Genomic DNA, 72,089 nt, shown 5'->3' on the forward strand with positions numbered 1-72,089 from the left:
CAAAGAGCGATGAACAGGGATTTTACAAATAAAATGAAAATATCAAGGTGAAAAAAACTCAAAGTTTAGAAAATATGAAATGAGATGAAACACCTAGGTATTTCATATTCCCATTGATGCATTTGTCAGTGTAGAAGTCACCTCAAAATATAATTAAGATTTCAAGCAGAGGTTCCACTCTGACTTGTATAGACAGCAGTAGGCCAAAATGAAAAACAGCGTGAAGAAAAAAACTTCCCAGGTTTCTGTAAACAAGTCATGTCTATCTCAAAGATGACGAAGTGAAGAATTTTCCAGGCACAGAAAAGGAAAGGAAGTTCATAACTGTCCCCCTGCTGTAGCTCACAGACCTGAGGCAGGATTAGAACTGCAGATGGAAACTTTGACCTGAGCATGGAAAGAAAACACCATTTTCCAGCCTTGGGCAGCTGAAGAGCGAACCGACAATAGACAGTGTGAAGTATTTGGCAGCATTAGCCTAAAGCAAGACACACATGACAGAGCTGCCCTATGTCCAGTGAGAGCTGTTTCTTCAGAGCCAAAGGTAGGGATAGAGTGAGATTAACTGAACTTTTGTGAAGAAACCTAAGACAGGCTTTTATAATTCAAAAAACCCTATACAATTAGCCAATATCAGAGATAAATGGCTTATTATGCTTTTATTATTATTATGTTACTTTCTTTTGGTAGATACCAGGTTTGATAAAGTGGAGGTTTCCACATGGAAATAAGCATGTGGAGACAAGCGACAGAAGACGGTTTCTCTGTGTGGTGGCCACAGAGGCGGAAATACACAACCTCCCAGTCTGAGCCCTCTTATAGACATGGTGAGCATTTTCTGCGTGAGCAGTCTATGGTTGAGCCCTCTTACAGATACGGAGAGAGTTTTCTGTGTGAGTGTTCTTTTCTCAGCCTTCGGAATAGTGTATAGGTCAAAGGACAAAACTAATGAATTATTGAGCTCTGACCTTCCACAGAACCATGTCGCCAGGCTGCTCTCCTCACGCCCCCTCCCTGGAGACAGGGTCCTGCAGAGTCCCAGCATTTTTCCCACACTTCCAATGCCTTCCTGGTGCTGCAGAAGCCTCACTTTAGAACCTGACTCACAGAGTCGCTCTGTGTCATTATTCATTATTAAACACCTCCAAGAGCAGTTACTAATGCAGATAGAATTTGATTTATGTGCTCGGGAATCTAGGAGGATAAGCCATAGTGGGGTAATCAACAAAATATCCTTTAGAAATCTCATAACAGTGAGGGGGAGAAATCACAATAAAACAGTAAAGTATTTAAAGTTTGCATTAGAAAATATAATGCCAGCATTGAAAGTATCCGTCAGTGCAGGTGATTTATTGAATAAAGGTTTGCATGCAAATTTCATGTCATTCTTTACTCTAAAGCAGCCATTATTTGTATGAAAATCATTTGGGAATCTCATTATAGGGAAATATATACTGGCAGAGCTACATCTTGGGAACATAACTCTTGGAGGGAATGGGCATTAATCAGAGTTCCCGTAAGTCTCAAACATTAGGAAATTATTTCCCAGACTGTTTGGCTGTCTCAGAAGATTGTTTAGAAGAATAGGGAGCTGGGGAGGAACTCTTGATCAAGATGGACTTGGTGACCCAGAGTCAGGGTGCAGGTTGGGCTATGGCCCACAGAGGTCACAGTCTGAGTTGATTTTGTAAGAGACAGGGACCTTTGTGAAAGGGGCTCACCTGTTAGTTAGAACATTCTGTTGAGACTAAGGAAACTGAATTCCTCTTAAGCTTGTGTAGGAGATCAATGCTCAGGCTCCATTGTGGCTCTGGGAAACAGAGTAAGAATGCAGAGTTCAGGACAGCCCTGCAACGTTTCTCGTTGTATCTGCTCGTTTTTTCTTGCCACTTCCTGCCTGCATGGTCGTTCATGACCCTGAGTTCTCCCCTTTACCATTTAGCGAGACATGAAAAGACTCCACAAGTGCAATGAAATTCATCTCTGTTCTTATCTGGTACCCCTTCTTGTGGAAGGCGCTGCAGAGAGAGGCATGATGGATAGGTGGGGTCTCACTTTACTGAGTCATGTGTGAGGGAAGGGGCACACCTGGGCTCTGGGTTAACACTCACCCCAGTGCCTGGGTGAATACCTGCTCTGCACAGTGGGAGCCCGACTGGCTGACACCTGAGGGATAGAGGAATGGCAGAAGTTAAGGAGGTGGAGAGGGACATAAGGAGCACGAGGTGGATGGGAATCGGGCTCAGCAGCCTCCCCTTCTCCTTTTCTCAAAATAAGCAAATAAGTATTCCAGGAAGAGAACCTTTAAATTCTGTTCTGAATAGTTGTGTTATTTATATCCATTTTTTCTTCCTCCATCCTCCCTTCTTACCTTTCCCCCATCCCATGGTTCCTTTTCCAGTTCCATGAACTATATTAACCCCCTAAATATACACATATTTTAAAAATTGAAATCTAGGATTTACATATGATAAAAAATACACATTATGCTTGTCTTTCAAGTCAGGCATACTTTGTTTAACGTAATAATTCCTAGCTCCATCTGCTTCACTGCAAATATCATGATTTCATGTTTCTCTGTGGCTGCCTTTGTATTGAGAATGAGGGTGTGGCGTGTCCACCCTGGTATCTGTATGTAAGTCTTGGATCGGCCACTGACTGCTTGTGTGCACAGGGGCTCTGCTTCTTTTGGCCTCAATGTCTAGGTTACACACAGAGGTGGACAGGAACCGAATGACAATCTGCTTATGTACCAATAGAATGTTTCACAGGGTGAATGTTTCAATAATCCATTCTGATCAGAGTGAGTCGGAGAGTATAGGAAATCATGTTTTTTTTGTTCTCTCTCTCTCTCTTTCTCTCTCTCTCTCTCTCTCTCTCTCTCTCTCTCTCTCTCTCTCTCTCTCCATGTTGCTAGGAGCTGTTAATTGTAGTCTGGGAAATTATTCACATTTACATTGGTTCCAAATACATTAGCAGTTGAACCTGGGAAACTGTGCCAGTGACTGAGTGACCTATTTTGGATGAACTGTTATATGAATTAGTAAACTACGTGGTCAGGAATAAAAGAATCAAGGTTTTTACAAATACTTTATCTTCTCTAGGATGTGGGGTGCCATAGGGCTAGCGTGAGTAGGCACAGCCTCAAGCCTAGCACTTTCCTCTCTGATCTGTTCTTCCCATGGAGAACTGGTTTTAGAGGCTAAGGGATTGTGGACTTGCAGATGTGGCTCACTTTAAGAGCATCTGTTGCTCTAAGACCCTGGTTTGATTTCTAGAACCCTTGACAGGCGACTTACAGCTGCCTCTAACTCAGGTACTAAGGGATCCAATTCCCTCTTCTGACCTCTCTGGGCATGAGGCATGCATGCATACATACATACATGGAGACAAATACTCATACACACAAAATAGATCCTTTTAAAAATGCTGAAGGATTGCATATGTAAATTATTGTATTTAATATTCATACAAACTTATAATATGCTTTGATCAAATCTTCCCAATTGCTCCTTTTCAATTATCTCCTTTCCTCCACTGCTTTTCCATCCCACCTGCATTGTCTCTCTTGTCTTTGAACACCTGCTGAGTACACTTAGCACCTGAATGACCCAGCTGTGGAGGCTCTGTCCTGGAGCAGGGCAGCCATTCAGGGGCTATATCCCTGAAGAAAATCAATTCTCCATTCCAGCACTCATCAGCTGCCTCTTCTAAGAGGCCAGGACTTCATGAGCCCCTCAGTGCATGCTGGAATTTTGGATGACTCGATCTTATGGGGGTCCTGTGCATGCTGTCACAATGACTGCAGGGACGTGGGTATGATGATCCGATCATGTCCTGTTTGGCTTGTAGGGAGAGACTTGAGTGTCTCGATAGCACTGTGTTCACAGGGGTCAAGAATGGGAGGTGGAGAGTCTTATCCTTTTTCTAAGGCACAAGCAACATTTTCTTATCTTCTGTCTTTAGGATTTGATTAAAATGGAGTTCTTCGAAGAAAAAGAGAAATATTACTGTAATGGCCAATACAGTCAGCAACATTTTCTGTCCTAAGAAAATACAAAACTATGCATGCATTAGTGACAGTCACCCTTTCAATTTGGAAAGATTCTGTTCACTTAGAAACTTTGTGTACAGTTTCTGATGTTGGAGTACCTGATGATATTATCTCAGGGGCTTCCCACATTAATCCCTTAGTAGAGCCATGGACAGCTCAATCTTGGATTTACCAGTGTTTAAAGGAGGGAAAGTGAGATTCTTCATTGAGCCCCACTCCACTGGTTTTACAGTTTATGTAAAGATATTCACTATTGGTCAACTGAAGGATAGAACTATGGCTTAGCCTTGCCTGCTCTCTAAGCAGGGTAGATGTCAAGGAAAGACAGATCTAGATCTGCCCCACCATTGCCTGCTCTCTGGATGGCTGAGTGTTAAGGGAGCAGTCTTAGTCATACATGTCTGTTAACATGAGAAACAAACCCACAGGGAGACATTATGTGCCATCGCAAATGAGCAGCTGATGTAAGGACAAGTCACCGACCCAAGACACAGGACCTGCTTTCTCTGTCTTGTCTTTTCTGTTCACAGGTTATGTCTCTTCGATGAAATGTCCATATTTAACCACACTTCAGATTTAACCTCATCCATGTTAAGAAACTTCTGCTGGCTTATCTCATGTTAGTGTTTCCTTCTGTTAAAATTCAGAGAGCCTCAAGGAGAAAACTCAGCATGCAGAGAATACATTTCTGCTCTTGTTTACATTTAATTGTTTGTTTAGGTACATGTATGTGGTATGCATGTTCCCTCGTGAAGGGGTGCACCTGTATGATGGTATGTGTGTATGTGTGTACTTGTGTGCAGGCCAGGAGCTGATTTTAGACACCTTCCTCCATCATATATATATATATATATATATATATATATATATATATATATATCTGTAGTGAGTAATGAGACAGGGTCTCTCATCACATCTGTATCCCTCTCCTCAGTCAGCCTAGCTTCTTTAAATAGCTGGCCCCAGAATTCCCCCGTCTCCATCTTCCTAGTGCTATGACTATAGACAAACCAATCTGCCTGCCGGACCAAGCATATGAGTGCTGGGATCTGAATTTACGTACTCAAGACATTTTTATGAATCACCTCTCTGGCCTAGCATCTGCCTTTCGCCTCCACATTCCCTTCTAGGAGTGAAGTTTTTTTTTTTTTTTTTTTTTTCTTTTAAAAAAGAGTGTCTTTAGTTTGCATTTCTTTGCTAACTTATGTAGGTTTTTCTTTTTATTTTTTTCTTGCTGATTTTTTTTATTAATTAATTAATTTAATTATTAAAGATTTCTGCCTCTTCCCCGCCACCACCTCCCATTCCCTCCCCCTCCCCCAATCAAGTCTTCCTTCTAGGAGTGAAGTTTTAACAGTCACTAGGCTAACGGTTAAGTCATGAGAAGTAGAACAGAGCACACTTTGTGTGAGAGCTGTCTGTCCTACAGGCAATGTCAGGGAAACTTTTTTGCACTTTTCTTAAGAGTCATTCCTGGCTGCCTCACAGAGAAGCAATCTTTGTGGCCTTTAGAGAAAGCATTGCTGCCTCTCACTGCATGGCCGAGATAAGTTTTAAATCCATACCTCTTTAATATTAATGGAATATTCATTAACACTTGAACACTCATTGTGTCCACAGCTGTGCCTTGGACCCCTAAGTCTGATGAGAATCTGTAGAGATAAGTGACATAAAACATCCCATTAACAGTCTGTCAGTGACAGTCCCCCGCCTTTCTATCATGCTACTTGCTGAGTGACCACAGTAACAACATGGTTTCCTTTTTAATTACACTCAATTAATTGCAGTGGTCCCTAATCTAGTCGAAAAGAAAAGGCTCAAGATACTATCAGGTGAGTGAAAAATACACTTTTTCTTGGTTCTTTTTCACTTGGTACCTTCTGTGAATAAGTGTGTTAAAGGTTCAATTGGTTTAATTATGCCAAACCAAATCTAGAAGGAATATGGTAAATGCAATTAAAATTTAATCAGTCTATGTAGAGTAGATTCAATCCAGCTTTCTCCAAATCAAATGAGCTTAAAAGTATGTTGCTGACCTACTTTGGGCATAAATGGGTTTGTCTCTAATATAGGCAGTTGCAGTCTTGGTGTCAAATATGTGTGCTGGTGTGGCATGTGACTACATGGCTCAGAAAAACCACTAAAATCAGAACTCGCTGTTGAGTGTTGATCTATACCTGGTACTTTAGGAAACATCTTTAAAATATCTATCTTGCTTCCTGCTTTGTTGAAATAACTTATTTATATAGCAAGCAATTTAAGAATCCTTCTGAACTACCAAATTGAGATCTGCAACTATATATTTGCTCACATACTGATATTCAGAAAGACTCAATTTTGATTTTTATTTTCCCAGGTTAAATTTTATACTGCATGATTTTATTCCTCATCATATAAATCAATGAGGCATTTACCTAAAGTGAAAGGTGCGTAACTTGAAAATATTAGCCGTAAATTCCTTAGTATTTGTCTAATCATAGGTTCAATGATTACTCAATGATTATGTTGGCAATTTGATCACATGAAGACAGACATCACAACAGCTGGGATATAATTGGTTTTCAAGATAATAAATTGTTGATGGTGACTATGAGGGCACTTAAGCACTTATTTTCCTTCCTATTTTTTATCGAGTTTAAGAATAATTTTTAAAAGTAATATAAGAGTTGAAGCAATTAAAACCCAAAGATCTAGATCAATAGGTTGGTGCCTTTTGTCTCTGTCATTAATTGACTCCATAGGCAGCCATCTATAGAGCTTGATACTTAACCTATGGGAGCCAGTGATTCCCCAAAGGCCCATGGACTCCTCGGACTCTGCAAATATCTCTGTGGTACATGAAGTCAGAATTACTTACATGAGCAATCAGTTGTCCTTTGGAGGTATTGACATTTGAATGAAGCAATGGCACATGAATTGCTGCTGGCTGAGCCAAATCAAGGAGCAGCCATCTAAGGCACAGGCATGGCACACTGCACAGCCATGGCAGTGGGAAGACATGCCAGGTTCACTTAGCAAGTTCCTTGTTGTAGCAGAAAGCATTATTAGTCTTATTAGATTTCAACCCCTGGGTAGTTATCTTTTATAGCATCCCATGTGAGGAAATGGGAAGTGCATTTGAAGCACTGTTGGTGCCAAAGCAGGTCGTCTCCAGGAGAAACTCACTCTTTACACTACTTCACATGCAAATTGATTAAGATGCTTTCTATCATTAAATATTACTTTTTGTTGAAAGGGCTGACTGGAAAATCATAACAAGTTTGATTTAAGTATTCATAAACAGTTTGCCACAAAGCAACAATGAAACAAAAAAGAGGAAAGTAAGCATACCAGAACAGGAAAACATTGGTGATTACTTGTAGCAGATGGTGAGAGCAAAGGTTTCATGTGAAAAATCTAAATTTGTGGAAAATCCTACCTGCCACTGTGAATGAAGCAGCTTTCTAATGTTTTAAGATTCACATTTAGAAGTTCTGTAACACTGGATTTGACCAGCTCAGAAGGCCAAACATTTCACATGTCCATCACAAGATAGAAGAAACATAAGCATCCTTTGGAAAGACCAGTGTGTTCTATTATAACAGAATGTGAAGGATAATGTTGTAATTCAGATTTAATTGGCTCCCATAAACCCATAGGGAGTGGCACTATTAGGAGGTGTGGCTTTGTTGGAATAGGTATGGCCTTGTTGGAGGAAGTGTGTTACTGTGCGGGCGGGCTTTAAAGTCTTCTGTGCTCAACCAATGCCTAGTAATCCAGTTCACTTCCTGTTACCTATAGATCAAAATGTAGAACTCTCGGCTCTTTCTCCAGCACCATGTTTGCCTGCAGGCCACCATGTCCCACCATGATGAGAATAGATTAAACCTCTGAAATTGTAAGCCACACCAATTAAATGTTTTTCTTTGTAAGAGTTGCTAGGTCATAGTGTCTTTTCACAGCCATAGATACCTCAATAAAGACAGAAATTGGCACCAGAGACTAGGCTATTGCTGTGATAGGTCTGACCATGTTTTTGTTTGGAAGAATTTGGACATTGATAGTTTGAATTAGGGAAAGCAGTAGAATTCTTTAAACATTGCTTACATGGTCATACTAGTAGGAACATGGAAGATTGAAAGGGTTGGGGTCTATATAAAGGGGTTTCAGAGGAGAAGAATTTTAGTATGTTGCCTAGAGATATTTTGGTGAAGAATGTGTTTGCTTTTTGCTCTTGTCTGAAGAGTCTGCCTGAAACTAAAGTGAAGAGATATGAATTAATTCTGTTGGCAGATAAAAATTTCAAAACAACCTAGTATAGACTCTGCTCAATGGTTATTATTATTAACACTGATGAAGATATATAATGAAAAGGAACAAGATAAGAAAGAAAAAACACAAAATGAACAATTTGAGGAGAAAAAGAGTACCAGGAAGTGGAATAGAGCTAAATCCTGTGTTCAAGGATATAAACACCCAGCTAAGTTTCCAAATTGTAAAAATGAATTTTAAAAAAAGCTTAGTGCTATGAGAGAATGTTCTTGCACCCTGTAAAGATTTGTCACTTGTATTTTTTAATAAAACACTGATTGGCAAGTAGCCAGGCAGGAAGGATATAGGTGGGGCAACCAAACTTGGAGAATTCTGGGAAGAGAAAAGTCTCAGTCTGCAGGCATGAGCCAGATGCAGAGGAAGAAAGGTGAAAATGCTGCACTGAGAAAAGGTACCAAGTCACATGTCTAAACATATACAAGAATTATGGGTTAAAGTTGTAAGTGTTAGTTAATAATAAACCTGAGCTAATAGGCCAACCAGTTTATAATTAGTATAATCCTTGGTGTGTTTTGTTGGAACCAAGCAGGACAAAAACCTCTGTCTACAGCTTAGGAAAAAAGATGGTAGATCTCATGAGGCCAGCCGGGTCTACAGAGAAAGTTCCAAAACAGCCAAGCTTTGGCAGTGAAGAAACCATCAAAAACAGAAATCTGGTGAAGATATAACTGAAAAAGCAAGCCATGTTGGAACAAGCAGCAGAACTTGGCAGCTTTGGCCACATTATTCTGGCTTTAGAATTAAGGATAGAAGAAATGGGTTATAGAATTTGCGTACATGATTAAAGAAAGCTGCTGAGGCCAGGCATGTGTCAGGTGTGTCCCTGAATCGAGGCCTAGAGAGGACATTGTGTGTAGCTGTGAAGGTGAAGCCTGGATTGCCTAAGAAACCCCAAGATGTTGGAGATGCCAGAGCCTAGCTTGCCTGCCAGGGAGAGCTGGTAACAGAGTGGAACCTGTCCAACAGAGAGAAGGGTGCTGCAGTCAACAAAGCAGATAGGAGTTGGAGTTCTGAAGAGCATTTTGACATCAGACATGGATGTTTGCATGAGTTTGGAGTTTTCCCGGCTAGGTTTTGGTTTTGTTTTGGTCCAGTATTTCATCACTATGTTCCTTTCCCTTTGTTTTGGAACAGTATTGTACATCCTCTTGGAACAATATTGTATACCCTATGACATTATATGTTAGAAGTATGTGATCTGGTTTTTTTTTTATTTTATAGGGAATTATAGTTAAGTGGTTGCATGAATCTCAGAAGAGACTTTGAAATTTGAACTTTAAAACATTGTTTAGACTGTGATAGACTATGGTAACTTTTGAAATTGGACTAAATATACTTTGTATTACGATATTGTTACAAACTCATGGAGGCCAGGGAACAGAATGTGCTAGATTGAATGTAATTAGCTTCCATAAGCCCATAGAGATTAGCACAATTAGAAAATGTGGCTTTGTTGGAGTAGGTGCGGCACTGTTGGAGGAAGTGTTTCACTGTGGAGGTAGGATTTGAGGTCTCCTATGCTCAACCTATGCCCAGTGACACAGTTCACTTAATTTTGCCTGTAGATCAAGATATAGAACTCTCATCTCCTTCTCCAGCACATGTCTGTCTGCATGCTACCATGTCCCGCCATCACGATAAGGAACTAAATCTCCAAAGCTATAGGCCACTCCAATTAAAGTTTTCCCTTATTAAGAGTTGCCAGAGTCATAGTATTTCTTCACAGCAATAGAAATCCTAATTAAGACAGATTACTAATATAAGAACACAACTTAGAAAAAGAGTAACAGAGTACATGGAACTTGAACGAATGACCCAAGGAAACATTAATAATCAAACAGATCTCTTCAGTCACTAATAAATTATAAAAGGCAAGGTTCAGCATAAGAAAAGGGAGGTTAGATGGATCAGTAGTAAAGAACACTGGCTGCTTTTCCTGAAGATCTGTGTTCAAGTCCTACTACCCACCCAGGGATCACAACTATCTCCACAGGCTCTGATAACTTTTTCTCATCTCTTTAGGCATTGTGTGCACATGACACACTGATATACATGCAGGCAACATAACTGTATACAAAAACTAAAATAATAAGATAAAGTAATCCCTCCAAAGTATAATATAAGAAAAAACAAGTAGCAATGAATAAATAATACAAATGAACTGTAAAGTTCTAGTAGAGGGAAAACTAATGAAGTGTTTTTAAAAAGAGGAGCATATGTGTCAGGAGTAAGGAGGGATTGATATAAAAATAAAATGACAATAATATAAAACCTTTATTGATGAGGTGGTCGGTCATTAAAAGACGTTCACATAAGCTATAAAGAAATCAAAATATATAAAAATATTCTCAATAGAAAGGTATTAATCTGTAATGTAAATTCACAGTTTCCAGAACCATGTACAAAAAGCCCCAAGAAAGTTTGGGGAGACTATGAACTCCATTAATAAGCAATTATATGAATAAATATTCAAAAAGATGGATAAACAACAATTTGAGAGATTTTGCTAACCAAGTCATCGGTATAATAAAAGGCAGCATTCTGATATTCAGAACATAAACTTTTTTTTTTTTTTTTGGATTTTTCGAGACGGGGTTTCTCTGTAGCTTTTGGTTCCTGTCCTGGAATTAGCTCTTGTAGACCAGGCTGGCCTTGAACTCAAAGATCCGCCTGCCTCTGTCTCCCGAGTGCTGGGATTAAAGGTGTGCACCACCACCGCCCAGCAGAACATAAACTTTTGACTGTTTTTTTCTGAGAAGTAATTATGATAATGCAACCAAAGATAAAACAGAAATTAAGAATTTGCTAAAAGCGTAGTAAAACAAATGACTGGTTCTGGAAACTGAATGGATTTTTTAAGATGACAAAATGTTGGGCCACATTTTCCATACCCTGGGGGTTCAGGTCATTGTGATAAGACTAGATTCTTGCGGTTACAGAAACATAATAAATCCGTGCATTAAATTTGCCACCTTAGCTTCCAAGGACTTTTTAAAACTAGCAAGCTCAACCTAAGCAGCACTGAAGCACTGAATGTCATTGTTACCCATGTGGTTGACGTCTCTAATAGACACATTGCATTTTGTACATCAGCGAAAGACTGCTACACAGAACCCATGAATTGAAGACTTCTATAATCTCCATAATGTATCTGAATAAATTAAGGCAGAAAATTAGGAACACAGGTGGGACCTTGTAGGTGACATCACACAGCTTTCCAAAAGAAAAAAGCAAAAGGAAAAATTAAGGGTTTATCACTCTATATTCTTATGAGTTAGTGCTATTCAACTTTTATAAGAATGCCCTGGTTTGATGTGGGAGTCCCCTGTGTGTACTGTGATTAGATTAATGAATAAAGAAATGCTTTAGACGTATAGCAAGGCAGAACTTAGGTATGCAGGAAAAGCTAGGCTGAAGGCTGGGAAAAAGAAGGGCAGAGTAAGAGAGACGCCATGGAGCCACCAGAGACAGATGCTGATTGGAACTTTAGCTGGCAAACCACTGCCACATGGAAATACACAGATAAATAGAAATGGGTTAAATTAATATATAAGAGTTAGCCAATAAGAAGCTAGAGCTAATGGGCCAAGCAGTGATTTAAATAATACAGTTTCTGTGTGATTATTTCAGGGGTCTGAGCTGCCAGGTGGCTAGGAAGCAAACAAGCGTCTGGGAACAAACGAGCAGCTCCCTTCAACACTGGTTTAACACAAAGCATCTCGATTCAGGTCTCACCATCTTTAGACAGGGGTGACTTCATATGTAGAAACTTTCCTACAGAGAAAATCAGCCCCATAAGCGATCTGCTAATGGGCTGATCACAAAGCAAGTGTGTGTTTGCAAAAGTTGCTCTATTCTTGTGAATAAGATGAAGCTGGAAGCTGCAGTTGTAAGTACCTAAGAGAGTCCCTCAGAAGAAGGAGCAGAGCAGAGGCACCTTCTTAGACTCAGACACTTGGGCAACTGCCAAAACATCTATCGATTGGCCGTTTTACCTGGACTGCTTTCAGATCAATGCATTCATTGTCTTTATTTTTAAAATCCTGTGTGTGTGTGTATGTGTGTATGTGTGTGTGTACATGTGCCATCGCGTGTATGTGGGGTCAGAGGACAACTTCAGGTGTCTGTCTTTGGCTTCCACTTTGATGGAAACAAGGTCTCTTTACTATTGTGGATGGCAGGCTGACTGGCCCTCAAGCTTTGGGGAATTTCCTTTCTCTATTATAAATTTGCCAGAGATGCTCTGGGACTGTAGATAAGCATGGGTTCTGGGGACCACAGTCAGATGCTCACAGTAGTGCCACACTCACTTCACCCATTACGCCATCTCTCCAGCCTACAAACATAACCTGAAATAAGGTGAGAAAGGTCAACTTTCTCTTTCCTTTAAATATATTTGTGTCTTACACTGAACTGTTGAATGAAATCAGTTTTCCCAGAGCCAGCCTCCACATCTGAGAACCTAGCTACAAGTAGAGAATTGCCTATAATAGGGAATAAAGTAGCCTGTGTGGAAGCAATAGCCACCTAAAAAACTACGACTGTGTAGAGAAATTGAGAATTGAGTCTTAACCCTTCCTGGAAGCTGAACTTCCAGTCAATCAGAGGCTGAAAACTCCCAAAGTATGACAGTATAGGCAAATACCAACTCCAGCCAATCAGCTGTGTACGGAATCTACAAAGTAGAGGTAGGAAATTCTGAACCACAACTCACTGAGTTCTTAAAATGCCTCCAGGGCCTTTTCCTTTGCTCAAATAAACATTATTGCATTGAACTCATCTCAGATTTTTTGAAGGGCTATTTGCTCTTCTTAACTAAGTGACAGCTAGATTATCAGGTTGGCGAGTAAGGGCTGTGTCTACAAAATGGTAGTCATGGCGCAAAAGCAAAGGTGTGGGGAAAGTAATTTCTGAATCAATATTTTCTTAATTTCTTTGATTCAAAAGCTGTGACCTCAGGCAGATAAATTGTTGCCCCTCAAAGGAAAATTTTGGCTTTCCATCATGCTCAGAATCCGGTGTCCCTCAGAGAGACTGAAAAAAAGGAAAGTAAGCTATTTTCACTGGGAAATGATGGGGGCTTGGATTAGCCCAGTGACTACACACATGGGGCTATAACTCACACACTCCAGTGTCTGGGAACTAACAGGGCCTTGGATTAGCCCAGTGACTACACATGTGGGTCTGTAACCCCCATACCCCAGTGTCTGGGAACTAATGGGGCCTTGGATTAGCTCATTGACTACAGACCATGGGGTCATAATTTACATATCCCACTGTCGCAAGTAAAAACTTTGAGAATGATCTCTTGCTGGGGAGTTTAATATTGTTTTTGACTACTGACGATGCTGTTTTGGAACCCTGTCTAAATCCCCACACACATGGGGCCAGATTTCACTAAGGGGTCACTGTTAGCACAAGATATTCTTCTTCATCTTTCTGGAATATTTTATTCAAAATTGATATCACTTCTTTACACAGTACATACAATTTACCAATGAAATCACTGGGGACTATGAATTTTAATGAGAAAGATTTTCAACTATAAATTCAATTTTATTAATAGACATGGCGCTATCTCTTGTATTTCTTTTGAAATCAGAATTAGTTAAGGATGAACTCTAAGGGATTTGGCTATTTCATCTGAGCTTGCTCATTTACTAGCATGAGGTACCTTTAATACTTTATTGACTCCCTTAGGTGTCTGCAGAATGTGTGTTAATGATGATATTGGCTCCCTTAGGAGTCTGTAGAACGTGTGTTAATGAAATTGCTATCATTCCTAAAATGTGTCTTTCTTTTCTCTCTGACCACTTTGGTGGGCGGTGTGTAAACTTGACTGATATTCTTGGCACATGAGCTGTGGGCTCCAGTGCTTTTCTCTGTTGCTTCCCATTCTATATTTTATCCATCATTGAATCTTTATTGTTTTTTCCTTCCTCTTCATATCATGTTTACTCTTTTCTATGAATTATGAAACAGAAACTGAGGTTATTGGTTTGAGGCTTCTCTTCTTTCTTAAATAAATAATTCTGCTGTAAATTTAACATTTGCCCCAAGTTTTGGTTGTTAACAATATAGTTTATACTTTTATTTTCACTCAAATTTTACTTTTATTTCTAAGTTAATCGTAGGTCATTTAAAAGTATGATTTACATGTCCAGTTATCTGAGATGTTTTCAGAACTCCAGCAGCATTGATTTCTCTATTAATATAATCACAATCAGAGAACATATTCTAAGTATATTGTAGGTTTAATTAAGCTGCTCCATGTGATGATTCATATTAGTGATTATACACATTTTAAAGGCAGAATTATATAAAAATCATAAATAGAGGCCAAAAGTAGTTTTTGGTTCTTCTACATTATTGCTGAGTTTCTATCTATTTGTGCCACCTCTCTGAGCAGATTCGCCCACATGAGTATTTTCTTTGCAGATGCTAAAAAGTTAGACGCATTAGACACCTGAGAGAGAGATCTGCACCCTTGCCTCCTTGCAATGAATTGGGCCTTTCTCCATTCAGAAAATCCTGCTTTGCCTTTGATCATGAAAACCTACATTACCTGACACCAGTTTCCCATCTCAAGGTCTCCTTTCACTAGTGATAGTTTTCCCGTCGTGTATTTTCTGTCTTTCGCTTTCACCTGTGCTCATACTGAGGATTTTCTTTCAGCCATGTGTAGCTCTAATTTCTGTCATGAGTGGGGTGTTTAAGCTAGTATATCCAGCAGGACAAGCACGTGGTTTGGTTTTCTGCTACCATCAGCTGCCGCCTTCCCATATCTCATGTTTGTTCTTGGCTTTCTCTTGATCCTCCCATATGCTTCTAAGGGGCTATTGTTATGATCTCACCTTCCTTCCCTCACTATTTTATTATCTACAATTTTTGTTTCTTAATTCAATATTTTCATTAGGGGTGAACACACAATATTAACCTACTAAATTGAAAATAAAATGCCACAGAACTCATCTCTGGGAGGACCTTGGTACAGAATATTTCATATCTTCTCTCTCAGACACTAAAACATTCTGTGCAATTGTCTTAAATCTGCTCACATTATTATTGCTTTTATTTAAATATCCAGTTATATTTTGAATTATTTAAATGATAAGAGCAAATTTACATATCTATCTAAGTAGTTGCTATTTCTAGTCTCATTGTTTGTGCAGATGGATATTAATATTTGACATTTAAATGACTGCTATTCCCAGCGCTTACTTTGCGATGCTGTTGAGGATGGATTGATTTGGCTGTGTATATCTGGATAAGCATTTATTCTTTGCTTTGTAGGACTGTTTCATATGCTACCAAGTCCTAAGTTGATGGAACTTTCCCTGCCATTCTACCAAAATGCTGCAAGGAGTCAGTTGTCTTTCTTCTCTTAGTTCTGAGGTTTCCTGTGTTTATTAATTTTTTTTACTCTTGATACTCTTATGCTTGTCTGTATTTTATTTCTGTGGGGTGTATGTATACACGTATGTATGTATGTATGTATGTGTGTATATGTGTATGTATGTGTGTATGTGTATATGTATGTGTGTGTATGAGTGTGTATATATGTATGTGTGTATGTATGTGTGTGTATATGTGTAATATGTGTATGTATGTATGTGTGTGTGTGTTGTGTGTGTGTGTACTTGGTTCAAACCTGAATGGAAAGATCCTGAAAACTCTTGAGTCAAGCACAGCATCTCTTGTCAGCTCCTTTCCACACCTGTTACCCCCCCCCCACACACACACACATACAATGAAGCTGAGGAGTGGGGTTAGACTAGTGGGTTTCAGTGCTCGAATTTAGACTACAACAAATTTGAACTTGAGTTCTTTGTCAAGGCTTTTTATCACACCCCTTTAAATCCCAGAGGCACAGAGAGAATTCAGGCTATCCACAGAAAACTTGTAACATTGGGGGAAACAGTTTTTTTTTCTTTCTCCACATTGCTTACAGAGGAGCCATCTATGGGGGAAGAAAGGTTTTCATAGAGAGGAAACCAAGATTTGGAGTCAATTCCCAGGACCTGAATACAAAGGAGAGCATGAAGAAGGCATGTGGCTGTGCAGGGCAACCTTGCCTTCCATCATAGGGAGGGACGGGGAGCAGCAGATCATCTGTGTGGCTTTCCTCACAGTATCATCAAGCCCAGTGTTCCTTGGGTAAAGGCAGTGGAAGTGCATAGAAGCAGCAACACGATTCCACATTTGATATTTAACTGAGGAAAAAAATCTATCTGGAACTATTCCAGCAGCACAGTATATACAGAAAAGAAAAATAAATGTTGCCTTTAACTAAGTAAACAGAAAGGCTTGGCTTTCTTTGGCGTGAGGACAGTACACTCACAAGAGCTCATCCAGGAGGGCAGGTACCACTAGTTTTCCAAGAGAGAACTTTTAAAATGGAACACTTCAAGCTGGGGAGCTTTCTCAGTGGGTCAAGTGCCTAACAGCAAACGCCTAGCACTTATGTAAAAAGCAAGACATGATTTCATGTGCCTGTAACTTCAGCAGTGTGGGAGGGAGATGGGGCATCACTGTGGTTTGTTGGACAGCAGTCTAACTCCAGGTGAAGTGAGAGACCCTGTCTCAAGGGAATACAGTGATGAGGTGATGGAGGAAGGTCATTGGCTAATAAAGAAACTGCCTTGGCCCATTTGATTGGCCAGCCTTTAGGTGGGTGGAGTAAACAGAACAGAATGCTGGGAAGAAGGGAAGTGAGCTCAGACTCCATAGCTCTGTTCTCTGAGGCAGATGCAATAAAGCTCCAACCCAGGATGGACGTAGGCTAGAATTTTCCCGGTAAGCGCACTTTGGGGTGCTACACACATTATTAGAAATGGGCTAGTCCAGGTGCGAGAGTTAGCCGAGAAGAGACTATATATGATGGGCCAAGCAGTGTTTAAAAGAATACAGTTTGTGTGCTGTTATTTCGGGGCATAAGCTAACCAGGCAACCAGGAGCTGGGGCAGCAGAAACACAGCCCGCAGCTCCTGCAACAGAATGGCGCCCAACGTGGGAAAGCAATTTCTCGGGTCTGCTCTGCTTGCTAGAGGCAAGCAAGAGCTCTCATCTAAGAGAGGCTTCCTGACTCAGCTTTAGCTGCAAAACCCTGCAGCTCTTTAAGAGGTCTTGCCACGAAACACTTAAATGGTATTGATAAAAGCTGACTGCATGCTTGTTTGTTTTCAGCCATAGCAGGAAAAAAGTTGTGTTGTTTTAAAATGCTGGCATTCTGGTCTGTCCTGCCAGGGCAAACTCTGACTGTTTGAGGCAGGAGGGCTGACTACAGAAAGAGGACTTGAGTGTTGTCTGTGGATATAGTGTTGCAGCTTGCTTGCTGGCAGGGACCTTGAAATGGCATAGATATGGCAATAAAAATGGCTCCAGCAGTACCTCCGCCATGAGGCTGGAAAGCTAAGGAATGGGCTGGATCCAGCCATCAAAGCCACAGCTTTAAACCTACCCATATTGCTCAGTAATTTCAAGGATCGTGTGGTCAGAAAAAGAGAGATATACAGTAAAAGAAAGATTCAAAGTCAAAGAAAATGTTTAAATGATTTACAGCGTGTTAAAAATATATGCAAGCTAAAAGTTAAAGTACTTAAAAGTTTAAAAAAAAAGGAAGAAAGAGAGTAGTTGGGTGTGGTAGTACACACCTTTAATCCCAACACTTGGGAGGCAGAGGAAGATTGACCTCTGTGACTTCAAGGTGTGGTAGCACATGCCTTTAATCCCAGTTCCTAAAAGGCAGAGACAAACAGATCTCTGTGAGTTCAAGGTGTAGTAGCATACACCTTTAATCCCAATGCCTGGGAGGCAGAGACAGGTAGATCTCTGAGAGTTCAAGGACAGCCTGGTCTACAGAGTTATTCCAGGTCAAGGATACAGAGAACCTGTCTCCAAAAGCAAAAAATAAAAGTAAAAATAAACAAAATAGAGGTTAAAATAAAGTGCACAAAGATGGAAAATACACAGAGAATTTTGATACTGTATGCTATTATGCTCTGTTTGAATTGTTTGAATGCTGAGGAAGGAGCAACAGCTGCTAAAAGATATTTGTTTATAAATGCTACTGAACTAATCCAACATAGATATTTTGAAAATACCTTGACTTCAGAATTTGGATCTAAGGATATGATACTTTGGAAAAGAGATTTTTCTTTTGTTTTCACAGACGATGACACCCTGCAGATTGCTTCCATCCCAATATGGTATGCTAGACCACACCCTCCTGAAAGGTTGCTGTGAACACTTTCAAAAAATTACTTCACTCAATTGATGACTGAGATGAACCTAGCACACAGGTTATACCCTGAAATATCTGATTAACAGAGCCCCCATTCAGCAGGAAGCAGTTTGGAGAGAAATAACTACGTCCATATTCCCAAATATTATTTATAAATGTTCTTTTACATTTAAAGGGTGATATGATATAGGTATGAATAATTTGCATTGATATGGATTTTGCTTTAGTGATTTAAATTTAAGGTCAATTTTGTTATATATATATGTATTTCTGATATTGATTAAGGTATTGTGATTGTGTAGCTCATGTAAAAATGTTATGTATATAAGTTGTTAATGAATAGTTATCTATAATAGTCAAGTTTGTAGTCATGTTAGATTTTCTAGATGTACATAGATATATTTTAGATAGTCATTCTTCATATCTTTCAAAGACTATGGAATATGCTATTTAATGTTTTAATAACTTAGGACTTTTCATGACAATGAGACACTCTGTTCCTGGCAGCACCAATCTACTTCAAGAAAAAGATGGGCATCGAAGAGGATCTTTATGGAGTTTGATAGCCATTTGGGCAAGAGATTGCTCTTGCCTGGACTATTGCATAAACTGGACACAAAGAACCCACAGAGAGCGGACTGCTGAACTTGCCTAAAGGTGAGATGATCTTTCGGGGTTCCTGATTCATGAAAGAATCTGCGAGACATTCTTCAGGACACAGTAGATAGTGACTGAACTGCCTTTGAAATTTCCTGCTTCATGGAAATGTCTTCTGGAAACTATGGGCCTGTAGGCCGAAGATGGATGCCCCAACGGTACAGAGAAACTTTGGGTGACTGTCAAGGCAGCGCGATGTCTCTGTCATTTCTAGAGTTTGAAAGTTGCTTATTTCTTGTTTACTTAGATAGTATTATATCCTTCTGGAGTTTTTGGTGGAGTTGAAGAATAGATAGATAGTTATAGTTATAGTTTTCCTTTGTTATGATAAAGATAAAATAGATGTAAATATTGTAACTGTAATTCTTGCTTGATAACTGTTTTGTTATATGTAATTTTGCTATGTTAAAGTTAAAGCCTTCCTTTTTGTTTAAACAGAAAAAGGGGAAATGATGGAGGAAGGTCATTGGCTAATAAAGAAACTGCCTTGGCCCATTTGATTGGCCAGCCTTTAGGTGGGTGGAGTAAACAGAACAGAATGCTGGGAAGAAGGGAAGTGAGCTCAGACTCCATAGCTCTGCTCTCTGAGGCAGATGCGATGAAGCTCCAACCCAGGATGGACGTAGGCTAGAATTTTCCCTGTAAGCGCACTTTGGGGTGCTACACGCATTATTAGAAATGGGCTAGTCCAGGTGCGAGAGTTAGCCGAGAAGAGACTAGATATGATGGGCCAAGCAGTGTTTAAAAGAATACAGTTTGTGTGTTGTTATTTTGGGGCATAAGCTAACCAGGCAACCAGGGCTGGGCAGCAGGAACACAGCCTGCAGCTCCCACAACAATGAGGGATAGAACAGGACATTGGACATCCTTCTCCAATTCCCTATATGTATGTAGGGACACATACACAGACCTACACACAGACACACAGACACAAACAGACACATACACAGACACACACAGATATACACATACATACACAGACACACACACACAAACAGACACATATTCAGACACACACACAGACAAGCAGACACATACACAGACACACATACAGATATACACATACATACACAGACACACACACAAACAGACACATATTCAGACACACACACAGACAAGCAGACACATACACAGACACACACATAGATATACACATACATACAAAGACACACACACACAAACAGACACATATTCAGACACACACACAGACAAGCAGACACATACACAGACACACACACATTCACGGACACACACACACAGACACATACATAGGCACATGCACACACAAAGACACATACAAAGACAATTTTAAAAATGAGAGCACATTCACATATGCATTTTGAATATGCCTTGCAGGCATCATCCTCCTGCATCAGACAGGGAATACGTGAGTTAGAGAGGTTGTTCTCATAAGGCAGAATCTAGACTTTGACATTGGATTGAAACCCCCTACAACTGGTGAGTTTTATAACAGGAGAAAATGGTTTGAATAATTCAAGAGGAACTTATAATCCTAGAGCTAATCAACAAAGGAGCAGTTGAATGACTAAGCCAACATTTGATTACAAACAACAAAGGCACAGTCAGTGTTTGGAAAATGCAGTAGAAAGGCCTCTTGCGGAAGCAGGAAGACTGATACCTAAGCACTCAGGTTTATTTCCAAACTCCCTTAAAGAACGCCAAGGAACTTACAGATGATAATTTATGACCCAATGACTCAATGATGGCCTTTTCGAATGCAGCAGCTGTTTGCCGCATTGTAAAAGCAAGCCACAGGGACCTGGAACAAAGCACAACTGAAGTCCAACTCATTGTGTGCCTCTTCATTTGAGAAAAATGAAAATATTGGAAATGCAAAAGACATTGTCCAGGTGACTTACAGGAGTTACAAATCGTGATGGGGGTCATTGACCAAAAATAATATGGCAGGTTTGATTCATGTTTTAACTAATTTCTAACCTACTAGACTTAGGGAACAGATCCTCTGTGGACAAAATCAATGGCATCACTAGTTCTCTACAGAAGAAGCCTCTGGGAGAGAGAAGCAAAAGACCAGCTGATGAACTCAAGGTGATCTGATGTGAGCGATGCTGGGCTTCGTGATAAAAGACTTTCTTCAGACTAGGGGTTTAAGTTAAGAGCCTCAGCTGATTTGAAATAGACGAGGTATTATAGAGCAATGTGAAATGTTTACTTGAATTAAAGCTATATTCCCTTTTAACTTGAATTCAGCAATTGGCTTGGACCTCTTTTTAATCTTGTTTTTATTACTATTAATTATATGAGGTATATTTTTGTTTGTGTATGTAGACAGAGACTGCTTGTTCATTTCCCAGCTGCTCAGACATGAATAATCAAACAGAAACTATATTAATTTCTTTTTTTTTTTTTTTTGGTTTTTCAAGACAGGGTTTCTCTGTGGTTTTGGAGCCTGTCCTGGAACTAGCTCTTGTAGACCAGGCTGGTCTCGAACTCACAGAGATCTGCCTGCCTCTGCCTCCCGAGTGCTGGGATTAAAGGTGTGCGCCACCACCGCCCGGCAACTATATTAATTTCAACACTGCTTGGCCAATAGCTTAAACTTCTTGTTATCTATACTAGAGGATGGTCTTATATCAACTCTACTAGAGGATGGTCTTATATCAACTCTACTAGAGGATGGTCTTATATCAACTCTACTAGAGGATGGTCCTATATCAACTCTACTAGAGGATGGTCTTATATCAACTCTACTAGAGGATGGTCCTATATCAACTATACTAGAAGATGGTCCTATATCAACTATACTAGAGGATGGTCCTATATCAACTCTACTAGAAGATGGTCCTATATCAACTCTATAATTTAATTTGACCCATATCTATTAATCTATGTATTGCCACAAGACTTGTGGTTTACTGGTAAGGTTCTCCAGCATCTGTCTCCTTCGGCAGCCCTCTCTGACTCCACCTACTCTCTCTATATGTATCTCTGTTCAGATTTCCTGCCTGGCTTTACTCTACTAAACCATTGGTCAAACAGCTTCTTTAATAATCAATGCTAATAAAACATAGTCATAGCATACAGAGGGGAATCTCACATCATGTGTATGTGTGCACATATGCACACCTCTGTGGGTATGTGCATGTGAGTGCTGACACCCTGAGAGACCAATCAGATCCTCTGGAGCTGCAGTACAAATAGTGTGAGCTGCGTGACGTGGGTGCTGAGAACTGAACATGTGTTCCTCACCACTAAGCCAGGCCTCCAGGTCCAACAGCTGGTTTTCATGGTTAATAATAGAACCAGAACAAGAAACAGACACCATTTATTCAAAGACTTGAATTTGTGGATGGATTAAAGCAAACACTGACATTTATCAGCCAGTCACAATAAGAACATATGTTAGGTACTAAAAGAACATTGCAGCCACTGAACCACAAACCACTCTGTGAAAGCCTGCAGAGAAAGAAGTAGGGGTGGAGAGGCACTCACAAAGGCTTCGGAATTCTAACTCTAGGTGGGACTTCATTATTTCCCCACTGTAATCTTTCTTGGACTGATTACTCTTCCACAACCAACCTTTCGAATCTCTGTTACTTGCTTGGGGTCTGGAACTCATTCCAAATTGCTGGTAATGTCGAGGTCCACAGGAGCTTGTCAGGGAAGGACCTGCTGAGATAATACTGTGCGCCTTGCTGTCTGTCTTAGCTAGTCTATTCTATTCTACTATGGCAGCAAGGACAGAGTGACCAACAAGACCTGAAGAGATCAGCTCCCTGAACACCCATAGGAGGAGGCTCACAGACATAGAGGTTTAGATTCCCTACATTTGTGTGTATAATGGCTTGTTCTTCCTTTGATTTGGTTTTTATCAACTCTTTCACCATGCAAAAAGCTCACTTAGCTCGCAGGCTCTGTAAATAGTTGCAAATCAGAACATGGGCAGAGGCTGTAGCATGCTGACCTCTCCTCCAGGAAGTTTGGATGTTGTTTTATTTAAAAATTGAAACAATCATGATTCAGAAATACAAGAGAAAGGGGCTCATAATAGATGTATTCAAGCACAGATGTGCCTGAGTCCTAAACAGAAAGCTTGGTTTTACAAGGACAGTTTCTATGCATAGAAGAGTAGGCCCACAGTTTCCCTTAGAGGTTGTCTGTCTTTAAAAATGCAAGGCAAGCACCCACCCTGCCTCATCCTTCCTCCACACAGTCAAATGCCAAATAAACCATAAGGAAGTCTCCAGACAGCCAATTCCAAAGAGCATGCAGTCCCAGATGGAGTGAAATACACTCATATATAAAACCTTATTGAGTCCCAGACATGGAGCTTGTTCAGATGTTAGAGAGAGATTCACAGCAAATTGGTACAAACCAGTTATTCTCAATAGATAAAATACATTTACATGCAATTACGTGGAAGAGATTCATTAGCGGGAGCTCTTAATATTTAAGAGCTCGACTTCTCCTCAGGAAGAAATTCCATGATTCACTCTATGAGAGTTGAGAAGGGGAGGGAGAGGCAGGTGGTTCAAAATGCTGAATTCAGTTTCCTCCTCGACACGGAAATGTCTAAAATGCTGCGTGCTCTAGGGGGACTTTTAACCATCTTCGGTTTGTCAGAAAATGTTCTTCTTTCCTCTGTTTTAACTAGATGGCAGGGACCAATTAAATTAATGAGCCTCACCGAAGTATTTCCCTTGGAAATGGCAGGCCATATGAACGTTTTCACGGAGCAGTTTGGAGCTGTGAGCCTCAACATTGAATGCCTGGATTGCAAACAATACCTTCATGTATGTCAGGTTCTACCGAGGACCGGTAGGAAGGTATGTAGTTAATGTTTAATGACTACATACAGTTTAGACATGTATGAAAGCTGTAACCCAGTTAGAGTATCAGAAATGTGAGTCATGTCGTCATGTGACATTGCTTGGTCAAGTTAGTTACTGAAGTGTGAAAAGCAAATTCTCTTAGCTCTTCTAGAAAGTCTTAAACAGATGGAAAGGATGACTGTTCACAGGGTTTCAACACTGCACACTTCGGCAGTGATCCAATTAAAGGCTTAGTAAAATACCCTGAATATTATATTTTGACTTAGTAAAGACTTAATAATGAATGTACATTTATTGCATGATCCTTGCAACATTAAAGCATAATTGACTCATGGTGGAGGTGCACTGATATATGGAGGAGCTGCAGTTATAATTAAGATCTTTAAGAGTATTTTTTTTCTCAATGCTACATTAAATATCTATTTGTGTAGAAAAAAGAAAGAACAAATATGTTTGTTTGTTTCAGTATAACACATAAGACAGATATCTACTTCTTCAAACAATATTGTGCACAACGATAGCCACACAGAATGATCTAGAGATTGCATGACTAAAGAAATATTCCTGATAGAATGATCTTATTGGAAAGTACTATAGTGACTCACACTGTCTTCCAGAGACCCCACAAACTCCACACTTTGGGGGTGGGGTTCCAGGTAGGATACCTATGCTAGCCTTTGGTCCTTCCATTCTGGTCACCCTAGAGAATCTCTAGATCTGCCACTGCCAGCATCAGCACATTATTCCAGATTACCTCCATCCCATTGTGAGGCGCTGCCACATGTGACAACCTTAGATCTGGATCCATCACCCTCCATAAAATTGGATGACTATCAATACTGCAAAGACCTTCAGAGACAATTCCCCTTTCCCACATGCTAGCTTATCACCCATCTGACCCACTGCAAAGAGTACCAACCACAGCATCTGATTAGGAACAGTCAGAGTTTGAGCCTTGACCCAGAGTACCTGAAGATTGAAAACCAAACATCTTCCAGTTGGCCCACAATCTTAAAGGTTGGTACAAGAGCAATCAAAGAAATTAACACCTACCCAACAAAGGTGAGACCAGATATCCATATGAAGAAATGTCATAAGCATCATAACTCCAGATGCCTAGATCCTTATAACAAAACACACACATGAATAACAAGGACAGCATACCTCCTCAAGAAACCAGTATTCCAAGAAACACACACATGAATAACAAGGACGCACACATGAATAACAAAGACAGCATACCTCCTCAAGAAACCAGTATTCCAAGAAACACACACATGAATAACAAGGACACACACATGAAACACACACACACATGAATAACAAAGACAGCATACCTCCTCAAGAAACCAGTATTCCAAGAAACACACACATGAGTAACAAGGACACACACATGAAACACACACACATGAATAACAAGGACAGCATCCTCCTCAAGAAACCACTATTCCAAGAAACACACACATGAGTAACAAGGACACACACATGAAACACACACACATGAATAACAAGGACAGCATACCTCCTCAAGAAACCACTATTCCAAGAAAAACACCATTTACCTGAAGCACAAAACAAAAATGTAAAAATAACTTTTATGAATCTGCTCAAGGACCTTAAAAAGCAAATGAATGAATACCTCAATGAAGACTGTAAAAACACAGAAAGTTATTCATGATATAAAAATAGATTTTTAACCAAGAAGCAGAATAGCAAAAAGAAAAGCCAAACTAAAAAAAGACTCAGGATGAAAAACTCAGGAAGTAAAACATAAGATTCAGAGGGATGTCTTACCTGCAGATTAAATAAAGTAGAAGGAGAAGTTCAGGCCCTGGAGACCTGGTAAGAGAAATGAACAACTCTGCCAAAAAAATAAAAAATGTTGAATCTGAAAAATCTAGGTAAATCCAGAAAATCTTGTACACTGTCAAATACCAAATCTGTGAATAATAGGTGTAGAGGAAGGAGGAGAAAAAAAAAAAAACAGGTCAAAGGCACAGAAAAGAATTTAAAGAAAATTGCAGAAGAAAATTTCCCCAATCTAAATGATGTCTACAGAATTTCAAGAGCATGCAGAATACTACAAAGGCAGGGTCAGAAAAGAAATCTCCCACAACACATAATAATTGAAACATGAAATATACAGAGCAATGAAAGGATTTTAAATAATGCAAGGGAAAAGGACCAAGTCACATACAAAGGACATATTACAGTAAGACTGGACTTTTGGTGGAGACAAAAAACAAACAACAACAACAAACAAAACAAAACCAAAAGAACCTGGACTGATGTTCTACAACTTCAGAAAGGCTACAGATGCCAGTTCATACTTCTATACCTAGAAAAACTATCAATCATAATTGAAGGATAAAGAAAAACATTTCCTGATAAAGGCAAAGAGGCAATTTATGTTGAATAATATAGCTCTCCAGAAGACGCCAGGAGGAAAAAAATTTCAATCTGAAGAAGCTCAAGAGGATACAATGAATAAAAAGTCTAAGAGCAGTCAACCAAAAGAGGAAAAAAAACACTAATAACACAACAAAAAAGATAAAAAAAAATAACAGAAACTCATACATCCTGTTCAGTAATAACTTTAACTACTAATGGTCTGAACTCCCCCCCCCTTCAGAAAACACACAGACAAACAGATTAAATAAGAAAATATACCCTATCTTCTGTCTGGAAGAAACACACCTCACCATCAAGGATGGGTACTACTCGAGGGAAAAAAATGATACACAGAGATATTCAAAGCAAATGGAACCAAGAAGTAAGCAGGCCAATCTATTTTATTATCTGACAAAATGATTTCAAATAAAAACTAATCAGAAGGCATGGGGAGGACACTATATCCTCATTAAAGAAAAAATTCACCAAGATTATAATTCTAAATATTTATGTGCCAAACACAAGGGCATACAGTTTCATAGAAGAAAGACGATTGCAGATAAATCACATATTGACCCTAATATAGTCTTAGTTACCAACTGTCATCAATAGTTAGGCAATCCAGACAAAAACTAGATGGAGACATTGAAGTTAAATAATATAATAGATCAAATGGACCTAATGGACTTTTATAAAACTTTCCACACAAACACTAATATACTTAATAAAATATATAATTTTTTCTCAGCAGCTTATGGACTTTCTGCAAAATTGACCACATATTAGGATACAAAGCAAATCTCAAAAAACATAGGAAAATTGAAACAAGACCCTGCATCCTATCTGACCAACAGGTACTAAAACTGGACAGCAATAACAATAAAAGCAGCAGAAAGTTCTACAAACCTACAGAAGCTAAACAACTCATTACTGGATGAGAATTGAACAGAGGTAAAAATCCAGAAGGAAATTACAAACTTTTTGAAATGGATGAAAATGATAACGTAGCATCCCCAAATCTTGAGGACACAAAGAAGACAGTTTGAAGAGGAACATCCATAGCACTAAGTACCTACATCAAAACACTATGGAGATATTATATCAGTAAGTTGAAACACTTGGAAACATTAGTAAAACAAGAAAAAAAAACAACATTCAAAGAAGTTTAGATGGGAAGAATTAATCAAATTCAGGGCTGAAATTAATGAAATAGAAGTAAGAGAAACTATACAAATGATATATGAAATGAAAAGTTGGTGCTTAGGGGAAAGAACAACAAAACTGACAAACCACATTAGCCAATAAGAAGAGAGAGAAGGAATACAAATCAGTATGATCTGAGAGGGAAAGGGAGGCATTACAACAGACACTGAGGAACATTAGAGAATTTTAAGGACATTTTCACCAAGCTGGAACACCTAAAAGAAATGGATAAATTTCTTGATATACGTGACCTACTAGAGTTAAATCAAGACAAAGTAAACAATTTAAAGAGACCCACAACCCCTAGTGAATTAGAAGCAATAGTCAAAAATTTCCCAAGTAAAAATAACCCATAGAGACAGATAATGTGCAAAATGAACTAACATCAACAATTCTAAAATTATTCTGCTAAAAAGGAACTAAAAGAACATTTCTAAATTCTTTTTTAAAGTTACTATTACCTTTATAACATAACTACACATAAAAACTCATAACCAAACACATAAAATTCAATTTTGAAAAAAAATTGACTTTTTGATTTTGAATTTTTATTTTTCCCCAATGTCCATTAGGAACATAAATGCAAAATTCTCAATAAAATACTTGCAAACCAAAAGTGGCAAAGAGGATCTGGAAGGAATTGATGGAAAACAATATGATAAAAAATATACTGTATGGAACTCCCAAAGAATAAAATGAAAACTAAAAGAAAAAAAAATTTTAGTGATCTTTGCAAAAAAAAAAACTGATATGGAGCAATGCTGCTGCTGCAGTCTTGGCAAAAAGTCCTTCTAGCCCACTGCAAGAGAGGGTTGCAAATACACACGCATTTTGAGAAGGTTGAAGCGCCTAGATCCGCCTCATTTCAGACAGGAAGAAGTTATACAGATGGGGCTGTCTACAACTGCATTGTGTTCAGTGAATAGTTGATTGGATGTCAGTCTTCACACTAGAGGGGAAAGTACTTCAAAGACGATCAAAAATAAAGAAGAAAAAGGAGGAGGATGAAGAGAAAGTAGAAGGAGAAAAAGAAAGAAGAAGAAGGAAGGAAAGAAGGGAAGAGGAGGAAGGAATAGGAAGGAGGAAAAGGAAGAAGAAGACAGAAGGAGGAGGGAGAGGAAGTGGAAGAAGGAGGAAGAGGATGAAGAAGAAGTAAAAGAAGAAAATGGAAGAAGAAAGGAAAAGAAGAAAACAGAAGAAGGAAGGAGAAGGAGGAGAAGAAAGAGGAAGGAGAAGGAGAAAGAAGAAGGAATGAGAACAAGAATGAAGAAGACAGAAGGAGGAGGGAGAAGAAGGGGAGGAAGAAGGAAGAAAGAAGAAAGAGGAAGATGACAGCGATGACTTGGAAAACTGGGAAGCTTGAAAGAAAACAATTGCCAGAGCTCACATATGGTAGCTTTCAGAACCCACCTCTACTGACTCAGAAGTTACACACAAGATGAGAGATGAACTTGAAGGGAAATGATGCAAGTACACTGTCACATCACAGGCTCTTCATTGTTAAGAAACAGAGTACAGCTCTTTTAAGGGCATCATGACAGAGTAAGTTGAAACCCAGAGGTAGCTCAGACATGATTTTGAGAAATGGGAGGCTAACATGAAGGGGAAGTATTGTTTAAAAGATAAGCTATTGTGTAACACCTGTATCACTACATGGAGGGTGAGTCTTAATCCCTTCTTCACACTGCACGCTGAGACCTATCACAGAATGATGGCACATGGCAAATGAAGAGCCAATCACTGCAGCTTCTGCAGAAATACTCTAGGTAGCAATATGCCTATGAGGGAGGAAGAGGAAACAAGGAGAAATGGGCACATGTAGGCAAAGAGGAAAAACTGACAACAACGAAAACATGAATGAGGGGCTTACATTAAAATAAAAGTTATTGCTCATCAAAAAAGATCCCCGAGGCAAGGGTTCAGTCGGAAACTGAAGGATCATCTGCCTGCCATGCAGAAGACATGAAGATCCCTAACACTCGGCAAGACAAGTGACTGCCTGGCCAAAGAGTAGCAAAGCCTAGGCATTCACAGAAGAGAACCTCAGATGGTCAGTGAGCATTGTTCTCATTGTTCAGTTGACTAATGAGAATTAAAAGAACACGGGATAGAAATTAGAAAAATTGCAACACTGTTAAATGAAACATGCTCCAATCCCCCAGTGATTTTGAAAATGTGAATGAGCAGGAATTCAATGATGGGGATAGAAATACTCTACCTGCTTGGGATAGTGGCTAGGCAATATCAAATTAGTGAAAATTCACTGATTTTTGTAATATGTCCAGCAATATCACTCTGTATTCTACACTCCCAAATGAGTACCTGTCTTCACTATATTCCACACAGGTCATAACAACCACAATTTGGGAATAGCAAATAAGACTGATATAATAGTAAAGTAAAACATTAAGTTTGAGTCTTGTTCCAAGCAGCATTTATTTCATTTTATTTCTTGAGTCAGGGTCCTGTGATAGAATCTAGACTGGCCTAGGACTCACAATGTATCCTAAACTGGACTGGAACTCACTGACTGGCCTTGATCACATGGGATTATAGGTACCCATACCACATTTAGCTTCAGGTTTGTTTGAATTTTGAACTTGTTTACTTGATTTAAACTATCAAAGTATAAATTATATGTCTGTGGATTTGCCTTCTTTCTGATTGCTGAATTTGGGGAAACCACAGAGAAGAAATTACCAATAATATACTTAGAATTGAGCCAGCACTGATGTGGGATTTCCCTCTGTATGTTGTGATCACTATTAATGAATAAAGAACTGCTTTGAGCCTATAGCAGAGCAGGGCAGGGCAGAGCAGAGCGAGGTGGGGAGGACTGGACTGAATGCTGGGAAAAGGAAGGGTGGAGTCAGAGAGACGCAGTGTAGCCCCACTGGAGACAGATACCTGAACTTTACCTGGTAAGCCACAGCCATGTGGCAATATACAGATTAATAGAAATGGTTTAAATTAATATAAGAGTTATCCACTAAGAAGCTAGAGCTAATGAGCCAAGAAGTGATTTAATTATTACAGTTTCTGTGTGATTATTTCGGGGCTAAGCTAGCCGGGTGACTGGGAACCAACAAGCAGACTTCTCCTACAACACAGCAAGGTCACCAATTCTTTCTGACACACACAGCAACTTTCTCCTTTCAGTCATAGCAAAAGATTCCATTGTCAACATGTTGCATGATCTCCTGCTAATCTAATAGAAGAAATTCTGACTTTAGTTTTAAATTGAATGCTTAAAGACTCTTCTATGATTTTGTACATAATTTTTGCTTGTTTGTGCCCTTTCTACCCACTTTCCCAAGCCCATGCCTGTGCCCCTATAAAGCCCTGGTGACATAGGGTTCTCTTTCTTCTGTTCAGATTGCACCACTCACTCTAGCACAGCACCTGCCTTCCTGTTCTCAAGCACTGTATTAGCATCTTTGATGCTGGTGAGTAGAAGGGAGGATGTCCGACAAACATTTCATGGGACTGGAAATCATTCGTCTTCAAGTTTTGCATCATGGAAACACATCTAAGAGAAGACTGCCCAGGCTTCCTGCCCCCTCAACCTAAGTGACGCACAAGCCATTTGGTTCGTAATAGCATGGTCTGGAGAAGGCTTCGCATCCTCACCAAGTGAGGAGAAAATGGACCATGAAGATGCAATTCATCATGATACAAAATCCTAAAACTTGAGGATTTGATTATAAAGAGATTTTCTTTGAAATAAGTATGTATTGTGTTGATGTTTGAAACAGCAGCCACATGCATGCAGAAGCAATAACCTTACTTGCTGTTTACTTACTTGCATTTCTGACTACAGGGTCCAGGCATTGTGCTTGTTCCCTTCAGGGTCCTAGTGAGAAGAATCAAATGATTCCTAGTGACAGAGTAAAACAGAAGGTGTTTTATCTAACCTCCATAGGGCTTCTCTCTTCCTACGGATTTTAAAAGACACATAGTGTAAAACTATCAAATAAAACTAAAAAAATAAACATTCCCCTCACTCTCCCAAGTTCTCCTCCCTGCTTGGTAATCTTTCAAGCTAGCCATCTGTGTCTCATACTCAAGGAACCCCTGATTCGTTTTGTTTCACAACAGACTCATTTGCATTTTCTAAAGGTCTGCATCGATTATGCAATATAAAAGCTTTTCAGATCTGGATTCTTTCACTCAGGGTAATTGCTTTCATTAGCCCATTCCTTACTAATATGTATTGCTGAATATATATTTTGCTATACAGGACAAAAATTATTTATCCATGTAACTGTTAGTGGCCATTTGAGTTCTTTCTAGTTCTTTGGTTATTCTGAACAAATGGTTACATGCATTCTTGGACAAATCTTCCTTGGGAAGTAAGCTTCCAGTTCTCTTGTGGGAAAGTTAGAACCTGTGCTGCTGTACTGTATGGTGAGCACATGGTTAATTTTTAAAGAACTATAAGCTCTGTGAAGTGGCTGCATTATGTCTATTCTCACCAGCAATACACAAGTACACAGTATTCTATGCTTCTTCCAACACGTGACATGGGCAGTCTTTTAATGTCAGTCATTCTTGTAAGCATGAGGTGACACCTCATTTTAAGTTTCATTGCTCTTTGAAAGACTTTCAATTGCTGTCTGCCAAGCAGATGTGTTCTTTTGTGAAGCATCTTTTGAAATAGTTGTGTTTTCTTTTATTGTTGCCTAACTTTGTGGAGTTTTGTTAAAAAGGTATTTCTACTGAAAACAGACTGGCTAATTAATATAAAAAAAGTCTCCAACATTGAATAAATGGGACCTCCTGAAACCGAGAAGCTTCTGTAAAGCAAAGGACACTATCACTAAGACAAAAAGGCAGCCTACTGACTGGGAGAAGATCTTCTCCAACCCCACAACAGACAAAGGTCTGATCTCCAAAATATATAAAGAACTCAAGAAACTAGACGTTAAAATGCTAAATAACCCAATTAAAAAATGGGGCACTGATTTGAACAGAGAATTCTCAACAGAAGAAGTTCAAATGGCCAAAAGACACTTAAGGTCATGCTCAACCTCCTTATCGATCAGAGAAATGCAAATCAAAACAACTTTGAGATATCATCTTACACCTGTCAGAATGGCTAAAATCAAAAACACCATGGATAGCCTTTGCTGGAGAGGTTGTGGAGAAAGGGGTACCCTCATCCATTGCTGGTGGGAATGCAAACTTGTGCAACCACTTTGGAAATCACGGTTTCTCAGGAAATTTGGGATCAACCTACCCCTGGACCCAGCAATACCACTCTTGGGAATATACCCAAGAGATGCCCTATCATATGACAAAAGCATTTGTTCAACTATGTTCATAGCAGCATTATTTGTAATAGCCAGAACCTGGAAGCAACCTAGATGTCCTTCAATGGAAGAATGGATGAAGAAAGTGTGGAATATATATACATTAGAGTACTACTCTGCAGTAAAAAACAATGACTTCTCGAATTTTGCATGCAAATGGATGGAAATAGAAAATACTATCCTGAGTGAGGTAACCCAGACCCAAAAAGAAGATCATGGGATGTACTCACTCATAATTGGTTTCTAGCCGTGGATAGGGGCCACTGAGTCTATAATTTGTGATCCTAAAGAAGCTAAATAAGAGGGTGAGCCCAAGGAAAAACATATAGTTATCCTCCTGGCTATGGGAAGTAGACAAGATTGCTGGGCAAAAAATTGGAATCTTGGGGGTGGGGTGGGATGGGGGTAAGGGGAGATGGGGAGAGAAAAGTGTGAAGGAGAGGATGGGGGGAACTTGGGGAAACGGGATGATTGGAGATAAAGGAAAGTTGGATAGGTGAGCAGGGAAGCACATATCTTAGTTAAGGGAGCCACCTAAGGGTTGGCAAGAGACTTGAACCTGGAGTGGCTATCAGGTGCCAGGGCAATGTCCCCAGTTATTTCCTTGCGCAGTTGAGGACAGGGAATCTGAAATGACCCTATCCTATAGCCATACTGATGAATATCTTGCATATCACCATAGAACCTTCATCTAGCGATGGGTGGAGATAGAGACAGAGGCCCACACTGGAGCATCAGACTGAGCTCCCAAGGTCCTAACGAGGAGCAGAAGGAGGGAGAACATGAGCAAGGAAGGCAGGACCATGAGGGATGCACCCACCCACTGAGACAGTGGGTCTGATCTATTGGGAGCTCACCAAGGCCAGCTGGACTGTGACTGAAAAATCATGGGATAAAACCAGACTCTCTGAACATGGTGGACAATGAGAGCTGATGAGAGGCCAAGGACAATGGCACGGGGTTTTGATCCTACTTCATGTTCTGGCTTTGTGGGAGCCTAGACAGTTTGGATGTTCACCTTCCTAGATCTGGATGGAGTGGGGAGGACCTTGGACTTTCCACAGGGCAGGGAACCTTGACTGCTCTTGGGGCTGGAGAGGGAGGAGAAAAGGAGGGGGGAGGGGGAGACGGGCAGGAGGAGGGGGAGGGAAATGGGAGGCGGGGAGGAGGCGGAAAATTTTTTTTCAAAAAAAAAAAAATCTCCACTTGGCAAATTGAGGGCTGTAGGAACTGAGAGTCAAGCCTGGAAGTCTAAGTTTGTTGAAAGGCTGATGAACAACAGTGCCAGACCAGTTAGCCACTGAGATAATTAATTAAAAGTAGGAGGAGAATGTTTGTTTTTTTCCTGACTGCTCAGACCCAAATAATCACACAGAAATTATATTAATTACAATATTCTTTGGCCAATAGCTTAGGTGTCTTTCTAACTAAGTCTTACATCTGAAATTAACCAATTTGTATTAATCTGCGTATAACCACTAAGCTGTGGCTTACCAGTACCAGCACATTCCACTTTTGTGTCAGCTACTAGGCATCTCTCTGACTCTGCCTACTTTCTCTCTATATCTCTATTCAGATCTCCCATTTTGGCTTTGCTATGCTAAGCCATTGGCCAAAACAGCTTTATTTGTCAACCAATAAAAATAACACATATACAGAAGATCTTCCCACATCTACTCTACTAAGCCATTGGCTGAAATAGCTTCTTTAATAACCAAGGGATAAGAAAACATATTCATAGCATGTAGAGGGGAAACTCACATCAGTTAAATATTACAATACAGATAAACAAAGTTGGATTAATCCTCAAGGCAATATACTTAGATGTGAAGGTTTAGAGTTTTAACTTTATGTCTATTAACTTTTCTGGTCCCTCAAACTCCTCTCTCTGCTATCACTGCATGTTTTATTTTGGGTTATGCATTTGAGTGCATCTTCTGACTTTGAAATAACTTTAGATGTATAGAGGGTTGCAAAGACAACAAGGAACATGAACAGATACTCCTGCCTGTGCTCCTTAATGGTAAAATGTAATGCTTTTCAAATCTGCAAAACCAACTGTGGCATGGTACAAATCTAGGTACTGTGTTCTAATTGTATCAAGCTTGACCATGGTGAGGGTCTTTTGTTGTATTTTAAGACATCATGACCCCATAGTTTTGTTTTGTTGTGCTTATTTTTTCTGGTACACACAATTCTAAGGCTTTTGTTTCCTTACAATTTGTGACGTGGGCAGACTCCAGGAAGCCGGATCATGAATGTGTACATTGTCCACAGATTCAGGTTTGTCAGATGACCTGTTAAACATCCTGTGTCTGGAGAACTAAGACCACAGAGAATCCTCTATTACAGTTGATATAGAACCATCTTCTACTACTGTTGATATAACCATCCTCTAGTATAGTTGATATAGGACCATCCTCTAGTAGAGTTGATATAGGACCATCATCTAGTATAGTTGATATAAGACCATCCTCTAGTAGAGTTGATATAGGACCATCCTCTAGTATAGTTGATATAAGACCATCCTCTAGTAGAGTTGATATAAGACCATCCTCTATTAGAGTTGATATAGGACCTGTTGTAATAAGAGCAGCGGGGTTGTGTCCCTGGCAACTGGCCGCCCACATGGCTAGCTTATGCCCCGAAATAATTACACGGAAACTGTATTCTTTTAAACACTGCCTGGCCCATTAGTTCCAGCCTCTTATTGGCTAGCTCTTACATATTGATCTAACCCATTTCTAATATTCTGTGTAGTACCACGAGCTGGCTTACCAGGAAAGATCTTAACCTGCGTCTGTCTGGAGTGGGAGAATCATGGCGACTCCTGACTCAGCCTCCTTCTCCCGGCATTCTGTTCTGTCTACTCCGCCTACCTAATTTTCTGTCCTATTAAAGGGGCCAAGGCAGTTTCTTTATTACTTAACCAATGAAACAACAGATAGAAAGATGACCCACCTCCATCATTTCCCCTTTTTCTGTTTAAACAAAAAAGAAAGGCGTTCACTTTGACATAGTAAAATTACATATAACAGTTATCAAGCAAGAATTACAGTTACAATATTTATATCTATTTTATCTTTTATCATAACTAAGGAAAACTATAACTAACTATTCTTCAACTCCATCAAAGACTCCAGAAGGATATAATATTACCTAAGCAAACAAGAGATCCAAAACTCTAGAAATGACAGAGACATCTCATTGCCTGGACAGTCACCCAAAGTTCCTCTGTACCGTTGGGGCATCCATCTTCAGCCTACAGGCCCATAGTTTTCAGCAGACATTTCCATGAAGCAGGAAAATTCCAAAGACAGTTCAGTCACTTTCTGCTATGTCCTGCAGAATGTCTCGTAGACTCTTTCATGAGTCAGGAACCCCGAAAGATCATCTCACCTTTAGGCAAGTTCAGCAGTCCTCTCTCTGCGGGTTCTTTGTGTCCAGTTTATGCAACAGTCCAGGCATGAGCAGTTTCATGCCCAAATGGCTATCAAACTCCATAAGGAGCCTCTACGGTGCCCATCTTCCTCTTGAAGTAGATTGGTGCTGCCAGGAGCAAACGTGTCTCATTGTCATGAAAAGCCCTAAGTTATTAAAACATTAAATGCCATGTTCTGTAGTCTTTGAAAGATATGAAGAATGCCTAATTGAAGTATATCTCTATATATCTAGAAAATCTAACTAACATGACTACAAGCTTGACTATTATTTATGATTATCCATTAGCAACCTATATTTCCTAATTATACATTACATTTTTAAATGAACTACACAATCACAATACCTTAATCAAGATCAGAAATACGTATACATATAACAAAATTGACCTTAAAATCTATACCAATGTAAATTATTCATATCTATATCATATCCCCCTTTAAATGTAAAAGAATATTCATAAACAATATTTGGGAATATGGGCACAGTTTTTTTTCTCTCCAAACTGCTTCCTGCTGAATGGGGGCGCTGTATTCAGATCTTTCATGGTGTAACCTGTGTGTCAGGGTCATCTCAGTCGGCAGTTGAGTGAAGTAATTTTTTGAAGGTATTCACAGCAACCTTTCAGGAGGGCGTGGTCTATCATACCATATTGGGATAGACACAATACACAGGGTCTCATCCTCTGTGAAAACAAAAGAAGACCCTCTCCAAAGCATCACATCCTTAGATGCAAATTCTGAAGTCATGATACTTTTAGAACATACATGTAGTTTGGCAGACCACATAATGAAATGTCTCTCTGTACTTAGCTCCTTTATAGTCAAAAATTTTAAAGAAAACACAATGTACATAATCCAGACTCTCTGTAAATTTTCCATTTTTACGTGGCTTATTTTTCTTTATTTCTTTTAATCTATAACTATCTGTACTCTGTCTCTTTAAAGACTTTATCCCCCTTTTTTTAAGGGCATTAACTTTATTCTCTCTATATATTTTTTTTTCTCTATCAAGCCTACGTACATTCATCCAACAGTGTCTGAATCAGTTCTATTGTGAATCTGTAATTTTTTTACTATCCAGGAGCATTTCTTAAAATGTTAAGCACTTCTTAAAAACTTAAGTTGCACCATGTACAGATAATATGGTACCGCCTGTTTACAGCCAGTCTAAACCTTAACTGCGCTGTTATTATGGTAATTACGGTAGTTCCTGCCTGAGACCAGCAGAGTTCCACATGGCGGAGCTGAGCTGCTCCTGCATCAGAACCATTTGGTGCCCCTGAGTCACACACAGTTCCAGGCACACAGCAGTCCACATTGCCATCAAGCAAGCCATAGCACTTTACTCCAAATGCTCCATTCAAAAGCTCTGTCTCCCGCAGGAGCCAGACAGAGATCGCGATGGCGGCACAGCCCAGAAAGCCGGCATTTTAAAACAGCCAATTTTTTCCTGCTGCTGAGTCAGGACAATTTCTTTGCGGCACACAACCCACAAACAGCATAAAGCTGTCTTAAATTCTCTCTGTGTCCTTTTTAAGCCCTCTCAGGTTTTACGTGGAGTTCATTATCACGCTGGGCGCCACTCTGTTGTAATAAGAGCGGCGGGGTTGTGTCCCTGGCAACTGGCCGCCCACATGGCTAGTTTATGCCCTGAAATAATTACATGGAAACTGTATTCTTTTAAACACTGCCTGGCCCATTAGTTCCAGCCTCTTATTGGCTAGCTCTTACATATTGATCTAACCCATTTCTAATATTCTGTGTAGTACCACGAGCTGGCTTACCAGGAAAGATCTTAACCTGCGTCTGTCTGGAGTGGGAGAATCATGGCGACTCCTGACTCAGCCTCCTTCTCCCAGCATTCTGTTCTGTCTACTCCGCCTACCTAATTTTCTGTCCTATTAAAGGGGCCAAGGCAGTTTCTTTATTACTTAACCAATGAAACAACAGATAGAAAGATGACCCACCTCCATCAAGGACCATCCTCTAGTATAGTTGATATAGGACCATCTTCTAGTATAGTTGATATAGGACCATCCTCTAGTATAGTTGATATAGGACCATCCTCTAGTATAGTTGATATAGGACCATCCTCTAGTATAGTTGATATAGGACCATCCTCTAGTAGAGTTGATATAGGACCATCCTCTAGTAGAGTTGATATAGGACCAGCCTCTATTATAGTCGATATAGAACTATCCTGTATTATAGTTGATATAGGACCATCCTCTAGTATAGTTGATATAAGATCATCTTCTATTACAGTTGATATAGGACCATCCTCTATGACAGTTGATATAGGACCATCTTCTATGACAGTTGATAATGGACCATCTTCTATGACAGTTGATATAGGATCATCCTCTATTACAGTTGATATAGGATCATTCTCTAGTATATTTGATATAGGACTGTCCTCTAGTATAGTTGATATAGGATCATCCTTTTTTATAGTCGATATAGAACTATCCTGTATTATAGTTGATATAGGACCATCCTGTATGACAGTTGATATAGGACCATCCTGTATGACAGTTGATATAGGACCATCCTCTATTACAGTTGATATAGGACCATCCTCTATGATAGTAGATATAGGACCATCCTCTATGACAGCTGATATAGGACGATCCTCTATTACAGTTGATATAGGATCATCCTCTATTTTATTTCACCTACAAAAAGGCTCTTGATACAAGCTTAGAAATGGATTAACCCAGATTTGGGGCATTAGATAAATCCTACAACTGACTTTCTGGGTATCCTTGAGCCACACCCAGATCTCACTGGACTTCATTTAATTCAATATTAAATGGAAATTTTAAAGTAAAAATTTAAAATGGGACCTCCTGAAACTAAGATGCATCTGTAAGGCAAAGGACATAGTCAATAAGACAAAACAGCAGCCTACAGAATGGGAAAAGATCTTCACCAACCCTACATGAGACAGAGATTAGTCTCCAAAATATACAAAGAAATCAAGAAACTTGACATGAGAAAAACAAATAATCCAATAAAAAATGGTGTATAGGCCTAAACAGAGAACTCTCAACAGACAAATTTCAAATGGCTGAAAGACACTTAAGGAAATTCCCAACATCCTTAGCCATCAGAGAAATGCAAATCAAAACAACTCTGAAATTCCATCTTACACCTGAAAGAATGGCCAAGGTCAAAAACACTGATGGCAGTTTATTCTGGAGAGGATGTGGGGTAAGGGAAATGCTCCTCCATTGCTGTTGGCAATGCAAACTGGTACAGCTACTTTGGATATCAGTATGGCAATTTCTCAGAAAATTAGGAAACAATCTACCTCAAGACCCAGAAATACTCAAAAGATACTCATTTATGCCACAAGGACAAGTGCTCAGCTATGTTCATAGCACCATTATTTGTAATAGCCAGAATCTGGAAACAACCTAAATGTTCCTCAACTGAAGAATGGAGAAAGAAAATGTGGTATATTTACACAATGGAGTACCATACAGCAGAAAAAAATGACATCTTGAAATTTACAGGCAAATGGATGGATTTAGAAAGCACCATATTGAATGAGGTAAGTCAGAAAGACAAATATAATCATGTACTCACTCATACGTGGCTTTTAAACACAAAGCAAAGAAAAACCAGCCTACATGGTCGCAATCGCAGATAAACTAGACAACAGAAAGAATCCTAAGAGAGACATACGTACTACATAGGAAGGTGAAAAAGACAAGATATCTTGAGTAAATTGGAAGTGTGGGGGTCATGGGAGAGGGTAGAAGGGGAGAGGGGAGGAGGAGTGGGGAGTGGAGAACAATGTATAAATTAATAAAAACAATAAAATAAATTTTATCTGGATAAGGGAAATGAACTCACTGGGCGAACCCTTCAATATCTAAGCAAAGAGAAAAATAAAACAACAAAGGGCACTTCACTTGTGTTTGTTCCCTGTTTAAACCACCTCCATGATGACAAGAAGTTATGACAGTCCAGACAGATAAAAATGGACCCATGAGACAGATGTACCAAAGCCCAGAGCTCTGGAGTCATCTGGGGGCTAAGAGCAGAAGGACGTAGGGTGTATTCAGCCTACCCAGGCTAAACTGACACAGGAGAGGCTCTGTCAGGGAAAGCCACTGGAAGAGGTTAGGACTTTAAGGAAGCTTGCAGGATTTGGTGATACAGCTTGAGTCTCACTAGCAAACACCCCTGGTATCACTGAATGGCCCTGAATTATAAGAGAAAAATGAAAGATCAGCACCAACCCAAGTCTTCCTTTGTCTACTGAGGTGTAATATTAGGGAGAGACCCACGAGGAAGCAAATCTCTGGGCCTCTCCACTCCAGATAAACAGAACGCAAGTGTCCTGAAATAATGTTAATGAGCTCTAATCAGCAAAGAGGCTCTGGGACCAAAGAAATTTGCCAAGTTTTGGCTGTGCAACACCAAGGAATTCTGCAGTAAAGTCTCACAGAGTCTTTGGTATGCTGTTCATAATTCCCCAGTGCTGTGTGGTGTTTCCCAAACCCATTTAACTTGAGAATAGTTTTTTGTTTTTTAATACTTCAGAACCCTGTTAGCATTGGCCATTTGTGTGTGAGTGTCTCTCAGTTTGGGAAACAGTGGTGCAGGTCCATTAACATTTCAATGGTTACCTTGAGAATGTTCAGACTCTGCCTGCTTAGCACTGAAACCCCAAGGAAGCTGACAGGACCGAACATAAAAGGACTAGTGTGCAGCCCCAGGCAGAAAACCTCCACACTGGCAAGCTTGTTCCCAAAGCATTAGAACTGACAGTGTGTTGGCCACTTACACTCAGTACTCAGATCTGCAAAGAGCCAAGCTGGCCTGTGGGAAGTCACTGTACCTAAAGAGACAACCGAGACAGGAAGTAGGCATGAAGAAGGCAGTCGGTGAGGGGGATCCTGGAGGTGTCAATGCAGGCGGGGAGCCTCAAAGAGCCGATATAGATTGATCAGATCCTCAACCTTGATCAGGCTTCTAAAACACAGTACAGTTTGGGGAACGACTTTTAGGGCAACAATCTTTTCAGTTCCAGGTTCACAATAAAGGTGTGACTTTCTAGAGACTCCTTTATAAAGTAGATGTGACCATGAGGGTGGGTTCTATAGCTAAAGGGCCCAGAATCTAGTGTGGTCTCTGACCAATAGCATAGAGATCAGTAGGCTATAGAACACACTTCCCCTAAGGATGGGTAACCATCTTGGGAGGGAAGAGTCTTAGATAATTATTCTGGGGAAAGTGGGTGTCTGCCTCCACAGATAACAAAAAGGTCACCAGGTCATTAACAAAATCCACCCCCAGCCTTCTGCACAGGAAAGCAGGTATTCTATCTCTTCCAGTGAGAACTGGTCCCTGTGTGTTTAAAATTCCTGGTTTCCCTAGTGATCTGTGGCACAAGGACCTTTGTGTCCCCAACAGGTAGAGGCAAGAGATTTGGGCATAATGGATTGTTGTTTGATGTTTTACTCTTTTAGTTTTTTGGGGTTTCCACCACCCAGTACCCAGAGTAACACAGAGAGACTTATTCTTAATTATGAATGTCTGGACTTAGCTTGGCTTGTTTCTAGGCAGTTTTTCTTATCTTACCTACCTATCTTATCTTATTGAACTACCTTTTGCCTCTGGGTTTTTATCTTCTCCTATTTCTGTACACCTTTCTTTACTTCTTTCTCCTTGGCCTGCCGTGTAGCTGGGTGCCTGGCCACTGATCTCCTCCTCCCTTGTTCTCTTGTGCTCTTTGTCTTCCTCGGTTTTCCTATTTATACTCCCTGCCTGCTTGTCCCATCCATTCTTGTTCCTGCCTTGCTATTGGCCATTCATGTCTTTATTAGACCATCAGGAATTGTAGACAGGCACAACACAGCTTCCCAGAATTAAACAAATGCAGCGTAAACAAAGTTACACAGCTGAAAATAATTTTCTCCAACAGTGGATTGGAAGAGTGGGGTAAGCAGCACAGAGTGTATGGTGGCCTGAAGTTCCTGGCTATCAATCCTCTCAACCTGCATTCATCCCTGTAGTCTCTTAGCTGTGGAGAACCTTGGAACAGAGTCCTGAAAGAAAGAGTGAGGAGAGACATGGGGACAGAGGGAGAGAACAAACTCCCTGCCCCTGAAGATCTTGTTTTCTGATCTTTCACTGAAGGAGAAGGAGACAGTCCACACAGGAGAGTGACACTGGCAAGCAATCAGGAAGCAAACAGTGAGGTGCTGGCAGCAGGGTGACCTCGAGAGAGTGGAGGGGTCAGATGTCTATGGAGAGCAGTATGCAGGATGTCGCTCAAAGCAGATGCCATGATGTTCACTGGTCTCTGGCAACAAAATTATAATGGTTATGGTTGAGAGAAAGACAGAAGAGAAGTCAAAGCAAAACGAATTCAGGAAAACTCATGCAAACTCATCATTTGTAAGTGAATTGAGGCGTATTTCTGTGTGTAAGTTACACACACACACACACAGCCTTCATATAAAAAATAAATAGCAAAACAAATGACTAGAAAAATGCCTTTAGCAATAGCTATAAAATTCCAGTAACCTGATAACTCTGTTGAAAACAAGTCTTCGTTCAAAGGAAATTATAATATTCCATCAACTCTCACCCCAACGTAGCGAATTAATAGATCTGCCATGGTACCGAGAAGGTGTCTATCGTGAGCATGCTCACTCAACCTGATCCCGGCCACTACGCCAGCGATAATTTCAACAAGCCTTTTGTGCGATTTAACAAGCTGACAGAGCTTGAGCTAGTCTCTCCCAGAGGAGAGAGATAAGAAGGTAAGGTAGTCGATTTGTGGGCGTGGCCAGGGGATATCTTTCCTTCCTGTGGTTTTAACTTGGCTCTCTCTGAACTCCTAATACAGTTGATGATATTCCTTGCATTATTTTTTTAAACATGTTTTTGTTTTTCTCAACAGAGTGATCGATTTGACTTACCTTTGCTTTGTGATCAATAGACTCGTTTTTAATATCCTGGATATTTTAGTTTTTCAGTGATTAACCAACAAATATTTTCTATGAGTTTGTGGTTTCCTTCCTAATTTTACTTTTGGTATATTTTTGCAGGGGTTAAGGGTGTTAGATAGAAGATCATGTAGACCAGGCTGGACCCAGACTCTTCCTGTAGCTGTGGGTGACCTTGAACTCCTGACAGTCCTGCCTGACTGCTGGGATTACTTGTGGGCAGCATACTCTTGGCTTAACTGTGGTATCTTTTATGTACAAGTAACTGTCGATATAGTGACATCATCTGTTTTAAATCTCAATGTGTTTTTCCAGCCCGTGATTGTGAAGATATTGTTTTAGTCTGTTCAAGCTTGTTGAACAAAATGAATTATGCACTTTGGAAATAACAATATGTTTCACAGAGGAAGGGCTAAGCAATCCAGGCAGGTTTATATTCCGGCAGGCTCCTGTTCTGTTTCATATGTGGCCATATCTAGCAGGACCTTCATACAGTGAAGGACTGGAACCTCCTAGGGAATGACAAATCTACGGTGAGGTAGCCACATTTCTACACAACCACCTTTTGATACCATCACTCTGGGAAAGAGAGCTCTAAAGTAAAATACGGTGGGGACACTAATGTTCAAGTTAGAGTCGCTATCTTGTTATACTTTGGGAAGTTTGTCTTTTCACGTTGTTATTGAGATCCATGGAACTGTAAAGAAGAAACACAGTTCCAGCTTCTTCCTATCAATGACAATTTCTCAGCATCATTTACACTCTTGCCTGGTCCGTATTGAGAAGAGGAGAACTACCCCCCATCAAGCTGTTCAGCATTTACAGAGAACACTCTAAACCATTTAAGATCTGTCTCTGCCTTACTCCAAGATCTCGCAAAGAAACAAGATGCATTAATTTGTATATTTTTCTGAAAGTAGCTACTAGGAATTTCTAAACTACATATGAGGCTCACACTAGATTTTATTTTATGGGATGGTATAGCTCATTATAGAAACCACCTCTTCCTTCCCAAGGTTTGTTGAGTCATTTCTTTCCTTTGCTATGCTGGCTGAATGCTTAAAATCCATGCTAGAAAGATGTACTGATAGAGGAAAATCGTTTATATTTCCGGCTGTGCAAGGTGGTGTAGCATCTCACCACCAGAGAAGGTGTTTATGCAGAACCTTTGTGCTGTCTGTATCACTGTGAGACAGTTTCCCTCCATTCCTAAATTACTAGGAGCTTTTTGCTTTGTTTAAACTACACTGGGATATTGCAATATATCTACATAAACCTGTTATGCTTTGTTTGTTTGTTTTCTAATGTTGAACCAACCTGTCAGTCTTGTACCACTTCAACCTTGGTCAGTATATGTGATTAATACACGTGGATTTTGTTTACTTAGTTACCTATTCTCAAGACTGAATGACCTCAGCCTCAAATTTTACCTCTCATTGGTTCTATAATGGTATTCACACTCATATCACATGTACATATGCATACACTCATGTCAATGTGCAGACAATCATACAGTTACGCTGTACTCACACACATGCATATATATTCACACATGTGTGTTCATATTCACACACATGAAAAATGCACATATTGATACTAATATGCACATACATATATGCATGTATATACATACACACGATGTTCATGTAACACATGCAATCGTGCATGAACCTATACATACTTTTATGTAAATATACTTAAACACACAGATAAACACACATGCTCATAGACATGCACATATAGGCACACACATACAGGTATGTGTTTATATGCACACATACATGTGTGCATGCTGCATGCAAATGCTTGCACACACATGCATATATATTCATACATACAAACACTCATTTTCCTTTGTGCACACATACATATACACATAATCATGTTCATACATGAACATATATGCAGATATGTATACACATACACTCATTCTCAAAAGTGCACATATGCACTTGCACACACCTGCCATTCTTATATATTGTGAAATCCTTATTTATGCTTAGTCCAAAATTTACCTTTATCTTATTTATTATTTATTTTTACATGACTCTCCTTCTAGGGTAATTTTCCTTTTTTTGAAGCATAGCCTTTCAAAGCATAGAATGCTATCAGTGAGTGACTAGTAAAATTTTTCTTTAGGTTTGTGGTGATTTGAATAAAAATGCCTACTATAGGATCCTAAATTTAAATACTTAGTCCCCAGCTGGTAAACTACTTGGAAGTACCCAGGTGGGAGGAGGTGTGTCCCTGTGGGAGGAGGTGATGTCCCTGTGGGAGGAGGTAATGTCCCTGTGGGAGGAGGTGTGTCCTTGTGGGAGGAGGTGTGTCCCTGTGGGAGGAGGTGTGTTTCTGAGGTGTGTCCTTGTGGGAGGAGGTGTGTCCTTGTGGGAGGAGTTGAGTCCCAGTTTGAGGAGGTGTGTCCTGTGGGAGGAGGTGTGTCCTTGTTGGAAGAAGCAAGTCCTAGTTTGAGAAGGTGCATAGCTAGGGATCAGCTCTGAAGTTTCAAATGCCCACACCAATTCCCGTATCTCAGCTCTCTCTGCATGCTGCCTGTATTCAAGGGTGTTAAGCTCTCAGCTCCTGCTCCAGCACCGAGCCTGTCTGTCTCCACCATGAAGATAATGAACTAAGCATCTAAAACTGCAAGCAAGCCCCCAGGTAAATGCTGTCTGTTTTTTAGAATGACCTTGGCCACTGTGTCTCTTCGTGTAATAGAACAATAACTAAGACGAGGATGTTGTTGGAAAACAGCTTTTGTTTTCACCCCTAAGATGTGGATTTACTCACTTTCTGTCACTCAAATTTAATGTGCTCTTCTGGCGACCTGCTCTCTCCTGTTTCCATTGCTACCAGTTGTGTCTGTCAGTCAGGCAAGCAAGGAATCTTCATGGGGTCTTACTGTGGCTCATTTTCCCTTGTCAGTCAGCTACTTGACCATTCAACATTCAAGGGTGCAGACTGTGAATCTTTGCTTTTATTTCACTGAATTATTACGTCTGCCTTTCCTTCTTTGGTGCTGTCTCCCAGCCTCTGCGGGTTTCCTATTTCTAATCTCCCATAAGGCCTGGCGGTTCTAGCATTCATGTGTATGGTTCCTCTATCCTTGCTGCTTTGAGTTTGTTCTAAGAGGTTCCATTTAATTTGTTATTAAGTACAATTGGTCCCTTGGGGTGTTGTTTATCACTTATTTTTTCAGTTCCCATTTTATTCTTCATATTTAGCTCTGTTCACTATTGAATGATCCCAGCAGCTGCAGCAAGGTTCCTTCAATGGCCATTAGTTCTGCTGTCAGCTCACATCTGCATTTGGTAACTGATCTCTTTATCTGCTATGCTGAGATGTTTGGATGTTATTTTATTTTCTCTGCCAAACTTAGAAAGACCCTATCAAGTAGTTTAAAAATATTGCTTATAAAGTGCTGTCTTCTAAGTTAATGAATGCAAATTATTAGAGCATAATATCCTTTGCAGGTATGTTTTATTTATTTCTTTAAATTATCTTTTCATGGAAAAGATGTTATAGATATGGTTTCTATGTGTAAATTCCTCATTCTGTGTCAATCTTAGCATGTGTTTGCTATGCTTGCCCAGAGGAAGTGGTCTAGAATTAAGTGGATGTTTGAGTCTAATCACGAGAGGGGTCTATAGAAGTCACAGGAGTTGTGTCCAGGAAGATCCTGGGGTCCATCTGGTAGGAGAGCCTGGGGTCCATCTGATGGCAGGATCTGGGGTCCATCTGATGGCAGATCCCTGTCTTTTAGTACCCATTAGGGGAAAGAAAATGAAAAACAATGCCCATTTTGTTTCAGATGATGCTCAACTAAATCAGCATTGTTTAGAAATGCATTCCCTAAAGTGACCTAGGCCATTGAGATGTGTGGCATTCATCTTCAGAAGACAAGCTGATTTTCCTGTCTACACAGATTCCAGGGGAAGATGGAGAGGCCTCACAGAGATCGGGACAGATGTTTACGGACAAGGACAGCTAGCTTTCACTCACGACGAACCTGCTTTCAGTTGGAGGGCTAAATAGGACGTCCTTTGATGTTATGAAATGCCTTTATCAAGGGGAGAGGAGATCGTTGCTCAGTTTACTTTTATGTTTTATAGTTTGTATCCATAATGGTTTTCAAATGTCTGTTTGTTTGGTGTCTGATGTCCATCTGAAACACTACTGACAAGTGGTGAACTTTTAGAAGGTAGAAGCTGGATATCAGGTTAGGTCACTGGAATACATCCTCAAAGGGGATCCTTCCTTTCATCTTTTTAATCTACTCCTTAGCTACTATGAGAACTGTAAGCCTCTTCTATCAGGTACTGTTATCATGATGTCCTTGGCCACCGATGAGCCAAGTCACTGTAGACTGAAAACTTTGAACCCATGAACCAAAATAACTCCTTCCTTTTAAGCTGATCTTCTCTGGTCTTTTACTACAGAGATGGAAGACAAACATTTTTACTGAGAACCACATAAACTACGGGGTTTGTCTAGGAATACCAATGAACATGGGGGTTGTAAAGCGAGTATAGAATCTGTTTTCTGAACTCTCCATAAATAGAAAGTCTTGTGGGTTTCCGCCATGCTGCTCTGATCAGATATGGCTAAGATCTCAAGGAAATGGGAAGGGAGGTCTCCTGGGTACAGGGAAAGGTAGGGAACCATACATAGCCCTTGTTCAGATTAGCAGTGCAGAGCTTCTGCACCCTACACCATCAGCCAAACAGGGCAATTATAGATGTCAGGGAACAGAAAGGGTGCATACCAAGAGCATCACCAGCCTCTCATCCTGCTGGGGAACTAGGCTTCTTCAAAGAACATGAATGGTTGCACCATACAGTTAACAACACCAAATAAAGTTTAAATTATGTGGTTTCGTGATTTCTACTTTAAATGACTTGTGCTATTTGGAAGACAAACTAGAAAATCCAGATGAGGGAAATGTGAAAACAAAATCCATTGACTATCCTATGCCTTAGATACAACAAATATTGATATTCTGATATGTTTTCTTACAATATATGTTCATCTGTCAACAGATTCAAATATCTCGGCTTGCCTCTCTCATTTATGTATCTATCATCTCATTATAAAAGATAAAAACAAAAAAAATGGCTTACACATATGTTTTGTTACTGTCTGACTGATTTTGTTTTGGGACAAGATCTTCTTACACAGAAGAGCCTGACTGGGATAATGTTATATGGTTCATGCTGCCCTTAAAAGTGAAATCCTTCTGCCTCAGCCTCCTGAGTGATAGATACCATGCACCAGCACACTGGCAGCGGATATTCTGCTTTTAAAAAGAAGGCATAATATATAGATATTGCTTTCATGGAAATGAAGCCATACATTTCTTATCATTTCAAATAACACATGACATTATTTGGTGCACATTCCCCTATTTGAGAAATTGCTATGAGAACTCCTTCAGTAGATAGCCGGGAAATGAACGAGAAGTCTCTGCTTACAGGAAATGATCTGCTTCTCTGGGGCTGGAGTTCTCTGCTTTTCAGTGATGTGGTTTCCAGACTATGGAAGAAGCACCCCAGAAGGATGGTGATGCCGTTTGATGGCCTCACCTTAGAAGCAGTCTATCCATCTTACTGTCCTCTACAGCTCAAAGCTGGCATCAACCTCAACTTAATGTCAAGACATGAAAACAGTATTTCAGAGCACTCATCATGGCGGGGCACATTTTGCAATGATCTTTGGGAAGTAGAATCTACCTCTGGGTCTCATTGTGCAGGAGTCTAATGAGAATTGCCTCTTCCACCCAGGAAGATGGCAGACCCCATCAGCTTCTTGCTTCAGTACTGCAGGAGTGAGGCTAGAAATGACAGCTTAATTATTTTCTAAATGGGTATTTTTAATTTCTTCTTTTTGCTTAGAAGATGGTTTGCATTATAGAATAATGAAATAAATATATAAACTTAAAGGAAGCACAATTCACACACACACAGAATTTTGAAGACCAGAAAGAATGAGCTATTGTTTTAAATCTCTGCAGTGATGTTCTTGGTGACAAACAGCAGAAGACACTGAGTAACCATTCTAGAGGTAGGTCTACTGGATATGCTATTGCTGTCGTGCTTTTCTGTATGCCAGTGATGCTATGATCCATACACTGCTTGTAACAACATACGAAGATGACACTGAAGTCTTGGTGAACAGGAGTTTTGGCAATTGAAAAGCCTGGTTCTAGGAACAACAAATATGAGCTCTAAGACAAAGCACTCCTTGTCTAGAACTATCCAGATTTGTATGCAAAGGGGGAACAGTCAAGCTAGGCCTGATGTCAATGAGTAGCTAGGCTCATGCAAGCCTCCTGGAGAGAGACGCTGTCCCTCTCTGAACAACTCTGACTATCAGGGCTTTTGAAAAGCTCCGGCAGAGATATGGAGGCCATATCTCCCAGCTTCTAAACAGCCTGTCTTCAAATAAAGACATGCTATTCTTCAATAGCGCTTGCCTCACACCCCTCCTGACTGAGCTGCTAAAGAAATGATACTTGTCAGCAGTGAATCCACATCATTCCAGTGAAGAGCCCTGCGCTCGCTCTTCTGAGACATTCAGCAACCTGACCCTATACCATTACTCCACTCTCCACTCGGGCTCTTTGTCAAGAGAAGAAAGGGAGTCATTTTTCTAAAACTGATTCTAATACTGACCCTGGGTGGCCTCATCATTTATTTAGGGGAGGAAGCAGATGTTATTATAAAATGTTGCTCTGTTCCTTGCAGACCCCTTAACCTGGGTTAAATGTCATGATTCCAATGAAAGCATTTTTTTGCTGGCATTTGTCAATGGCTTGCATTCCTTGTATTTACTCTTGCTATTTTATGTACTCACAATATTAACACTCATCATACACGACGATTGATGTGGGATTCCCCTCTGTATGCTATGATTACCATTAATGAATAAAGAAAACTGGCTTGGCCTGATAGTGTAGAATAGAGGTAGGTGGGGAAACCTAAACTGAATGCTGGGAGAAATAAGGGTGGAGTCAGAGAGACACCATGTAGCCCCACCGGAGACAGACACTGGAACTTTAGCCTGTAAGCCACAGCCATATAGCCATACACAGATTAATAGAAATGGGTTAAATTAATATGTAAGAGTTAGACAGTAAGAAGCTAGAGCTAATGGGCCAAGCAGTGATTCAATTAATACAGTTTCTGTGTGATTATGTCAGGGCTAAGTGGCCAGGAACCAACAAGTGGCTCCCTCCAGCAACAGATGATGATCTGAGTGGAAGGACATGGTCTGGTCCTTCCTCTAGTGAAGCACCCTGTAGTCTACACACTTTTCCTGTCATTTGCTTCATTTGTCTGTTGATGTAGGTGGGTCCTCTGTCTATGTGTTACTTTCATTGGTTAATGAAGAAACTGCCTTGGCTTTTTTATAGGGCAGGATTTAGATAGGTGGAGTAGACAGAAAAGAATGCTGGGAGCAAGAAGGCAGTGTGGCAGACACCATAGCTCTCCTCTCCAAGATGGACGCAGGTTAAGATCCTTCCCGGTAAGCCATCACCTCGTGGTGCTACACACATTAATAGAAAAGGGTTAATCAAGATGTGAGAGTTAGCTAGTAAGAGGCTAATGAGCCAGGCAGTGTTTAAATGAATACAGTTTCCATGTAATTATTTTGGGTAAAGCTAGCCAGTGGCCGGGAGCCGGGCATTGGGAAGCGGCCCGCAGCTCCTTCTACAGTTTGTTTCTTTTTTTCTTCTTTAGCATTAAGACCTGTTTTCTCCTTAGACTGATGACCACAAGACCTCAAACCTATGGGACGGGCCACCTGCTGATGCACGTACTAAGTACAGATAGATTACCCAATGATTCTGAAAAATAAAGATCTGGCTGGAAATGTTGGAAATACCATCCCAATATCACATCAAAGAAGACAGAACAAATGAGACATTAAAAAGACTGTGGTAACCTTCTAAAGCAGATATTACTCAGAAACACAGAGAGGAAAAAAACATAGTGATGATAGTAAATGATGTGTTCTGTAACCAACAGGTTCTATGCAAATGCTAGCTTACATGATGATGTAATTATTAGGGTAAGTTGCTCATTCGCCACAGATGGATTTCTCATGGGAAAAATACACATTTTAAAAAAGCCTTCTAGGGTCTCTTCCACTTTCCTATTGTTTCTCTAGGAGATTAGAACAAATGTCTATACTTAGTTCTTTAGATAGCACAGTGGGATAGCATATAGCCACCAAGTGATTTCAAATTTCTCCTAGTATCCTAGAGGAAATTAACTCAGTTAGGTTCTTTTGATGGTGAATAGTCCTGTAAGTTGGAGAGACAAACACTCATCAGCTCTCTAACCAAACTGTAATGGTTAAAAACCCTCTCAACAGAGCCTGTTCCCTCCATGGTGCTTCCAGAGTAGACTCTAGAATGGCACGGTAGTCATGGAAACTTGCTCTCTTCCTCTCCTAGGCTATTTTCACCTCTGTCCACTGTATTCTGAGGATTGGGGTGGGAAGGATCAGTAAGGAAAAGAGAATATTAGCTAGTAGAACTGTGACCAGTGCAACTGGGAATTAAAGGTTAAACCCTAAGAGAAGATAACAGAATGTGAGGGTAGGGGAGTCCAGGGCAGCCAGTGGATGTGATGGAAATACATTGCATTCATGTCTGAAATTGCCAAATAATATTTTTTGTAAGTGTGTCAGTTAAAACATCCCCTCTCTTGGAAATGAAAATGACCCTACACACAAACATATTTTCTCTGTTCCACATCTCCATGTTGGTTCTGAAGAGTCTGCAGTCAGTAAGGACAAACTCCATAGACACACACGTCTGCTCTCATTTTGCCCCTCTGTCTTCTGCAAGGCACCCTGCAATGACTTACTTTGAAATGTGCCCAACTCGACCCAGATATCAAGTCACTGTTTTCACATCTAGGGAATACATAGGTTGCTCCTGGCACTCATTCACCAAGGCTGTCTGGCCAGGCCTATGTGAAGGAGGAAGGGGAAGCAGCAGCTTTCCACTCTGCCTCAAGTGGAGCAGGGATCACCCAAAGCACCCACAGAACACATCTCCAGGGTGTGAAGAAGGCTTCTTCAACTCTCCTTGGTAATGATAAAAGCAGAGCCATCTACTTGATGCTAATACATAGAGGCAATATAGACTTAACTTGGATGTTTGGGTAAAACAGCTAGAAATGACCATATTTAGAAACTGAAGACTTTGGAAATTAGTATGAGTTCTAAATGAGATGCCTTTTTATTTTATTTTAAAATGGGGTGCTCAAACTGACTGAAGATAAAAATAGAGTAAAAGTGTTATCCTCTTGTATGCATTAAATCTGTTTAAGTATGCACTGTGGCTTCAATATCCTCACCAAAACTCATTTCACAGTTGAGTCTCCATGATGAGGGAGCCAGAACTGAGACCATATGGAATATTCAAGAAGGGATTGAATTTCGCAGTTATTGATCTATTTCATGAATATGATTCTCAGCCTGTGTTTATCCTGACACTGGGTTTGTCAAAATCAATAGTTTTCCTCAATATATTATCTGTGCTTACCATGACACAACACAGCATGCTCTGTGTCACCTCAGGACCCCTCAGAGAGTTCCAAACAACAAGAAGATCTTCATCAAATACAGGCCACTGACTTTGGACTTTGGGACCATGAATGGAATTGGCTGTATTATCTATGAATTTCTGCCTGTAACATTTAGTGGTAGCTATGTAAAATGTAATAGGAGATGATAAGAGAAAATACATGGATGCATGCTTATAATATTTATAAGGCATTAACATTGGTGGTTTTTATGTGGCAGAAATAAAACATTTATTTAGCTATCTTTCTTGTCTTTACTTTCTTATTCTCAGCAATGTATTTGAATAGCTTCTGTAACAGCAAAAAGATGTATTAAAGAATGGAACAGGTAATAACTTTTGCCTAAGGAAAATTTTTCTTGGTTTCCACATTATTAAAAATAACTATTCATGGCAAGATAGTGTCAAAGATCTTTTTAGAAAGCAGCTATTTGGAAACCAAAGCTTCTTCAAGTCACCTAGTATCTCACATTGGAATGGAATTATCATACCCATTCTGTAATCCTAATGTCTGTGACAAAGATAGAATATATCCATTTGCCCATCTGATGATGCTCACTAATTCCTTTCTTAGCAAAGCTACCTAGATCTTCAGATGTGTATCACACAGCCCTAAAGAGAAATCTACAGAGGGATAGTCCATGACCTTGCCTATAGCCAAAACAGCAACTCTTAGTCCCAGGTAGTGGACACAACCACCTAATGTCCTCCAGTGGGCAGTGACAGCAGTATCTATGAAGACGATCAATATGCAAGTGCTCACCCTCCAACATACAAAACATAGTGTGCTGTGTCTTCTTATCTCCATAAGAAACAATCGTGTCATGCACTGTGCAGGGCAGTGCCATCCCTCTGCTCATCAACAAACCCTGACATGGTCCCACTGCAACTTGAGGATGGGCTATGCACAGCTCTGCACTTTCTTTCCCCTTTCTACCATCCTTGTCCTCTTCTCAACTTTCTTTCTGTCACCTCAGAACCTCAGATATCATCACCGACAATTTGTTTATTAGTTTTTTTATTTCTTTTTTTATTAATTAATTAATTAATTAATTTAATTATTAAAGATTTCTGCCTCTTCCCCGCCACCACCTCCCATTCCCTCCCCCTCCCCCAATCAAGTCTTCCTTCCTCCTCAGCCCAAAGAGCAAGCAGGTTTCTCTGCCCTGTGGGAGGTCCAAGGACCACCCACCTCCATCCAGGTCTATTAAGGTGAGCATCCAAACTACCTGGGCTCCCACACAGCCATTACGTGCAATAGGATCAAGAACCCATTGCCATTGTTCTTCAGTTCTCAGTAGTCCTCATTGTCCATTATGTTCAGCGAGACCGGTTTTGTCCCATGCTTTTTCAGTCCCCGGCCAGCTGGCCTTGGTGAGTTCCCGATAGAACATCCCCATTGCCTCAGTGTGTGGGTGCACCCCTCGCAGTCTTGAGTTCCTGACCACTTATACTATTTTTGTTTGCTTGATTGTTTTCTTTTTCATGGTCCCTGATGACCAGATACAGATCTGCCCTACCTCATGACTGATTTACCTTCCAATATCTGACATGCTGTACTATAGTGGCATTAATGCTATGGGAGTTTCCAACCACTTTTTAAAAATGGATTTAGGCCCACTCTATGAGATGCAACCCATACTTGACACTGTGAATGGGGTTAGAAATATCTGAAGTTAGATATATCACAGTCCCTGGGAAAAAACCTACTATTAATATTCTAAATAGAAATATCAATAAAGTGATTCCTAACAAATTATTGCTGTACCTATAGATTAATGCATTGTTCAACACTCATCAGAGAAGCTTCTTCTTATAGTAGACATCAAATAATACAGTGATAGAGGTCTTTTTATCTGAATTTGTCTTTATTGTGCATCTGTAATCCTGTTTGGAGCAAGAACACTTCTTAAAATGATAAACGGCTTGGTTAGCACTAAGACTGCCTTGCCTTTTGGCTCTGCCCAGTCCGGCATGGCAAAGGTCCATTCACTGCCTCTGAGACTGCTGGGTGGGAGTCATTCTCATCACCTCAACTCTGGTAACAAGTTGGCCCATGCTGTCACAAGGTAATAGGCAGCATGCTTCTCACCTCCTCCTAAAAGAGCCAGAGTTCATGCAGCCAGCACTGCCCAGGAAGCTGTCATTTCAAAATCCCCCCTGCCCTTTTTTTCTGCTACTGTTGAATCAGGAAAATCTCTCTTAAAGGAGCTGCAACATGCCACCAGCAGCCAGCAAAATGCTGGTTACCAAGAAGCCGTGCTTAACTCTGTTCTTTTGTGTCTAGAATTCTTTTTTAAGCCTTCTCAAGTTTTATGTGGATTTAGCTAGCACATGTTGGATCACTAATTGGTTGTAAGAGTGCTGCTTGTTTGTTCCCAGCTGCTCAGCTCCAAAATAATCGCATAGAAACCATATTATTTGCAGTACTGTTTGGCCAATAGCTTACATGTATTTCTGGCTAACTCTTATATCCTAAACAACCCATCTCCACTAATCTGTATATTGCCACACAGCTGTGGCTTATTGGGTAAAGTTCTGGCATCTGTCTCCAGCAGGACTACATGGCTTCTCCCTGACTGTGTTCTTTCTCCCAGCATTCTGTTTAGTTTTCCCTTCCTACCTTTATTCTGTCTTACTATAGGCTCAAGCCAGCTTTCTTTATTCATTAATGGTAATAACAGCATACAGAGGGGAATCCCACATCACCTAAATGTTTAAAAAATGTACGTAGGTTTGGGAGAGAGAAGAAAAAGATTATAGAGATTATAAAAAGAAGTAAATCATTTTTAAAAATAAGACAAAGTCTTTAAAGAGACAGAGTAAACTTGTAGAAAAAGTAATAGAGTAAGAAAAATAACCCACATAAAGATGGAAAATACACAGAGAGTCTGGATTATGTATATTATTGTAGTTATTTGAAATTTTTGACTGTGAAGGAGCTAAGTACAGAGAGGCATTTAATTGTTCAGGCTGCTAAACTAAACCAACATAAAGGTATCTTTATTTTAAAATTTGAGTCCGAGAATGGGTTGCTTTGGAAAAGAGGTTCTTCATTTGTTTCTACAGAGGATGAAAACCTGTGGAATTCTTCCAGACTAATGTGGTTTGATGGACTAAGACCCCCTGACAGGTCATCATGAATACCTCCAAAAATACTTTGCCCAACAAAAAATCAGGAAGCAGTTTGGAGAGAACTATGCCCAAATCCCCAAATATTGTTTATAAATGTTTCTTTACATTAAAAAAGGGATAGACTATAGAGATTTGCATTGGTATGGATCTTGGTTTATTGATACAAATTTAAGGTCAATTTTGTTATACTGTATTTATTTCTGATCTTGATTAAGGTATTGTGTTTGTTCAGCTCATTTAAAAATGTAATGTATAATTAAGAAATATAGGTTAATAAATAGCCATCTAAAAGAGTCAAACTTGAAATCACATTAGTTAGGTTTTTAGATATATAGAGATATATTTCAATTATATAGGTATTCTTCAAATCTTTCAGAGATATTCAGAATATGGCATTTAAAATGTTTTAAGAAGTTAGGACTTTTCATGACTAGTGTGAGAGAATTGTCTGTATTCTGTCAATCATGTTTTAAAGAAATGCTGATTGGCCAGGCAGGAAGTATAGGTGGGTCAACCAGACAGGAAGTAGAGGTGGGGAGATAAGAACAGAAAAATTCTGGGAGGGAGGAAGCCCATTCCTCCCAGTCCTGCCCAGACCACAGAGAAGCAGGGTGTGAGCTATCCCTCTGAGAAAGGTACCGAATCATCTGGCTAACATAGATATAAGAACAATGGTTAATATAAGCTAAAAGAGCTAATAAAAAGACTGAGCTAATGGGCCAATCAGTTTTATAACTTATGGAGATCTCTGTGTGATTTTCTTTGGGGCTTGCTGGTTGTGGAGTACCAGGCAGGACAGAAACCCCAACAAGCTGGCCCTCATGTTACACATGACCATGAGACACATCTGCTCCTGGTAGCACTAACAATTTAAAGAGGATAATAGGCATCAAATAAGCTCCTTATGGAGTTTGCTAGCCATTTGGGCAAGAAACTGCTCTTGTTTGGACTGCTTGATATTATGTTGTATGAACTGGACATGCAGAACCCATGAAGAGATGACTTCTGAACTTGCCTAAAGGTGACATGGTCCTTTGGGGTTCCTGCTTCATGAAAGAGACTGCCAGACAAAGGAAATGGAAGATAGTGACTGAAAAACTGCCAATATAGGCAGAACTATCTTTGAAATTTCCTGCTTCATGAAAAAGTCTGCCCAATACTATGGGCCTGCAGGCTGAAGATGGATGCTCCAGTGGTACACAAGAACTTTGGGTGACTGTTCAGGTAGTGAGATGTCTCTGTCAATTCTAGAGTTTTGGAAGCTACTTATAATGTACTTCCTATTTATTTAGCTAATATTATATCCTTCTGGAGTCTTTGGTAAAGTTGAAGAATATATAGTTATAGTTTTCCTTAGTAATGATAAAAGATAAAGCAGATATAAATATTATAACTGTAATTTTTGCTTGATAACTGTTTTGTTATATGTAATTTTTTTATATTAAATTTAAAACCTTCTTTTTCATTTAGACAGAAAAGGGGAGGTGATTTGGGATTCCCCTTTATATGCTGTGATTACCATTAATGAATAAAGAAAGCTGTCTTGAGCCTATAGCAGGGCAGAACAGAGGTTAAGTGGGAAAAAATTAATTGGAATGCTGGGGGAAAGAAGGCAGAGTCAGGGAGAAGCCATGTAGTCCCACTGGAGACATATGCCTCAACTTTACCCAGTAAGCCACAGCCTCATGGTGATATACAGATTAATGGAGATGGGATAGTTTAAGAGTTAGCCAGAAATATGCATAAGCTATTGACCGAACAGTATTGCAAATAATATCGTTTCTGTGTGATTATTTTGGGGCTGAGCACCCAAGAACAAACAAATGGCACTCTTACAACACAGAGAACATGTGAACAGCATGTAGAAAATAAGAGACTTTGGAGTTCCAGCCCTAAATGAAATATCTATTGTCACACTCTCTCTTCAAGGCTCAGGTTGATAACGCAGAAGAGGGGGTGGGGAGATTGTGAGAGCCAGAGGTGGTGATGTCCTCAAAAAAATGTGATCTCCAGACACAACAGGGCATATGCACAGAGATTGTGACAGCATGCACATGACCCGAACAATCTTAACCCAGAAAAAATTTCAACATTTCAGCAAAGACATGACCCCCAAGTCGAGTTCCTAAGGATCTCTTCTGATTTTGATCACTGTTAGGAAGAAAAGTCGGTTTTCTTCACCAGAGTGATACCTGGTGTACTAGGGCAGGCCCTAGGCTCAGGAGAATTCTGCCAATGCCAGTTTGACTCCATGGATTAAAACAATCAAAAAAGAAATCAATTAAGAAATAGTATATTAAGTTAGATGTGTAGAGATCTGGGTAGCTGAGACAAAGTAGGAGAAGGGGACAACAATGATCATTGCATGAAATTCTCAAAAAATAAGCAAAAACAAGCTTGATATCCAATTGATACAAGAAAAGCTGAAATTCTCAGGGGTTTGGGAGGAGAAAAAATGAGAGATGAACATGAAATCTTGTAAATGTGTACCAGGAATAATTATGGAGTCAACATTCAGCCTAAAAATTGTAGTTAGCATTATTTTTCTCTTTCCTAAGAACACAGGTTGCAACTGCTTTCATCACAATAGGCAACAAAACGTTACACATGTCACTGCAGCCAGCATGCACACATACGCAATCTTCTACCTTAAGTGAGTCCAACAGGGCTAGGACTCATTTAGTAGATGCCCACCTAGCAAGACTGAGGTCCTTTGTTTGACCCCAGCAGTATACAAACTGAATTTGGTGCATACATGGGGAAGAATGATGTAAGGCCATGTGGCTCTACATGGTATAGTGAGTCTCATGCAGGAAGAGCTGCATTAGATCTGGTCTTGATGAATGGATATAGATGATAGATAGATAGATAGATAGATAGATAGATAGATAGATAGATAGATAGATAGATAGATGATAGATAGATAGATAATAGATGATTGATGGATGTATAGATGAATGAAGAGATAAGGAGATAGATAAAAAATATATATACAATAAAATGAAAATCTAAGATGATGATGCCTAGAAATAGGTTCCAAAACGAAACTTCTAAAAGGTGCTTTAAAATATAATCAAATTTTAAACAAAAAATGAAATAATCTCTCTCTCTCTCTGTTTCATGATAAAAATTCACACTGTGATATGTCCCCCTCAAACAGAATTGGAAGAGAATGCCACCATTATGTTTGAATGCACAACAGTCCAACAGTCCACAACAGCTACTTCTGGGCATAGAATTTGAAGGGTTTTATATTTTATTTTCTTCTCTGAACATTCTAACATGACTTAAATTTTACCTTTAATAGTTCTATTATTAAAAATGATACGTTTTAACAAAATATCACACTTTTTCTGCCTTTTCAAAGGTTCTACCATACAAGACTAAGTATACCACTTAATAGTTCAATATATTGCTCAATGAAATACAGAAATAATGAAAATTCTCACACAGCTATTTCCTCAAACGAGGATGTGGCTTTAACCTTGAATTAATTGAATTTTAGAATTGAATCTGTGTATATTCCATAAGGCTAATAGGAATTTTATGCCTGCTCTTTGGAGCTATGGTTTCTATTGTAATGTTGGCAGCCTAAGCAATAATTATAGATATCTCTTGTAAAAACCTCTGAACTCCTGCCTGGGTTTATAATGCTATTCATGTTGAGCCGGAATTCTTTTGACTTGCTTTGTACCATGATTAACTGGAATAAAAGATGAGTCACTAAAAACTCAAAAAAAAAAAAAAAGCGGGGGGAGGCACTGCCTTTTCAAGAACAGGCAGTCTCTTTTGCATTATGATTCCGAGGTAGCTATTTAGCCTCTAGACTTACAATTCATGTCAAAGGAAGAATATTTAAGTTGTGCCAGGAAGCCAAGAGTTCTGTGCCCGTCGCTTTGTTCCAGTGGGAGAGTTGGGTACTGATATAGCTGATTGGACACCTATGTAGTGAATGCAGACACTGAAAAACCAACAAGATCCTCAAGGGACAGCGCTACATAACCAGTCACATAACCAGTGTGACTGAATACCCAAAAGCACATGAACAAGATGTGTCCTGTATGAACCTTCTAGCACATTCTTAATGTCCTCCTCTGGGGGAAACGTGTGTTTTTCTGCACAGATTCCAACAGCATTTGCCTTGGTTGCTTTCTTCATTGCTCAGATAAAATACACATGTGGCGGTTTGGATGAGAAGTGGCCCACATAGGCACATGCATTTGAACACTTGATTCCCAGTTGGTGGCACTGTTTGAAGGGGTTATAAAACCCACAGGAAGTGCAACCTTGCTGGAGGATGTACAACACTAGAGGCAACCTGGAATATTTATAGCCTTGCCCCACTTCCTGTCTTTTTTGTTTGTTATGCATGGATAAAAATGTGTTAAGTCAGTTTCTTGCTCTTGCTGTCATGCCTACCTGTACTCATGTCTTCCCTGTCCTTATGGACTCACAAAGCACAATAAACTCTTCCTTGAAGTGCTATTGGTCATGATATTGTATCTCCACAATAGAAAAATAACTAGTACAACATGGTTAAAGCAACTTAAGGCAAGAAGAATTCCTTTTGGCTTATAGTTCAAGAACATTACCCACCATGGCTAGGACACCATAGTGGCACGGGGGGCGGGGGAGAGATAGCTGTTCACATTGTATCTGCAGTCAAAGGGATGAATGTTAGTGATCAGTTTACTTCCTCCTCTATATTCAGTCTGGGCCCTGGAATAGTGATGCTCATCTAGAGTGTGTTTTCCCAACTTAATCCCAGTCTAGAACCTCACAGACAGATCCAGAGGTTCATCTCCTACATTGTACTAGAACCTATCAAGCTGACAATCAATATTCACCATAGAAACACTGGTAGATATGCCATCTTATTGTGAGATAACACGAATTCTCATCCATTTGAAGTTTGTAGTGAATGTTTCTCTCCTAACTGTAACTAGAACCCACTTCTTCCTTCTGGAGTCTGCCAGTCAGAATCTCTGTCTCCATGGAAGTCTTTAGAAAATCTAAAGTAACTGATATTTACCCAGTCACCACATCCTCCCACATGTCAGTCAGAAACAAAAGATGACCCCTACCTAAGGTCTTGTCAGAGAGGGACACTGGCTACTGTCCATATTCATCTAGTGACCAAAGCATATTAACTTAAGATAACTTCATATTCAGGATGGCCTCTGGGAACTTTTTCTTTCTTCCCATGATTTACAGGGGAATCTCAATTTCTTTCCAGCAATAGCCTTGAAAAATATTCTTACTTAACTTAACTTAAGGTTTCTTCAACTTCATCATGTCCTGTCACTGTTGTGTGTGTTCCAAAGAGGAACAGAGAGAGCCCAGCCAGCCTCCTCCTCTGCTAGATACTTCACCGACTCTTAAAGATGAAGTGTAATGGTGCACTCTTCACTTGTGTGTGTGGGGTCTGTCTCCGAAATGGCTGGCAATCCACAGGAAGATTCTTAGAGCCGTCTTGAGCACCACTCCATTTTGCAGACACTTACACTCCTTGGGTTGTTTATGCTCTTTCTTCTTGGACATTTTGCATTCTTTTCCTAATTCATTACCAACTAAAGTTCCCTCTCCCATCCTGAATACAAGGAGTTCGCTCTCTTACCTTGTTAAAATGACCACTTTTCAGACCCTGACTTAAAATGTTGTCTACTTTTCTCTTACATATTTCATTTGTTCATAGTGCACTGTGTTCTCAGCTGTGCCTACATTGAATTCTTAATTTATTTTATTCTTTTCTGTGTCCTCTAACAATACCCATTTGTTTATATCCCTTTGTTGGTTCTATTTATAGAAAGCTGAAAATGACAGAGCACATTTCATGAACTGTAAGATATGAGACTATTCTTTTTCCAATATCCCTTATACTTATCTTCTAACATAGGTTTATAACGATAACAAGATGAATTGCCAATGGTAGTTTAAGGCTTACTCAAAAATAAATTAAGGGCCAGGTTGTGATGACACAAACCTTTAACACAAGCACTTGGGATTCAGGGGCAATAGATCTATAGGAGTCTGAGGCCAGCAAGTTCTAGGCAGGTTAGGGCTACATAGTGAGAACTTGTCTGAAAAGAATCAAACGTCCTCGTATAGTATAGCTTTTCATTGCTAGACTACTCCGTTCCTTAACAGGAAAGTCTGCATTGTATCACAGATATTCTGTAAACTATACCAAACTATTACACAGACATCCCTCATATGGCCATAATCTTCTCAGTTTCAAAATACTTATGTGCATAATAGTCTAGATTACTCCCTATCATCTAATATTTTCAACTTCTATCGATAACAAACTCAAGGCTTATTTTGTCTATATGTAGAACTCATTCACTAGAAGAACATTGAGAATTTCTTACGTAAAGCATACTGCTTTGACACAAAGTTCTTACATACACTAAACCATTATTGTATATAATATAGTTGAGAGCTAGCAAATACATACATGGGGGCATTTGGTACATAGTTAATGCTCTGTGTTGTTAAGTCTTAAGAATTTGAGGGAGGCTTTCTTTGATTTTTCTCCCATCACAGATAATCAAACACAGAGGGCATTATGGTATAAACTGGAGAGTCTACACCTAACAAGACATGCCCTTCTTAGGAGTTCTAGCATATTGTTGTGTGTGTGGTCATCTAAGCCTTTGGAAAAGTCAAAATATGGTTGTCATATGTGACATCCTCAGTACTCACTTCAAAACAACCCAGTTACAAATGGGCAGAGTTGGTGCAGAAGAACTCAGGACCATGGGGAATAAATTGAATGTCATTACAGTATGTTATTATTGTTTACTTTTAGTGTTTTCATATTTTTATTTATTATCTTAAAGTTAGTTTAGGTAACACATAACATCATGGTAATTATGCAAATGTCCATGGTGCCCTGTGAAGTTTTGATACATATATGAATTATATACTCTCACCTGTATCACCTGTATTCTCCTTGTCTACTGGTGACCACTCTTCTCCTTTCAACTTCCATAAGACCAGCTCTGCATTTCAATTAAAAATCAAATCATGTGACTTGTCTTTTTGGGCTGGGCTTTTTTCACTTAACATAATCATCTCCATTGAGTTCTGTCTGCATTGTTACAAAGGACAGGATGGCATTCTTTCTTTATGACTGTTATTTAATTATATTATGTTGTCTCTTTTTCTTTGTTAACTTCTGGATGGGCACAATCTCTGTTTCTTCACTCTTTACAAATTGTTATGCAACAAACAAGGAATTCTGACTTCTTTTCAGCAGGACATATATGTCTGGGAACTGAGAGATCATGTGATAGCTCTGTGTTCAGTTTTGTGAGGGGTGGTGCTCTCATCTAAACTCCTCAAGGAAGTTCTAATTTATCTTCCCACCAGACCAAGCACAAGGCCCTTCACATCCTCACCAGCATTTGTTAATCTTTTCTTTTTTCCTTTTGTTAATGACCATTCTGACTTCAATACCCCTTGTGGTCTAGAGCTGCAGTTCCTTACTTAAACTTCAGTCTAAAAAACAAATGATTTTAAGAGATCTAGAGTGAGGCTGGGGAGCTGGTGCAGCAGTTAGGAATGTTTGCTGTTTTGCCAGAGGACTGGACTTGACTACCCATACCCAAGTGGACCAGGAAACAACTGCCTGTCACTGAAGTTCCAGAGGATCCAACACCCTCTTCTGGATCTGCATGTGCATGTACCCACACACAAAATACACACAACCACCCCCCCCCACAAAACCAAAACAATGTTTCAAAAACTTAGAATAAGGGATCTATTTTTTGGTAGCCACAACTAACAAAATATACTGTGTTTAAATGTACCGAGTAGCTTACAGAATGGGTAGACCAAATAGCTGAATTAGTGATTATAAAGGATATTCTAACCTCAAAATTTTATGGTGAGTAGATAGATAGATAGATAGATAGATAGATAGATAGATAGATAGATAGATAAAATTTTCTTTGTTAACTAAAAGTACACATTTGTAAAGGAAAATAACATTTTCATCTGAAGAAAAACATATATGTCAACCTTTCATTAAATTGATGTGGTTTACCCAACTTCAGGGCTCTTCACCTCGGCAGCTATGCCCTGGATCATCTATTAACAGTCATTTGCCTCCCTTCATACATCTGTTTAGAATCAGAGTTTGAGAAACCGGCAAAAAATAATGTTGGTATTTAGGTTAACAGAACAGATTAAGAGGAATTAGTACACTGTCTTTGAGAAAGGACCTGGTGTCTTCTGACATCATTGATGAACTCAGCAGAGTAGCTGGTTAGCATGATGACCGTGGAGCCCAGCTTTCTTACCTGTTAAATACACACTGTATTTCTTTCATCACACACATTTTTGAAGATAAAAATCACATGCACACGCACATGCACACACACATGCACACACACACAAAGGACATCAGAAAACTCACTTTGCTTTCATTATATAGCCTCTGGCATGGGTTTAAGTCCCAACTTAACTACTCACCAGGTAAATTATTCTAAGAAAGTTTCTTTATGTCTTCACCACTTGTAAGTTAAGTGTGGGCTGGTAACGATCCAATCAACATCAGACTGTACTCAGGGAAGATCTGGTTCTTCCTTGGTGTGCACTGGGCCCGTGTTCGCTGCAGAGAATGCAGCAGGGAAGTTTGTTTTCTGTGACTTTGCAATAGATGGTGGGTGAGTGAACCTAAGAGAGACAGACAGTCAGTAGGTAGGGGGACCTAGAGGTATCGATTCAGTACATAGAGTACTTGATGCCACCAATGTTTCTGGAATAGACTTTGTGTTTTAATTTAGTGAATAACAAAGAAAGTACAGATGTGCCAAACAGCAGAGGCTATAGATGGGATAAAACCCACAGTCACATGGACACAGGAAGCTTGAAGTTAAGCTCAGCAGTTTGAGGCAGCACTACTGTGTGGACTTGGATTGCCGTTTGAATAAGTTCTATGTGAAGCACGTACAAGATGCTCAAAATGTTCTAACCAGAAAAGGATGGTCTTTAGATACCTGGAGCTGGTGACTAAGAAGTTAATGTGGTAGCTTTGACAAGCACTGGTTTTTCTAAGGTCTTCAGGCAGGTGCAGGGAGACAGCACTGGATGTCAGTCACGGCCAGAAAGCAGATTCAACAGCACATCCTCAATGTAAAGCAGTCATAATTGTTCTCTCTGCAGACCAGCGGCCTCCCTGCTGCATTGATCTGCCACTAATGGTGGACTTCCACACAACAGCTGGACAATTCTCCAAGAGAACACAGTGTCACTCTCGGTTTCCCTATCAACTGCTTCCTGTGTTTCTCTCCTTTCCATTTCAGTTTTGTGTGATGAACATCAGGTGGTAGCCACAATGCGAAATACATTTTCCGGCAGCTGTGAACATTATCTTGGATACATACCCTTCTTCAAAGAAATGAAACCATCTGGGTACTTTTCCAATTGCATTGAGTTTGTTGGGGAAAATGTATCTTATTGGAGACAGCAAAAAAGAACGATGTTTTAGAATAAATTATATATTCACGACAAGTTTAATAACCTAGAATAATTCCCCACATTGAGGAAAAAGAACTTTTGATTACATACATATTTTTTACATCTTTTTTTTTGCCTTTGCTCACCTGTTCAAAGATTGGAACAATATATATAACTACAGGAAATGTTTACAAGTAGGAAATGTCATCATTATAGGAGGCCATGACACTTGGATAGCACCAGCTAGCTCTGCAAGGCCTGCTGCCTTATCGTGCTATTCCAACCTTACAGATAATCGTGAAAGCAGCCCTGCTTTATCAATTGAACAAAAATAGCAGAATAATAAACAGCCTTTCTCATGAAAATCCCAGATGCAGCTGACAGCACAGAAATTTAGCATCCTGGGCAGTGCTGACATTTGTAGCCGCATAGCTGGAGGTTGTAGGTTAATGGAGGATATTTTTGTGCTCTGTAAACACAATAAATTATAATGGAATGGCATCAAATGACTCCAGCCAGGACTTCATCTTGCACAACAAGCTTCAGCAAGGGTGAAGATCTTGGCTGGGAGTAAAAAGTGACTTTTGTGATTGACACTGCCAAACCAATGGCAGGTTTGACCCCATGCCATTGCCACGCCTGCACTGGAGGTTTTCCTGGACGTGTCTGCTATGTGGGACTGCTGAGGCCCAGAAGGGCTGAGACATTGTCAGAGCAGGATGTCTTCAGAGTGTCCCCCTGAGCACAGCAGAACAGAATGAGAAAGAAGAACCCTGGGATGTGGAGGAATGGACCAGGATAGCTGGGGGCTCTGTCCCAGTCCATTGTGGGACAGTGTCCTCTGGTATCTCCCTGTGGGGTCATGAGATTCTTGGCATATGAAGCTCAGGGTGATTGCTTCCTGGACTTCCCAGGGGAGGTGGGCATCATGTATGAGAGTTGTCCTACATGGTCAACTTTCTCAAGCCTTGGAAAAATAGCCAACAATGGGTGGCATGTTTTTGCTGGCCCTAGTTACTGATCTGTAGGTCATCAACATGGAGGAACTCTGCCTTGAGGGCCTACAAAGGCCACTGACCAATGCACAGTGAAGCTACTGGACACTGAGCAGGAAAGAGTGGATTTCCCAGCAGGATTCCTGCCTGTCCCTGGGAATGATGAGCATTCGTGGGGAAGGACTGCCTGCCCCCCGAGTGCCAGCAATGCTCCTGTCAACCAGACGCAGCACACACATTCCTAACCTAATCTAGGACAAGATGGTGTCATCAGGCAAGTTTGGTTCCACCTTCCAGTCCTAGCCATGTTCACAGCTTGGACAGGGTCCTTAAGCATGGACTGGCATCTCTTTAAGGCCCAGATCAAATCTCTACTACAAACATCACATCTGACTTTATACTTGTAGTAGGTTTATAGCTTTTAAGATGTCATCTTTTTTTAAATTTTAAGAAAATGTGCAAATGCAGGAGGCCACATTCCAGATGATGAATTCTGTGCTCAGCAACCATTGTAATTTGCAAGACCCAGTAGAAAATGGAAATCACGCACATCTTTAAAATGCAGGAGGCAGGGAGGGAAACCACAATTAAGTGTGTTAAAATATAAAGATTTTTCTTTTAAAATATTTTATTACTTATGGTATATTAATAGAGGTATATGAATACGAGTTATGAGAAATAATATTTGGCTGCCATTTTATGTAATGGAAGAGCCTATTAGTGCTGGAGCTAACAGGTCCTAATGCTTCCTTGGGTCATTTTTCTACAAACACGTTTATTAGGTCATCAAGATTTATGCTTTCAGGAACTTCATGGAAGCTGGCCAGTAGCTCGTTTTATTGCTGCCATTTCACAAGCCACTTAAAGAAATTAGCTATCTGACAGGTAACTGGTCCTGGTGAAATACAATGTATCAAGATAAAACCAATTTTCTTAGAGGTCATACGTAGGCTTATATTGAACACATTTTTGATTTTTGATTATTTAAATTTGATTTAGACAATTCTACACACGTACACGATGCATGTAGACCACTCTCGTTCCATCAGCCTCTCCCATATCCCCACAATCCTACAAACCCCTATGCTCCCAAACCCACCCCACCTCATGTTCCCCTCTCTTCCTCCTCTAATTTTTTACCTACTGACTTTAACTAGATATATCTGGGTGACCAAGGCTATGGCATTCTCTGCTGAAGTCTTGTGGGCTCAGCAGTGGATACTCAACGAAGATTTCCCTTTCCCCAGAATCTCCCAGTAGCCAATAACTCAAGCAGTAAAGGGTTGTGTCCTGTGAGACCCTCCCCCTTTCATGAATAACTCTTGAAAGGGCCAGTCTTGTGTGGGCTCAGTGCAATAAACCACAGTTGTAAATTGCTGATTATATTGGTTATGCAGACTCTAGAGATTGACTTTCCACAGCCCCTTTCCCTATCTCCTGACGCTTATATGCTTCTCGCCCCCTCTTCTGCGATGTCACCTGAACCTCAGGACTGGTATAAATGTCTTATTAAGCGGTTAGTCCACAACCATCATTTACTCTTTTCTGACTCAATCCCTTAGCTAGAAATTTGGGGTCATGTTCTAAATTCTGCAGGATCCCACCTCTTGCGAACACCTGTACTGGAACTCACAGAGAGTAAAGGTGGCATGGAAGCTCATAGTAAACACCCAGATGCATACACCCACATAAGTCCTCAATACCCAGCATAGGCTTTCTGCTGATACAACTGCTACTGGGGCCCTTAAGGATCAAGTGCAAGCTGTGACATTTCGAAAAATTTGGACAAACCTTTTCCAATATAAATTTGGTATAGACAGAGCTAAAGACCCTCAAAGAACAATTCTTTGATAAGCATATTCCTTTATGAGAAACCCTGTGTCGAGTTAGATTTAAAACATTAGCATATCCTCACACACTCACACAGCAATGTGTGACTTATCATTTTCACTTATGACCTTGTGAATTTCACATGATTTAAAATGTTCTTTGTAAATTCTATGGCTATAGGCAGAAGGCCCACTTGTTTGTCCCAGCCTCCCAGAACTGAAATAATCACACAGAAATTGTATTAATTAAATCACTGCTTGGCCCATTTGTGCTAACTTCTTATTGGCTAACTCTTACATATTACTTTAACCCGTTTCTATTCATCTGTGTATCACCACGAGGTCGTGGCCTACCAGCAAAGTTTCAGCTTTTTTCGCCTATCTCTGCGGCAGTGGGTCCATGGCGTCTTCCTCACTTTGTCCTTCTTCCTCCCAACATACAGCCTACCTTTCCCTGCCTAGTTCTGTTCTCCCCTGCCATAGGCTCAAAGCAGTTCTTTATTAACCAATGAAAGCAACACATAGACAGAAGGACCTCCACACCATATGGCTATGTTTCCAAGCTCACTTCTGACTGTCTCTATCATCAGTAGCTATGATGGAAAATAACGAGTGAGAGACACTAATAAGGCACAAGCTTTTGGTTTTTAGTGTTCAGCCTACCCAGCTTTCTTTAGTCATTCTTTCTGGGGGTCATACTCAGCATGATTGCAACTGAAAGCACATCCCAATATGAACCCCTCTGTTGGAGTGAGGTTGCTTGTTCTTCCTGGCTGCCCAGCTAGCTTAGACCTGAAATAATCACACACAAACCATATTATTTAAATCACTGCTTGGCCCATTAGCTCTAGCTTCTTATTGGCTAACTCTTACATCTGAATTTAACCCATTTCTATTAATATGTGTGTGGCCACGTGACTGTGGTTTACCAGCTAAAGTTTTGGCATGTCTGACTCTGGTGGCTCCATTGTGGCTCCTGGACTCCACCCTTCTTTCTCCCAGCATTCAGCTTAGCTTTCCCTGCTTACCTGAGTTCTGCCTCATTATAGGTCCAAGACAGTTTTTTTTTTTTATTCATTAATGGTCATCACAGCATACAGAGGGGACTCCCACATCAACCTTCCTTCTTCTCACAGTTTTAGAGGGTTGACTTTTTACTTATTTGAGTTCATTTTTGAGTGTAGCATGAGGTCAGACTCCCATAAGTCTTTGCATGTGAATGTCATGTTGTCCCAACACCATCTATGGAAGATACTAGCCCTTCTCCTGTTGGTTCATCTCAGCATGTTGGTAAAAAGCAATTGAGGAAAATATATTGGTGTGTGTGGGGGGGATTGCTTCTCAGTTCTATTCCATGCTCAACCATCCTGTTCTCATGCGGTCACCATACAGCTTTGGATGTGATGACTTTGGAGCTGTTTTTGGAACCAAAACTGTGTGAATACTGCAATTTTGCTTTTATTTTTCTAAATTGCCTTGGCCATTTGCAGCAACATGAGTTTGCATGCGAACTTTAGAGACAGCTGTTCCGTTTATTGTTTAAAGACAACAAAGAATTTTTGGTAGGGATTCTTTTTGAATGTATGTAATATTCAAAAATATCAGGTTTTCAAATGCAAAGTTCACTTATCTAACTTAACTGTTTTTCAGTCTGTTTTGTTCCCTTTTTTTCTTATACTTGCCTTCCCCTATTGTAAGGCTCTGAAGTCAAATGTTGCAAGTAGGTTCTTGTCCTGGGAGCCATCAGGTCAGTTGAAAGATGAGAGTTTTCTAGAGAGGATTTAAAACTCTACAGCATCATTTTACCCCACTCATGGCTGCCCATTTGATGTCTTTTGTTGCTGAATTTCAAGGCTGCTCTGGAAATACAGAGAGAGAACTTGGGCTGCGGCTACTTAACACACCTAAGGCCAACTGTGTGCAAACACCTGCAGTTCCTGGTTCTTGTCAGAAGTTGCACTGTCTTTATCTGAACATTAGTGCACTCTTATTAACTTGTTTATTCCACTTCAAAACACCTCTATAGACATGTTGTACATTGTTTATTATACTTCTGATAATGCTTGATTTCAAGCCCAGCCCTTGATTACAAGCTACTCAAAGCTGCTTTCAGTCAGTCACTTCTGGATCAAGCTGAGGTCAACGTTTGGTTTTGATTCAATGAGGCAGTTGGATTCTGACACACAGTAATATTTCTCCTTAAAACACCAAGGATTTTTTTTTTATTTTTTTCCTGTAAATAATTTCCTTGGAAGCATGCTTTGAAAATAAATCCAGTTTTCTTCATAAATACTAACCACCTACTCATGACCGCCTCAGTTGATTCTGCAAGCTAACAATTGACACTTTCTGTAAGCTGACTATAGGGTAACTATAAAACTTTTTATTTTGAAATGCCTTTAGACAGTCTGTCCATTTAAAATAAATTCAAACACTAAAGCCTATCAAGAAAATTTGCTACAAATGGCAGCCTACAGAATGGGAAAAGATCTTCACAAACCCCACATCAGACAGAGGGCTGATCTCCAAAATATACAAAGAACTCAAGAAATTGGTCATCAAAAGAACAAATAATCCAATAAAAAATGGAGTAGAGACTTAAACAGAAAAAAAGAGAAATCTAAAATGGCTGAAAGACCCTTAAGTAAATGTTCAACATCCTTAGTCATCAGAGAAACACAAATCAAAACAACTCTGAGATTCCATCTTACACCTATAAGAATGGCCAAGATCAAAAACACTGATGACAACTTATGCTGGAGAGGTTTTGGGGTAAAGAGAACACTTCTGCATTGCTGGCGGGAATGCAAGCTGGTACAGCCCCTTTGGATATCAGTGTGGCGATTTCTCAAACAATTAGGAAACAATCTACCTCAAGACCCAGCAATACCACTTTTGGGTATATACCCAAAGGATGCTCAATCATACCACAAAGACATGTGCTCAACTATGTTCATAAGTAGCATTGTTTGTCATAGCCAGAACCTGGAAACTACCTAAATTCCTTTCAACTGAAGAATGGCTAAGGAAAATGTGGTGCATTTACACAATGGAGTACTACACAACAGAATAAAACAATGACATCTTGAAATTTGTGGGCAAATGGATGGATCTAGAAAACACTATACTGAGTGAGGTAACCCAGGCTCAGAAAAATAAATATAATATATACTCAATCATAAGTGGCTTTTAGACATAAAACAAAGGAAAACCAGCCTACAATTCCCAATCCCAGAGAACCTAGAGGACCCTAAGAGAGACATACTTGGATCTAAATTACATGGGATATAGAAAAAAGACAAAATCTCCTGAGTAAATTGGGAGCATGGGGACCATGGGAGAGGGTAGAAGGGGAGGAGAGAAAAAGAGAGGGGAGCAGAGAAAAATATACACTTAAATAAACTAAAAATATTGTTGAATAAAAAAGAGTGTAAAATGATAAATAATAAATATTTTTAAAACTGCTTTAGGGGCTGGAGAGATGGCTCAGTGGTTAAGAGTACTGACTGCTCTTCCAGAGGACCTGGTTTCAATTCCCAGCACCCACATGGTGGCTCACAACCATATGTAACTTCTGTTCCAGGGGATCCAACATCCTCACACAGACATACATACATGCAGGCAAAATATCAATATACATAAAATAAAAATAAATAAATTACAAAAAGAAAATGTGC

This window comes from Chionomys nivalis, chromosome 2 (assembly GCF_950005125.1).
Source record: "Chionomys nivalis chromosome 2, mChiNiv1.1, whole genome shotgun sequence".
NCBI lineage: Eukaryota > Metazoa > Chordata > Mammalia > Rodentia > Cricetidae > Chionomys > Chionomys nivalis.